This window comes from Microtus pennsylvanicus, chromosome 13 (genome assembly GCF_037038515.1).
Source record: "Microtus pennsylvanicus isolate mMicPen1 chromosome 13, mMicPen1.hap1, whole genome shotgun sequence".
Taxonomy (NCBI): domain Eukaryota; kingdom Metazoa; phylum Chordata; class Mammalia; order Rodentia; family Cricetidae; genus Microtus; species Microtus pennsylvanicus.
In genome coordinates this window covers 60,541,076-60,611,698 of record NC_134591.1, presented here as the reverse complement: position 1 = coordinate 60,611,698, position 70,623 = coordinate 60,541,076, and the positions used below count along the sequence as shown (strand labels likewise).

Genomic DNA, 70,623 nt, shown 5'->3' with positions numbered 1-70,623 from the left:
GAGCCCCTAAACCCTCTCCCACCTGCACTGTCCCTTGCTTCCAGCCCAGCCCTGGCCATGCATCCTGTAATACCGGTCCAGTCTGGTAAGTTCCCTGGGTCCTTGTCCACCCAGGCTGTTCCCAGTCCCTAGGTCTATCTTCTATTGCACAGCCTGTGAGCTGGCCCAGCCTTGTGTGTGCCCAAGACCCTGTCCCAGTGTTTCTCACACTCACAAGCATAGAAGGGTGTTCCAGCTTACACACCAGCCCAAGCAGACCCAGTCGTTATCCCATTTGCATGTTTTCTTAGTAACCACTGCATTGGAAACATCCATATTCCTCCCATCAGTTAACACTCAGTGTCTGAAGGATTGGCCTGCCCACTCCCACACCTGGTCTAAATCGACCGCGTTTGAGCAACAACAAAACTAAAGCCATCTACTCAAAGAGGTAGCCTAGAATCTCACATCGGACACATACCAACAATGGAAGTCTACAGACTGAAGTCACATCACAGAAACACAACAGAAAGGTCAAGACAGTATGTTCCACACCCCAAACCCCGCCAGTTGTATAGGGATGTGATCCAATGAGAAGTACCTAGATGGACCCCAAGACTCAGAGTTTGAAAGAACAGCTATACGCACGATCACATAATTATTTAAGAAGATGGCGCAGTGAGTTGAAAGTGGACAAGAAGAAGCGGAGTCAAGTCCAAGAAAGCAAAACTATACAGCTGAGGGAAACAACATGCACAGTTTGGGCTCCTAAAACTGAATTCAGTAAAGAGGTTAGAAATACCACAGAAAACCCAAACTAAAGTGATGACGGAATCAAAAAACTCTGTAACCCAATTAGCCAAGTGAGTGGATCAAGTAGCAGACACAATATCAGGACTTGAAGATAAAGTAGGGGAATTGCATCACACAAGCAAAGGCTATAAGCAATTTTAAAACCCACCAGAGGAATATGCAGGAGCATTAGGACTTTGCGAAGAGACCAAATGTGTGGGCTACAAGCATAGATGAAGGAGAAGACTCCTGAGTTAATGGCATAGACAGATCTTCAATAGGACCATAGAAAAATGTCCCCAAATTAATGAGAGACACATCCACACAGATGCAATGCCAAAAAACAGAAAAGAAACTCACCAGGAGCACAAGTCCACCCCACGTTTGGGCTGCCCTGGTATCCTTTTCTATATTACACATGTAGTGAGCTGGGAACGCTGACCCTGCACAGCAGGTGCTTTCTGAATCCAGCCACTGGGATGACTCTGCCGCTCCATCTCTATCCTCCATCATCTCTGTCCTCCATCATCTCTGTCCCCCATCATCTCTGTCTTCCATCATCTCTGTCCTCCATCATCTCTGTCCTCCATCATCTCTGTCCTCCATCATCTCTGTCCTCCATCATCTCTGTCCTCCATCATCTCTGTCCTCCATCATCTCTGTCCTCCATCTCTGTCCTCCATCATCTCTGTCCTCCATCATCTCTATCCTCCATCATCTCTGTCCTCCATCTCTGTCCTCCATCATCTCTGTCCTCCATCTCTATCCTCCATCATCTCTGTCCTCCATCATCTCTGTCCTCCATCATCTCTATCCTCCATCATCTCTGTCCTCCATCATCTCTGTCCTCCATCTCTGTCCTCCATCTCTGTCCTCCATCATCTCTGTCCTCCATCTCTGTCCTCCATCATCTCTGTCCTCCATCTCTATCCTCCATCATCTCTGTCCTCCATCATCTCTGTCCTCCATCATCTCTGTCCTCCATCATCTCTGTCCTCCATCTCTATCCCCCATCTCTGTCCTCCATCATCTCTGTCCTCCATCATCTCTGTCCTCCATCATCTCTGTCCTCCATCTCTGTCCTCCATCTCTGTCCTCCATCATCTTTGTCCTCATCATCTCTGTCCTCCATCTCTATCCTCCATCATCTCTGTCCTCCATCATCTCTGTCCTCCATCATCTCTGTCCTCCATCATCTCTGTCCTCCATCTCTGTCCTCCATCTCTGTCCTCCATCATCTCTGTCCTCCATCATCTCTGTCCTCCATCATCTCTGTCCTCCATCATCTCTGTCCTCCATCATCTCTGTCCTCCATCATCTCTGTCCTCCATCTCTATCCTCCATCATCTCTGTCCTCCATCATCTCTGTCCTCCATCATCTCTATCCTCCATCATCTCTGTCCTCCATCATCTCTATCCTCCATCATCTCTGTCCTCCATCATCTCTGTCCTCCATCATCTCTGTCCTCCATCTCTATCCTCCATCATCTCTGTCCTCCATCATCTCTGTCCTCCATCATCTCTGTCCTCCATCATCTCTGTCCTCCATCATCTCTGTCCTCCATCATCTCTGTCCTCCATCATCTCTGTCCTCCATCTCTGTCCTCCATCTCTCCTGGGATGACTGCAGCAGACCCCTTGCTACTGACTTTGTCCCCATCTTTGCCTCACACAGTAGCTTCAGTGACCCTTTCACGAGGAAGGTCAAGCCTGTCCTCTCTACTGGAACAGTCAGCTGTTCATCTCATCCTGCTGTGTCCTGAGAGTGCCTGGGTAACCGCTGGTTCTACACGTTCACCCTGCCTCACGCCAGCCATCGTCCTCGCCAGTTCCTCCATGAAGAGGCTCCTGCTGCTGCAGTGTCCAACTCTGCTGATCTGTGCTGAGCAGGGGTCCCCTTCCCAGATCCTGGAAGCCCCTTCTCTCGCTTTCTCCTGCACCAACCTAAAGGCTTCTAAAGGGGAAGCTGATTTGAGCTGCTCCTCTGCCAAGCTCTGTAGTCCCCTCAACTCTTTCCTTCTCCCTTGTCAGACCAAAGTGTCTCATCATCATTTGTCTTCCCCTGGCTGTACAGAAGTTCCGTGAGCCCAGAAACACGCCTATCACGTGCAGCTAGAAGAGCTGCAACAGTCCTCTATGGCATGAATGAACGGGTCCCAGGTGTCTACTTCTTCGTCACATCCTGCTACCTCTAAACTCCCAGTAACCAAACCAAAGATGGCTCAGGGGGTAGAGGTGCTGGCCACCAAGACTGGTGACCTGAGTTCCACCCCAAAAGATCACATGGTGAGAGGAGAGAGCCAGCCCCCCAGAGACGTCACCTCATCACCACGTGCACCGTGACATGCCACTGCCAGAAGAAAGGAGTCTAAGTTCCCTTCATCCACACTCGCCCCAGGTCACACCTTCCTCTGCCTCTCCTGACTACTGCAGCTGCTGGTTAATCCACCCCTCCCCAGCCCCCATCTCTGCAGACTCTTGCGCAGCCACGTAAAACATTCATTTTGATTACTTTCCCCTGTATAAAAGTAATATGTCTTTCTAATGGAAAATAAAGAAGACACAGATAGATAAAGACAGAAGGGGAAACTACCCATATCCCTACAGTTAGAATCTAGAAATAAGCATCGTTTTCATAGATGGCCCCTATCTCTCCCCACCCCCGAGTGGCAACAGAATCCAAGGTCATGAACACACCAGACAAGCTCCCTGTCACCGAGCCACACACCCAGCTGTGTTTTCTACACGTAGCTGTGCCTTTATTGACTTGCCAGCTGAAGCCGTACTTTGCAAAAAAAAAAAAAAAAAAAAAAAAAAGACTCCATGGCAGCAGCTGGTGATTCCGTTTGCTATCAACTCTAAACATGTTATTTAACTTTAATCTTTTAGGGGGATGCCAAGAACGAACCCCAGGGGTTATGCATGTTAAACGATCCCACTGAGCTGGATCCCCAGCCCTACTGAACACTGAGTGTAGTGGTTGTGAGGGGCCGGAGGAGTGTGCGTGCCCATGTGCAGAAACTAGACGACCACTTGGGTACGGTTCCTCAGGTACCGTCTGCCTTATTGTCTGCCTTATTGTTGAGACAAAGCTTCTCACGCTGGAAACTTGCCAAGGAAGCTAAGCTTGCCAGTAAGCCCCAGGAATTCACCTGTCTGCGACTCCCCAGAACTGGGACGGTTGGCGTTTTTTAGGTGGATTCTGAGATTCAAATGCAGGCCCTATCTTTGCAAGGCAAGCACTTTACTGACCAAGCTGCCTTTGCAGCCTAACCCTGTTCAACATTTTGTTGCCTCGATTTCATCAGCTGTAAACTAGGAATGGTGTTACCATCCTCCTTGTTAGCAGGGTTCAATCTGGAAGGCCAACCTGGTAGCTGCTCAGTTAGTGTTAGCTGTTATTGCTGAACATGTATATCGGGCATCCATCCAGTGCATGACCACCCTCAAAACAGGGGCAGTAATAACACAGAAGACGCTCCCGTAGGTTTACGACGGAGGCAAAGCTCGCCCGGTTCTCTCTGCTCACATGCGTCATCCCCGTACATCATAGGATATACAGCACAAAGGTGAAGGCTGTGTTCACCGAACGCTGCTCAGTCCGCCTTGGCTCAGTGCGGAGGGTTTTGTGCTCACACAATCCTCCCACCGGGTCTGTTTTCATAACCTGATCTGTACGGAGCTTGATGAATCAATTAGGGAACACCATTTGCACCCTGCCGCTTGTGATTGGTTAAATATCACGCAGGCTGGAAGCAGCAGTTGCCGGAAGGCTGTGGGCTGGGTTTTGCTTTGGCTTTGTTTATCTTAACAATGGTTGCTTCTCAAGGTGTGGTACCCACACATTAGTGGTGGGAGAAATAGGAAGGGCAGTGATTTGGAGAAAAATCTAGATGCAGCAGAAATGGGGGGGCGGGTATTGATGGTGTTTAACTGTCATAGCTTTACCAGTAATGCCATGATAAATACCTTTGTTATTAAGATATAAATAGGAATAGCTTTGCAGTAGCCAGACTGCAAATGTCTGATGTGGCTACATTTTCATAATTGTTCTCAGGTTTAATTTCAGATGGGTAAGAAATGTCATACTAATAACCTTTACCAACATTTATTAGCCCCACTGTGTGTTGGACTCCGTGCTAACAGCTCTAAACACGGGGGAGGGGCAATTTCACCTTTTCAGTAACCTTCTCTTATTGGCTCTGTGTTTTAGACAGGGAAATGAAGTCATTGCTCAAAGCAGCCTGCAGTGAGGCTGGGGGATGGCTCGGCTGGTAAAGGGTTTGCTGTGCAAACATGAGGACCTGAGTTTGACCCCCGACACTGATGTAAAAAGCCGGATGTGCTGATGAACTCCGTAGTCCCAGTGTTTGGGAGGCAGAGGCAGGCGGATCCCCGGGGTTCACCAACCGGCCAGTCTAGTGTAATCAGCGAGCTCCATACGATGTACCATGCCATAGCCTGGTGACCTGAGGCTGATCTCCAGAATCCACATAAATGAGGACGGACAGAACCAAACCCATTAAGTTGTCCTCTGGGGACTTGGCTCAGCAGGAAGGTAGAGACCTTCAGCTGTCTCTTGAGTAATCACACTTGACATGGTCTTCTTGGTTTGCCCATGCATGCACACTGGTTGTGGGCTGAATATCGAATGTCACCCAGCGGCTCACTTGGTCCCCTACTGGTGGGTGGCACTGCTTGGGAAGGTTGTAAAACCTTTAGGGGACGGAGTTTCACTGGTGGAAGTGGATCACTGGGAGCAGGCCATGGCCCTTTATAGCCCAGCTCACTTCCCGTTCCTTTCTAAGAATTGCTGTGGTCATGGTGTCTCTTCACAGCGACAGAACACTGACTAAGGCACTTATATGCATGAGATAAAATAATTTTTATAAAAACAATATATATATATATGCTTTGATTTTTTAATTGGCACAGCATAATTGTGGGGTGCACATACCATGTGCAAACGATCAGTTTATTGTCAACAGCATGGCTCTCACCTCAGACACTTATTTCTTTGTATTGAGAGCATTCAAGATCTCTTCTGCCAGCTATTTTAAAATACTGGATTAGTTACTGTGGACCACAGTTATCCCTCTATGCTATAGAGTATTAGCGGTTGTCCTTTTTATCCGTTTGCACCCCTGTACCCACTGCTGAGGTCATGGAACTTGGCCCCATTGGACAGATGAGGTCAGTGAGATCCTGAGAGACCCAGACTTTGGTCAAGGTCACATGGGGAGTCAGTGGACAAGTGAGGACCAGCGTCTGGGTCACAGCGCTTGCTTGCCTGGACCCTCCTCTAAACCCTCTTGGGTTCTGGTAACTGTATTCTAGTCTGCTTCTGTGAGATCAATTTTTACTTTCCAGACATCAATGACAACATGTAGCATTTGTCCTTCTGTGCCTAATTTATTTCACTTAGCATAATGTCCTTCAGGTCCGTCCATGGTACTGCAGAAGATAGAATTTCACTCTTTTCATGGCTGAGTGATATTTCCCGGCACATATCCTGTTTCCTTTACCCACTGTCTTAGTCGGAGTTACTATTGCTGTGATGGAATGCCATGACTAAAAGCAGGTTGGGGGAGGAAAGGGTTTATTTGGCTTACATTTCCGCGTCATCGCTCATGGCTGGAGGAAGTCAGGACAGGAACTCAAACAGGGCTGGAACTTGCAGACAGGAGCTGATACAGAGGCCACGGAAGAGCGCTACTTACTGGCTTGCTCCACACGGCGAGCTGGGCTCTCTCCCACCAGTCACTAATTAAGACAATGCCTTGAGGCTTGCCTACAGCTCAGTCTTATGAAGGCATTTTCTCAATTGAGGGTTTCTCTTTGCTGATGATTCTAGCTTAGGTCAAGTTGACATAAAACTAATCAGTACATCCAGATCCATGGATACCTTGGCTGATTCCCCATTGAAATGGCTGTTGCGAATAGTGTTGTAATGACCTCGTTAGTGCAGGAATCTCTTAATTCCTTTGACTATATTTGCATTTTAGGCTGGCTGAACCACTCATTAATTATTTTTCCAGCTCTCTGAGACCCCTCCATGCTGTCTGCGATCTGTACCAACAGCACAGGAAGGATAGTTCCTTAGCAGAGGCCTGGGAGTTTGGTCCTGTCCCTGGAAGGCTAAGCACTTAGAGAACAGCTACTATCCAACACAGAGGCATGAGTCTGGCTGGAGCCAATAGTGGCAATTATATTCCTTCTGTCAGATGCTGTTTTGATGAAAAGCATGTGATCTAGCCATGGCCAATGGGAAACAAGAAGAAGTTTGATGGGGAGACTTCAGTCAAGGCTGTCTTCCTGCCAATCATACAGAGGATTGCCTTCTTCCCTGAATACTGGTCACATCTGCAGACAAAGGCAGACACACTGGACCACCCACCCATCATAAGGAAATGCTATCAATGCAGAAGGAAGGTCACCAAATTTCTCCCTGCTATTTCATGCCTTCCTTCTGGCCTAACCCATATTTACTGGGACTTTAGCTCCTCGAAGCTCACAGTCCCCTGATGAGTGAAAGGGAGCCCCCAGATCTTGCTGTGTTTGTCTACTTCTCAGCTATATTCTGAGTCCTGGTGTCTCCTTTCAAGGGTGGCGTGAGGTGGATGCGGGAGAGTGACATCTGTGAAGTTCCTGCTACAGGCAATGGGGAGCCTCCGTGTGTGACCCCGGACCAGCCATTCAACTGCCTGCACCTCAGCTTTCGGCCCCTATATACAAAGAAATGATGAATGATTTCCCCATGCACAGTTGTAATGATGACATCAGCGCTGATACACATCCCAAGCTCAGGACCATGGCTGACACAGGCCAACTCAGTTAGCTCTACACATTGTCGCCTTTATCTCTACACTCCGAGCTGTTGACTTCCATTAGCCGTCGACTGTTTGGACTCAGGTTGCTGGAAGACAGTTTCCTAGGGCCCTGGAGTGACCCGAAGGCCAGCTCGGTTAGGGCTTTTCCACCTGACAGGCCTGGGCTCAGCATCTATCTGTATGACCTCGAGCAACTTTCTTCACATCCCTACACTTCCATTTCCTCATCTGTGAAACCAAGAAACAACACCTCCCATGAAAGATTCACCTGGCACCGAGCCCAGAATATAGCAGCAGAATTTTTTTGCCAAGGGCCACATCAGAAGAAAGAATGTTAGGGAATTGGCTTTGGTCCACCTAAAATCTCAAAGAATAAAGAAGTCTTTGTGACTTAAAGACCCCAGTCTCCTGCCTGTACTGTCCAGATCCCAGACCATCCAGGGCCCTTTGAACTCCCTGAGCTTCGGCAGGAAGTGGACCCTTCCACAGCACAGAGCTAGCCTTCCTCGCACGCTCCCTGCTGAGAGAGCAGAAGGAATAGAGAAGCAGAGGGTGAGTTATGGTCCCCCCAAAACAAGCACGATGGCCCGGATGCTGGTCCTCACTTGTATATGTTGACTCCCTGTATGACCTAGACCACGGCCTGGGTCTATCAGGATTCCACACTCCACACCTGTCCAGTGAGGCCAGACTCCATGACCTCGGCAGTCTCTTCTGGAGAGGCATTCTGGGATGCAGGAAGCAGAACCCCTGGCTGCTGGGGAGATCAAAGAATGGCCTCCCAGAGGAGGCCTTGCAGCTGCCTGCCCTCTGAGTAGCTCTTGGCTTCCTGCTCTGAACAGGGCCTGCTGTGCAGCCCTGGGAACAGCAGAGGCCTCGCTGACGTCAGATGTTGGCTTTCCTCAATCTTCTTGCCCCAGTCCTGGGTCACAGTTTGAGATTCTTGATTGCCTTTCCCCTCCGTGCTATTGAGTTCTAGGCACACCTACCTGAAGCTTAGGACCCTGAGGAATTTTCTTCTTTACCCTTTGAAAACTGCTCATTCATCCTCCGTGGCTAATGACGCTTGTCTAGACTCTGACTGCCCGTTGAGACCAAAGAGTGTCTACCACGCCTGGCTTCTCATCTCTGTGAGCGTTCTATAGATTGCTTACAAGACACGGGCTGGGCAGTCAAACAATACAGATATTTACATTGTGGGGAGGTTGAGGACACTGTAGCTTCTCAGTCCATGCAGCCAGACGTCTCAGAGGCCCTGATCTGGAGGTGAAAGTCTGGAAGATCCCTAGAGAAGCCCTGGTCTGCCTCAGAAAACCAGAGAAGCTGGGTTCTGCCATTAGCAAGGCATGCCAATAGAGGAGCCGCACACGTCAACAAGGAGTGAAGGTGAGCAGCTGAGCAGCATCCCCCGCCCCCAGACGTCATTACGCTTGGGCCCCAGCCAGAAGGGAAGGCCCGCTCTGAGAGAGGGTCCCACTCCTCTCAGTTAATCCGGCCCGGAAATGCCCTCACAGACCCGGCCAGAGGTATGCTTCTTAGTTGATTCCAGATTCAGTCAAGTGGACAATCATCCCTCCGTCCCAGATCTCAGCTGGTTGTTCTCTCCTGGCTCTGGACAACACTTCTACATCTCTGTTCCTGCTGGGCTAGAGACAGGGGCTGCCACTTTGCTAGACATCCGAGGAAGGCATTATCGGAGGGAACAGAGACCCAGGAAGGTACGGTGTCCTTTGGAAGGTCTCTACCAAGACTCAGACTGAGCCTAGTTCGGGACCTGCTTCCTGTACCTTGTTAAAAAGATAATTCAACAGTGCCTGCTAAAGGAAGGACAGGGAGACAAACTTCATTCGGGACCATCACAGTGGATAAGAAAGTTTAGACTCAGTCTCAAACACAGTGGGAACCAGAGGGAATTTATAGGCAAGGAGCAGGGTGGTGTCAGTGGGTAGAAAATGACTAAGGGGAAACATCAAGGGAAGCCAGGGCTTAAACTGATCTAACAGGCTTCTTGCTGGAGACAGGCCAGGACGGTCAGACATCAGCTGAAAGAGAGGGGAAGATGGGGGCTGGTAGGATATCAAGGATGATCAGATATCCAGGGTGGGACTTCTTGCTAGCCCGCCTTAGCCGGGTGCTTGTGAAACTGGATCTACAAAGAAACGTGCAGACAGGTCCAGGAGGGGCAGCAGGAGCCTGGCTGAAGTTTGGGTGAGCTGAGGATCTTCATCAGCCCTGTCCAGACTCTCCTCACTCCCTCAATTATTCAGGATGCTTAGGTATGCACAGCACAGAGATCTGACTTAAGATGCTTAAAGCAGGGGAAGCCGCTGATGTATGAGAGGAACGGTGTGCCAGATATTACCGCGAGGGTCAGCAGGCTGGGCTGCAAGCCCCGACTGTGCCTCTTTCTGCCTTAGCACAGAGCAAGTGACGTCACCTCTTGCGGTTCTACTTCCCTATCAATAGGGCAAGCAAGGGAACCCCATTCCTTGCGTTGAAGGGAACCACATTCCTTGCATCGTTGGAGTCAGTGAATGAGGCAGAGACCTCAGCCCCGAGGAAGAAAATCAGCACCCGACATGAGCCAAGAAAGAGACACACCAATGTACAATACAAGTCCATAGACTAGTTTTTTTTTCCCACATGTGAAACGGGGTGATGGTTTTAGTTCTAATTCAGCCTGTTCTAGAATAATCTATTATTTTAAAAAATGTTGAGAGCTTGAGACACAATTTAGTGGTAGAATACTTGTTTAACAAGTTCAAGGCTCTAGAAGAGGAGGAGTGAAACAGAGAGAGAGAGAGAGAGAGAGAGAGAGAGAGAGAGATTTTTTTCTACAGTACAGCATGGTGTCACATGTCTATAATCCTAGCCCTCAGGGAGCTGAGGCAGGGGGATCATGAGTTTGAGACTAGCCTGGGCTACACAGTAAGTTCTTAATAAAATGAAAAGTGCTGACTTTAACAATCACTTGGTGACTTCTTTCCTTGCTATGAGTTGGGTTTGAGTTTCAGATTTACTAATATCGGCCTGGAGAAGCAGTGCTTGTTGGGCGAGCACAAGGACCTGAGTTTGGATCCCACACTCACGTTACAAGCCCATGCATGCACAGAACTCCAGGGCTAGAACAGGAGGGGTTGCCTAAAACCGTTGGAAAATATGGATATTTACATTACAATTCATAACAGTGGCGAAATTACAGCTTTTGAAGTAGCAATGAAAATAATTTTATTGTTGGGGTCACCACAACATGAGGAAATGTTAGGAATTATGAAATAGAGTGTTTCCTACAAGAATAGAGTTGAATACAAAACTAAGTTAGTGATAGGATACATGTGCCCTTTCCCGCAGCTCAGTGAGCTTCACTCAACTGCAACAGAATACCCGAGACTGGACAATTTATTACACTTTTCTGTTTTTTATTAGATTATGGCTCTTTCCCCTCCTCCTGTTCCTCCCAGGTCTCCCCATCTCCCTTTCCATCCAGGTCCAGATCCTTTCTTTCTCTCATTAGACCATAAATAGGCATCTAAATAATAATAATAAAATAACATAAAACAAAACCAAGCAAAACTGGAATATGACAGAGCAAGAGAAAGAGCCGAAGGAAAAGCACAAGGAACACGTGTGGGCACAGAGACACACACATTCACACACATGGGAATCCCACGAAACCTAACCAGAAGACATAATACACACATAGGACCAGTATGGTAGGAAAAAATACCCCAACAACATTATGAGACAAAGACCCTCCAAAGATGCCACTGAGTTTGCTTTGTGTTGGCATCTACTTCTGGCCATGTGGCCTGCCCTTAAGAGTGGCTTATGTCCCCAGTGAGACTCCCTTTGAGAAAACTGATTTTTCGTTTGCAAGTGGCCACCAACTGGAGATAGCTGCTGGGGCTGGGGACGAGGGCTTGTATCTGCTTCTCCTTTCAGCCCTAGGATCCCGTGTGGTGCAGACCTGTGCAGGTCCTGTGCATGCTGCTGCAGTCTCTGTAAGTGCATGTGTGTGCCAACTCTCTCGTGTCTAGAAAGCCTCAATCCTAGGTTAATTAATTAGGGTCTGCCATCCCCTCTTACGCTTTTTCCAACTTCTCTTGTCCCAGGTTCCCTGGGCCTGAGGGGAGGGATTTGATGGAGACGCCCCCTTTAGGGCTGAAAGTTGGAAGGTCTCTCTGTCTCTGTGTATTGTCTGGCTGTGGAGAGCCACCAATAACCTTGGCAGTAGCTTGTGTTGTTTGGAGGATTCCCATGGGACCCAATTTGCCCAAACCTGGATTAGATCTAACCTATTCCCAGTACAGGAAGCATCATTGGTCCAGCTGGGGCTTTGTCTCCCCCTTTATATTTGGTCATTTCATTTAGATTGCCTTCATATATGTATATATTTTAGGAAGCTTCTACTGTATTAGGTTCTCACATGATCCCTCAAACAGCCCTTAGTTTTAGCTGTCCCTCTCTGTGTTGTTGCCACCAACCTTTCTTGCCTCCCCTGTCCTGTTTGATCCTCCCATCCCTGCACCCCCATCTACGCATAACCATTTATTCTATTTTCCCCTGCTAGGGAGATATCTATTCCTTATCTCTACCTGAACTCTGTGGTTATATGGATTGTAGCTTGCTTATCAATGAATTAACAGGTAACATGCACATATTGGTTAATATATGCCATATTTGTCTTTCTGGGTCTGAGTTATCTCACTCAGGATGATTTTTTTCTAGCTCCATCCATTTACCTACAAATTTCATTTTTAATAGTTCAGTAATGTTTCATTGTGTAAATATACCACATTTTCTTCATCCTTCGTCTGCTGGCAAGCACCTAGGTTACTTCCAATTTCCAACTATTAGGAGTAGAGCGGCAAGAACACAGTTGAGCAGGTGCTTCTGTGGTAGGATGAAGTGTCCTTTTGCTGCATTCCCAAGAGTGGTATTGCTGGCTTCCACAGTGGCTGTAAGAGTTTGCATTCCCACTGTCAATAGGTGAGCGTTCCCCTTACTCCACATCCTCAGCGGCATGAGCTCTCATTTGTTTTTGTTTTGGATCTTGGCCATTCTGATTGGTGAAATCTCAAAGTAGTTTTGATTTTCGTTTTCTTGATGATTAAGCAAGTCGAACATTTCTTTAGGTGCTTCTCAGACATTTTAGTTTCCTCCACTGAGAATTCTTTGTTAAGATCTGTACCCCATTTTTAAATTGAGTTATTTGTTTTCTCAATGTCTAGTTTTTTTTTAATAGACATTTTGGAAATTAGCCCTCTATTGAATGTGTGGTTGGTAAAAATCTTTTTCCGTTCTGTAGACTGCCTGTTTGTTCTAATGATGGTGTTCTTTGTTCTACAGAAGATTTTCAATTTCATGAGGTCCCATTTTATATTATTAGTTGTTCTGAATGCCTGAGTTCAGTTCAGAAAGTATTTTCCTGTGCCAGTGAGTTCCAGGCTATCCCTTCCTCCTTTATCAGATTCAGCACATCTGTACATTGGGAGTTTTGATTCATTTGGAGTTGAGTTTTGTGCAAGGTAATAAGAATGGATCAATTTACATTCTTCTACATGCAACCATCTAATTTTGACCTTCACTGTTTGTTGAAGGTGTTGTCCTTTATCCAGTGTGTATTTCTGGCTTCTTTACTAAAAAATAAATCAGGTGTCCATAGGTGTGTGGACTTATTTCTGGGTCTTCAGTTGACCAATATGTCGGGTTTTTTTTGGCAATACCATGCTGGTTTTCACTTCTATAACTCTGTAGTACAATTTGAGGTTGCTGTTGGTGATGCCTCCAGAAGTTCTCTTATCCTTCAGGAAGGCTTTAACTACCTTTGGGTTTTTGAGTTTCCATATTAAGCTGAAAATTGTCCTTTCAAGTTCTGTGAGTTGTGTGGGAACTTTGACGGGCATTGCTTTGGATCTATAGATTGCATTCAGTATGGAAACCATTTTTACTATATTAATTCTACTGATTCATGAGCATGGGAGATCTTTTTATTTTCTGATATCTTCTTTAATTTCTTTCTTCAATGTCCTTAAGTTTTTTTTAATACAAGTGTTTTACTTGCTTGGTTAGAGTTACTTCAAGATATTTTATATTATTTGAGGCTATTATGAAAGGTGTTGTTTCCCTTATTTCTTTCTCAGCCCATTTGACATTTCAATATGAAAGGCTACTGATTTCTGTGTGTTAATTTTGTATCTTGCTACTTTGCTGAAGGTGTTGATCAGTTACAGGAGTTTCTTGGTGAAATTTTGGGGGTTGCTTTTATATACTATTATACTGTCTACAAATAAAGACAATTTGCCTTCTCCCCTTTCTATTTGTATCTCCTTGATCTCCTTAGTTGTCTTATTGCTCTAGCTAAAACTTCAAGTGCTGTATTGGATAGGTATGGAGAGAGTGCACAACCTTGTCTTATTCCTGGTTTTAGTGGAATTTTTTTTTATTTGAGTTGATATCGAGTATGGGTTTTCTGTAAATTGCCTTTATTATGTTGAGGTATGTCCCATGTATCTCTAATCTCTCCCGGACCTTCATTATGAAGGGGTGTCAGATTTTTGTCAAAAGCCTTTCTTAAAAATTAATTATTATATATACAGTATTCTGCCTGCATGCCAGAAGAGGGCACCAGATCTGGCTGCTGGGAACTGAACTCAGGTCCTCCGGAAGAGCAGCCAGTGCTCTTAACCTCTGAGCCATCTCTCTAGCCCTTTCCTGTATCTAATGAGATGACCATGTGATTTTTTAAAAAAATTTTAGTTTGTTTATATGGTGGATTACATTTATTGATTTATGAATGTTGAACCATCTCTGCATCTCTGGGGTGAAGCTTGATCATGATGAATGTGTTCTAGTTTGAAAGTATTTTGTTGAGAATTTTTGCATCTCTGTCAATAAGGACAGTCTATCTGTAATTCTCTTTCTTTGTTGGGTCTTTATGTGGTTTAGGTATCAGAGTAATTGTGGCCTCTAAAAAAGAATTGGGAAGTGTTCCTTCTGTTTCTGTTTTGTGGAATAATTTGGGGAACATTGGCACTAACTCTTTTCTTAAAGTTAGGTAGAATTCTGTGCTAAAACTATCTGTCCCTGGGCTTCTTTTGGTTGGGAGACTTTTTGTTACTGCTTCTTTTTTACTAGAAGCTATTGGCCTGTTTAAATTGCTTTTATGATCTTGATTTAACTTTCTTAAATGATATATATTGGAGATATTATCCATCCTTTTAGATTTTCTAATTTGGTAGAGTACAGGTTTTTTGTTGTTGCTGTTTTTGTTTGTTTGTTGTTGGTTTTCCCCAGAGTGTTTTTGTGTAGTCTTGCTCTGTAGACCAGGCTGACCTCAAACTCACAGAAATTCTCCTTCCTCTGCCTCCTGAGTGCTGGGATTAAAGCCGTAGTACATCACCACCTCTGGAGTGAAGGTTTTTAAAGTATGCCCTTATCATTTTCTGGATTTTCTTGGTATCTGCGGTTATTTCCCCCTTTTGGCTTCTGATTTATTAATTTGGATCTTCTCTCTGTGTCTTTTAGTTAATTTGGCCAGGGGTTTGTCATTCTTATTGAATTTCTCAAAGAATCAATCCATTGTTTTATTGATTTTTTTTTGTATTTCATGTGTTTGTTTGTTTGCTTTTGTTTTATTGATTTCATCTGTGAGTTTGATTATTTCTTGTTATGGTGTTCTTTCTTTCCTTTTCTTTCTTTTTTTTAAAGAGAAAGTATCATTTTACTTCTGCATTATATTAAAAAATCTATAATCTCTGAAATTTCACTGACTCACCTCCAAACATAGTATTTTTATAGTTGTTTGGGAATTTTACACAATGCACCCTGATTATACTTGCTTCCCATTCCTCCCAGGTCCAGCCTCCCACCCTTGTCACACACACAAAGAGAAAGAGAGAAAGAGAGAGAGATACACACACACCAGGTCCAATTTGTGTTGCCATATAGTCACTGGCACAAGATCAAACTCCCAGTGGCCAGCCCCTTGAAGAAAACTGAGCCCTTCTTCCACCTCTGCCCTCTCCAGAAGCCATCAACTGTGACGAGCTTCCCCTTAGCATCTTTATCACAATTTTAAAGGACTCTCTTCAATAGCTTCCTGTCTGGACTGTTTCTTTTTTGAGTGGGGAGGGGAGGTTGTCACAGAAGCCTTCAATATCTCCCGTTTTGTTATGAGTCTGCAGTCATCAATACCGACATGGTAAAGAAGCTTCCTTGCCCATACCAGCCGGCCACAGTGTGGATCATGGACTTCCACGTGGTTTCCGGTGGACGCACAGACCACAGGCATCAACATGAACCCCAGCAGCAGCACAGATCATGGACACCAACCTGACCCCAGGCAGCAGCGCTGACCAAAGAGCTCTTCTGAGGAGGCACAATCCAGAAAAAGAGCTGTTCTTCATCTCGGATCTCTTGTTGTTGCTCCGAGCCAGGGTGACCGGGTGACCAGGCAGCATGTTCGGGGACAGTGTCTGTAGGCAGATATTTTGTCAGGATCATCTACTCCTCATTAATGACACGGGGACTTATTATTAATTATGAAATCTCAGCTGATAGCTTAGGCTTGTTTCTAACTAGCTCTTATAACTTAATCTACAGTCTTCCACATGGCTTGGTTACCTTCGCTCTGTGCTGCCCTGCGGCCTGTCTTCATCAGGCTGGGGGCTCCGCCTTTCTTTTCTCCAAAGCTCTCTCTGTCCAGAAGTCCTTGCTCTACCTCCTGCCCAGCTATTGGCTATTTAGCTTTTTATTAAACCAATTACAGATCCTTTTTTTGAATCCAGTCTGTCATTTTGTGTCTTTCTATTGGGGGATTGAGACCACTGACGTTGAGAGTAACCAGTGAGCAGCGTTTGTTAAATCCTCTTATTTTTGCTGTGGGTCCCACTCCCATTCTCTCAGTTTGCTGGTCTGATATTATTTATTCCTTGTCTTTTGTAAGTGTGGTTAACCTCTTCAGGTGGAAGTTTTCTTCCTAACACCTTCTGTGATGCTGAATTTGTTGAAAGTCACTGCTCCTGTTTGGTTTTTATTATGGAATGTTTTTCTTTTTACTTCTATTGTATTTAAAAGTTTTTGCTGAATATAGTAGTCTGGACTGGCATCTGTGGTCTCTTAGGGTTTGCAGAACATCTGTCCAGGTTCTTCTCACTTTTGGAGTCCCCGTTGAGAGGTCAGGTGTAATTCTAATGGGTCTTCCTATACTTGTTATTTGGTCTTTTTCTCTTGCAGTTTTTAATATCTTTCATTGTTCTGTAATTTAGTGCTAGGTTATTATGTGACATGGGGAATTCCTTTTCTGGTCCAGTCTGTTTGGTGTTCTGTATGTTCTTCACCTGGATAAGAATCTCCTTCTTTAGGTTGAGGGTTTCCCTCCCCCACCCTCCGTGACTTCAACGTAAGAAATTTTCTGTGTCTCTCACCTGGGTTTCTTCTCCTTCCTCTATTCCTGTTATTTGTAGATTTGCTCTTTTTATAGTGCCCTTGATTTCCTAGATGTTTTGTGCCTGGATTCTTCAGATTTAACATTTTCTTTGGCCAAGATAGCTATTTCTTTTATTTTGTCTTCAGTTACTGAGAGTCTCTTCCATCTTTTGTATTTGGTCGGTAAGGTTTGCCTCTGAGGTTCCTGTTCAAGCTCCTAAACCTTTCCTTTTCACTTGTCCCTCCGTCTGGGTTTTCTTTTTTTTTTTAAAGCTTTTTTATATTTATTTATTACATATACAATATTCTGTCTGTGTGTATGCCTGCAGGCCAGAAGAGGGCACCAGACCCCATTACAGATGGTTGTGAGCCACCATGTGGTTGCTGGGAATTGAACTCAGGACCTTTGGAAGAGCAGGCAATGCTCTTAACCTCTGAGCCATCTCTCCAGCCCCCAGTCTGGGTTTTTGTTATTGATTCTGTTTCCATTTGCAAGTCTTGAACTATTTCATTTGCTACCCTCCACTGTTTGTTTGTGTTTTCATATATTTCTTTAAGAGATTTCTTCATTTTCTCTTTCAGGACCTCTAACATATTCATAAAGACCATTTTGAGGTATTTGTCTTGTATTTCAGCCAAATTGCACTTCTCAGGGCCTGCTCTGGCGAGTTTTCTGGGCTCTGGTGGAGACATGTTGTCCTGGGTGTTTTTAGTTGTGTTTTTACACTGGTGTCTTGGCATCTGGGTTTGGGATGATTCTGGCTGCTGCTCTCTTGTCTTGTCTTTGTTAGGTGGGTATTCCATTTCTTGGTTTTTGTGGCACTCTCTGGTTCTTAGGAGAATGTGGTGGCCATGAGTTGCTTGATAGGTGTCTTAGTTAGGGTTTTATTGCTGCAAAGAGATACCATGACCTCAGAAATTTTTATAAAGGAAAGCATTTAACTGGGCTGGTTTACAGTTCGTCCATTATCATCATGGCAGGAAACGTGGCGGCAAGCATGTGGACATGGTGCTGGAGAGGTAGCTGAGAGTTCTACAGCTGGATCCTGCCAGATGTGGTCGCTGGGGGTTCTAGTTAGAATGCATTTCCTGGGATTGGGAGATGACGCTTAGGGTTGGAGATGTGCTAGAGGTAGGGAGTGCTGAGGGGATCCACGGGAAGGACAGAGGGTGTGCCACCAGGATCTGCTTCCCTGACTTCGCTGAGGGGATCCACGGGAAGGACAGAAGGGTGTGCCACCAGGATCTGCTTCCCTGACTTCTCTGCTGCCCTGGCCGGTGGGTTCCAAGAGAATGGCTGCAGAAGTTGGCAGCTGAGACAAAGGGATGGGGTGGTGAGGGGGGCTGCAGGAGGAGAAATGCATGGTCTACGGAGAGGATGGGGAGGCTGCAGCAAGGAAGCTGCAGCAGGAGAAATGCATGGTCTGCGGGAGACAGGGGAGGGGTGCAGAAGAGGATGGGGAGGCTGCAGCCGGTGGCCTGCTAAGAACTGGGACTGAGACTGGGGGACTGAATTTGGAGAAGAGGAGGAGGGAGAGTTAAGGTCTGAAGAAGCCTACCTGCTCCCCTGGCTTTATAAAGTCCCATACTGAGTAATTTATAAAGAACATAAAGTTAACGTCTCTCAGCTCTAGAGCATGGGAAGTCTGATATTTGTAGTTGGGTTTTTCTTTCGGTCACCAGCTCACAAATTATGACATGCAGGCTTATTATTAATTATGAAAGCGTGGCCGTTAGCTTAGGCTTGTCCCACTAGCTCTTATTACTTAAATTAACCCATATTTTATTAATCAGCACTCTACCACATGGCTTTTACCTCCCATTCTGTGTGTGCATTTGTTCTGCGTCTCCATAGCATCTCCTGTGTGCCTTGATTATCTCCTCTTTCTCTCTCTGCTGGGAAGCCCCACCTACCCCTCTGCCTAGCTATTGGCCATCCAACTCTTTATTGCGCCAATCACAGCAGCACCTCTTCACACAGTGTACAGATATTCTGCAGTGTTTTCCCCTTATAAAAATGAAAGGTTTTTAACTCTAACATAGCAAAAACTATTTACAATATGAACAATTATCAAGTTAGGATTACATTCACAATGTCCAGTCCAATTGTATTTGGCAAATTGGGAGAAATTACTCTATTACCTATTTTATCTTGGTGAATCCAGTGTTTCATACCTAACCATTTTTTGTGTCATAACTCGTATTACCATCCTAAAAAATCCTTTTAGACCTTAAAGAATATTTTCATAAGTAAGCAACTTCAGCATAAAAGCTGCCTCTCAACCTTTATAAACTTTACATCTCTTATGTGAGTCTTTTGGCATCCATGAGAGCATTCTTGAAGCATGATAATATGGTGACCAGCAAGAGTACTGGGCGGGGAACCGAACTGCCTCATTTATAAAAGTCTCCCCATGACCCTGCAAGGCCCTGGCCTCATCACATCCCCAAGGTCTCACCACTTCACACTGCTTACAGTGGCAATTAAACTCCAACCTGAATTTTACAGGGGACATTTGAATTATACACCCCGACCTCTGACAGAGCCATTTATTATCTACAGTTTTTAAATTATGATTCTTATTCTGAACAAAGAAAGAAAATCCTTTAACTAAACATACAAATTATAACTGAATTCACCTTGCAGTCTCAAGGTCTGAAAAGCCAGCTTGAGGCACGTACCCATAGCTTGACCTATCATGTTAGCTGAAGCAAAGCACAATGATTGGCCAGCCTTGGCTCAGGAAAACCGGATCACATAGCTAGAGCAAAAGGAGATGCTATGGACCTTCATCCCCTAACTCACATACTGAAGTCATAAACCCAGGTAATTACAGATAAATGAGGTCACAAGGATGGGGTCCTAGTTCATAGGACTGATGTAAGTTGGGGTGCCTCTGACTCTCTGGCCTGCTCTTGGGACCCTTTACTTCTGTCTTAGGGTTTCTATTGCTGTGAAGAGACACCATGACCACAGCAACTCTTATAAAGAGAAACATTTAATTGGGTGACTGCATTTTCAGAGGTTCAGTTTATTATCTTCATGGTGCGTAATGATGGTGTACAGGCAGACATGGTGCTGGAGAGGTAGCCAACTGTCCTACATCTTTACTTGCAGGCAACAGGAAGTGGTCTGAGACACTGGGCATGGCTTGAGCATATGAGACCTCAAAGCCGGCTTCCACAGTGACACACTTCCTTCAACAAGGCCACACCTCCTAATAGTGCCATTCCATTTGGGTGCCATTTTCTTTCAAACTACTACCTCCTCCTACTGGGTTGCCTCATCCAGCCTTATATGGTGGTTTGTGCCTGTTCTTACTGCTTCTTGTTATGCCGTGTTTGGTTGTTATCCCTGGGATGTCTGCTCTTTTCTGAAGGGGAAAGGAGGAGCTGTGGATCTGGGGGAGAAAGCAGGTGGCAGAGAGGAACTGTGGTATGAGGGATGACTGAATAAAAAGATAAAATGAAAAAAGAAGAGAATGTGTATTACCCACCCCTCACCCTCCTCTCTTGTGCACAGAGAGAAAAGGAAAATGAGGAGACAATGAGATGACTCCCTTCCCAGGCTGCAGAGAGGCCTCTGTGCCCTTGATATTGGTTTCCAGCCTCCAGACCTGTGGAATGGAACACCTGCTGTCTAAGCTGCTTGGTCTATAGTTTTTTGTTATGACAGCCTGAACAGATGGATAGAAAAGTGGTTTTCCGAAGTGCAGGGGTCACTTGAGGGCAGGGATGGGGTGGAGGTGGCATAGGCACGGTGGCAACACTCCCCATTTGTGACGGCAGCACTATCACCAAATGCTACCAAAAGGAGATGCATGCGGGAATATGGGTAGGGTGAGGCAGCACCACACTCTCACGGGGTTTTGCTTTCTCCTGCCTGGGTGCTCTATACATGGGCTCCCACAGTGACTCCACATACTTCCTCCGGGGTCCCTTAGGTCATTTGCTCACAGCATCTGTGCATATGCATGTTGTGTGTTCAGACACATACTGGGTCACATGGGAAAGTAAGGGAAGTGCTCAAAAGATTGTTGGGAGTGTGTCAAAGGGCAGAGGTGTTAATTCGAGGGGGTTCTACTGGCCAAATTAAGGACCACTTGAAATCAAAATTAATAATGATAGGGCTAGGGAGATGGCCCAGTCAGTAGTCACAAGCACAAGGACCTGAATCTGACACTCAGAATTCCCCATAAACCTGACACACAGAAAAACTGGCTGTGGTGGCGCATGCTTGTAATCCTAGCACTGGGAGGCAGAGACTAGCAAACCCTCTGGGTCTGATGGTCAGTCACCCTAGTGAGAGACCCTTCTCCAAAAAAAAAAAAGGAAGGAAGGAAGGAAAAGAGAGAGAAAGAAAGAAAGGAAATAGAAAAAGAAATAAAATAAAGAATAATATAAAAATAAAAGAAAGAAAAAGAAAAAAGGAGGCCTGAGAGATGGCTCATCAGGTAAAGATACCTGCTGCCACCCCTGACATCCTGCATCCCATCTTCAGAACCCGCACGATGGAAAGAGAGAATGATTCCTGCACACAATCCTCTAACCTCCACGTGTCTACAGTGACATGCACAACCCCCAACAAAAACAAGTCCATTTAATTTTAAACAGCATCTCAGGAAGGACACTGTGGCTGTCCTCTGACCGCCTGCCACACACGCACATGGATACACATACCTGAACAGACACATTCACGCACACACAAATGCTTAATGATAGTCGTGAATTAGAAGCTACTGTAAAAAATTAATCAAGGATCTATAGGGCCACACTGATAGAAAAAAGTAAATGAATGGAGGGGAAGAATCCTCTGTGGGGCATTTACGAGGCTGCTGGACAGAGTGACAAGGGTGACATTAGCCTGGACTCCATATGGAGACCCTGTCGCAAAACCAATTAATTAGCAGTCAAGGTCTCAAAGCCAATCAAGGAGCAAGAAATGTTTTTCTCTCCGGGCGGTGGTGGCGCACGCCTTTAATCCCAGCACTTGGGAGGCAGAGGCAGGAAGATCTCTGGGAGTTTGAGGCCAGCCTGGTCTACAAGAGCTAGTTCCAGGACAGGCAACAAAGCTACAGAGAAACCCTGTCTCGAAAAACCAAAAAAAAAAAAAAAAAGAAATGTTTTTCTCTTTCAAGGAAATTCCAGCTACTACATATAAAAAGACCAAGCCAGAATGTCTCCAAAGGACAGTAGAACTCACACAGCCTAGCATGGAACAAGATATCAGAGTGGCCTCAGGATCACCCTGCATTACTAGCTATAGAGGGCAACAAGGTAGCTTCAGAGACTCTGCCCTCACCAAGGGACCAAAGGATTTATGACCTATATTAGCTCAAACTCACACTATGTGCTCCCAGATAGGTGCATAGCATCATGGCTGTACCAAAGGAGGCTGAGCTCCAGAGTCCTCTGACGTCCGTGCAGCCATACTGGTTCCACGGTGCTTTCTAAGATTTTAGAAAATGGTTTTATTTTGTTGAGTGTGTGTGTGTGTGTGTGTGTGTGTGTGTGTGTGTGTGACAGAGAGAGAGAGAGAATATGTGTGCTTGTGTGTTTGAGAGTATGTGTGTGTGTGTGCTTGTACACGTGCTTGTGTGTGTATGCATGCGTGGTGTTTGTGAATGCTTGCACAGGTTGCCCGAGGACGCCACGTGTCCTGCTCTACCTCTCTCCACTGTATTCCATTGGAACAGGGTCTCTCACTGAACTTGCTAGGTTTTTAGCAATCCCAAGGTCTCCATCCTCCACAGCCCAAGGCTTACAGCCATGGGTGGCCAGGCTCAGCTTTTTATGGGGGTGCTGAGGATTCAAACTTAGGTCCCAACCTGTATGCAGCAGAAACTTTTACCTGCCGAGCCATCTCCTCACGCCTCAGATTGAAAATATGATAAAATGGACTAAAATTCATCTGCTTCCTATTGCTGGCATGTGCCGAGAATTTGGTGATGCGGCAGGCATCCTTGCAAACACTGAAGCAATTGCCCTAAACAAGCGTGCACCCAGATGTGTGGGAGCACTCGCAGCCCATACGCTTTAGCAAGCGTTTTGGTTGTTGTTGTTTTCTTTTTGCAGTGTGGGCTGTAGGGATTGAACACAACGCCTAGCACATGCTAAGAAGCGCTATACTACTGAGCTATCCCCCAAGCACCACTGATACAATTTAATTACTTGTTTAGTAAATGCTGTGCTCAAAACGCAGGTGGGAGTTTAGCTTGCTATCTTTGGGCATCCCTGTAGTCCCAGCAGCTGAGGCTGATGCAAGAGTAATACAAAGTTGAGGCCAGTGTATGCTTCTTTTCATATTGAGGCTCTAGTGATGTGGGGTTCCCCTCTGTATGCTATGAATATGTTTTATTACCATTGGTTAATAAAGAAGTTGCTTTGGGCCTATAGCAGGGCAGAATATAGCCAGGCTGGAAGAGATACAGAGAGAAAGGTTGAGGGATCAGGGAGATACCATGTAGCCACGGAAGGAGATAGACAGGCCCCGGAACCTTCCCAGCAAACCACAAGCCTCATTGTAAAATATAAGATAATGGAAATGGGTTAATTTAAGATATAAGAGCTAGCTAGCAATACGCTTAAGTGATTGGCCAAGCAGTGTTGTAATTAATACAGTTTCTGTGTGGTTATTTAGGGTCTGGGCGGCCAGGAAACTAACGAGCAGCCTCTGCCAACACTCTAGCTTAAAAAAAAAAAGTCAGGTGGTGGTGATGCAGGCCTTTAATCCCAGCACTTGGGAGGCAGAGGCAGGCGTATCTCTTGAGTTCGAAGCCAACCTGGTCTAAAGAGTGAGTTCCTGGGTAGCCAGGATTATACAGAGAAACCCTGTCTCAAAAAAACCAACAAAACCAAAATCAAGCAAACAAAAAAGCTTGAGGTTATGACAAGTCCCAGATTTATAGTCGACTGTGGTGACATATGCAGATTCTGAAAAGGGGTCTGTATGCTTTTCATCTTCTTTCTAATAAACTTCAGTTGTCTTCTTCCCGCGTAAACCAACTTGGGTGCAGTCTGTTCCCAACCCCTGTTGTATTATGTATTCCTGTGTGTAAAGAGGACACCTGAAAATAGGCGAGGCTATCAGAATGACGACCAGAAACGGAAAGATTCTAGTATCTGTGTGACCTGGAGCTTTTTCTCCCTCAGGTGACACTTGGGGAAAGCTCACTCATTCTTTTCAGTCCCGCTTCACCGATGGGAAACGCTGCAGAATACCATTGGAAGAGTGAAAAGCCTTCCACAGACAAAATAAACGACAGCTCTGCACGGAACTGAGCCTGCAGCAGAGACCGGGTGTGGAAAGTTAACCTCTCCTTTGAAGTGCCGCGTCATCTGAACGGAGAGCGCTTGGCGTTTGCGGAGTTTGCGCTCTGCTAAACCAAATGGCTTTTTTCCACCCACCGAGCCGTCTCTTTTTTTCAAGTGGGAAGTTTCAGGGGAGGTCAATCAGACACAAAAATATTCTGGGTACGCTGCAATCAGCTGTGTTCACAGTTCAATAAAATAGCAAGCTTTGACGGAATTGCTCCTCGTAGGTTGGTTTCAGCGGTCCGCTGGCTCTGCACTCGATGGCAACGTGAAGGAAGCGAGCATTTGCACAGTAAGAACAATCAACCAGCAAAGAAGAGCGCTGCAGCAAAAGAAAAGTGCTAGTCTTAGGCGATCAGAAGAAACACAGGGGAAGTCCTGATGGGCACTGCCATCTTCATCAAGAACTGGTTCTTCTTAGAGACCAGGGAGCAGTCCATACCAGCGTGCAGCCATTTTTAATGTTCTTGCAAAAGAGAAACAAAACAGATTTTTAAAATTCTTATTTACGTGTGTCTGTGCACGCACACTGAGTTTTGAGGTCAGAGGACAACTTACAGGAGCAGGTTCTCTCCTGCAGCCAGGTAGATCCTTGAGATTGAACTCAAGGTTTCAGGCTTGGTGGCAAGTGCCTTTGCCCACTGAGCCATCTAGCTAGGGTTTGTGTGTGTGTCTGTGGGGGGAGTTATTGTTTTTTTTTCCTTTTTGAACCAAACATAGAAATTACTGACGAATCTGTGGTATACATTCAATTAACTGATTAATTTGTGTGTGTACGCATGTGGTATGTGTGCATCTGTGTATGCGTGTCTGCGTGTGTGTGGGTGCACACTGTGTTTGTGCGCGTTTGTAGAGGGCAGAGGTTGACATCAGGTTTCTGTGTTTGTGTTTGATGTCCTGAGACAGTGTCTCCCACAGAACCCAGGACTCACTGATCCCGCTGGTCTAGCTAGTCAGCTTGCCCCAGAACCCCCTCCCCCTCCAACTCCTGAGTACTGGGACCTCAGGTGTGCCACCATACCCACCTGGCTTTTTGTGTGGGTGCTGAGGATCCAAGCTGGGGCTCTCACGTTTGCAGTGGCGAGCGCTTTATCCACCGCGCTTCCTATTGATTTATTTTTGAGTCAAAGTTTCACTGTGTAGCCCAGGCTGCCCTCCAAAACATGCTCCTCCCGCCTCAGTCACCTGAGGACGGGGCAGTGACTATATTTTTAGTGGAACCTGCTTAGTGGGGGAATGTTTGAATGCATATCAGTTCTGAAAAAACAGCCATGGGCAGCATTGTAATTTTCCCCACTCAATAGGAAAGGGGCGGGAGGTATTGCTCGTCGTAAAGCACATGTGAAGCCCTGGGCTGCTCCACTCTATAACCCAGGTGGTCCTTGAACCAGCTGCAGTCCTCCTGCCTCGGCCTTCCAGGTATTGGAATTAGAGGCGGGAGCCACCATGCCTGTCTTGAAAGGAGATTTTTTTCAAGTGTTTTTGAGACTTACCACAATGTTTAAGGTTTTTTTTTTTTTGTCTATACATCAAACAATTAGGTTCATGTGAAACGAATCATGAAAATTAAAATTAAATACAAATACTTAGGTCAATGATGAATATAGATCTATAAATGTGACCACGCTTTTACTAAGTGTGAATATTAATTTTGATGAAAGCGAGAGGCATTCACAGAGGCAAAGGGACAGAACCAGAGAGTGTGGGATTATTCTGTGTCTCTCAGATCAGCAGGCCTACATTCCCTTGCTTAAACTATACCAACAAGATTAAAAATCATGAATCTGAACTGGGGAAATGGCTTAGTGGGTAAGCCACCTGCTGTGTAAGTGTGAGGACCTGAGTTTGAATCCCCAGAGCCCAGGTAAAGTTGTATGGAGTGGCATGTGACTATAGACTCAGTATACTCTATGGGAGATGGGAAGGGGAGACAGGAACATCCCCAGGGGCTCATGGGCTGGTTCTCCTGGCATACGCATGAGTGAATAGCAAGAAACACTGTTTCTCACAAGATCCCCAAGGCTGTCCTCTGACCCCCATGCTGAGGCTCCACGCTGTGGCTCAGCTGTGCCCACACTCACACCACAGTCACTCAGAGAACATACACCCATCATAAAATTGTAAAAAAAATAATCACAAATTTGTTAATTTTTGGGTGTGTGTTAAAATATTTTATTTTATATTGTTAGTGAAACCTCTGTGTTTCTTTTGTCTCCATTATCATCCATGTAACTTCATGAATATTTCTGAAAATATTGGAGTTGTATAGAAGAGAGAATATATTAATACATCCTCCGACCTGGTATTGAAGGCCCTAGAGCAATCACCAAGGATGCAGCTTTCGCTCGATACCCATAAAAAGTGTACAGTCCACTCCGCTTCTGAACGCAAGGACACATCAGACAAAACAAACTGAAGGACGTTTATGAAGTAACTGGCCCGGAGAACCTTCAAAATGTCAAGTTCAAGAAAGACAGAAAAATGTCACGCTCAAGGAAGGTGGGAGAAGCCATTACTGCTTCAGATGAAAGGGAGGGAGGGAGAGGGCTCGGGAGCAAAGGCAGACACACCGTCCTGGATTATATACTCAACAGAAAAACAAATCGCTGTCAGGGGCTTTGTTGGTGAGACTGACCGCGTCTGTGGGCTGTGCTTTAAAACTGCAGGCCTGCAGCCTGGCTCTGCCCCCCATTTTCTGTGACTGGACTTTGTTCTGGGAACTTTGTTCTGAGGGGACACAGTCTGAAGCAGTTAGTGGAAAGTAGGCCTGATGCTTTCCTATGCATAATTTTATATGAAAAATATGTGTTTAGAGAAAACTGGAGTGAATGAGGCCAAACCTGGAGAAAAAAACACTCGGGGCTTTTTATGCTAGCTTGCAACTTTTCTATAAAATCGAAATGGCCTGAATGTGAACGTTTAACTATTCCACAAATGAAAGAAAACAAAGCAATCCGAACCCTAAACAGACCATCCTCGGTGGTGTGTGACGCTGAGCCGCTGAGGGTTGTTATGGTTACAAGTGGGGGGACAGGCTGGCTACAGAGAGTTCTGTGGTTATTCCCCAAAGATGTGTTCACATCCTGCCTCCCAGGACTGGAAAAAAAAAAGCAAACTTATTTGGTAAAAGGATCTTTGCAGACGGAATGAAGGTGATCTTCTAAAACACGCTTTTTTTATTGTTAGCGTGAGTCTATATGAGCACTTGATATATGGGTGCATGCATGTACACGACAGACCACGTGAAGTCAAAGGTCAGCTCTCAGGTGTTGATTCTCCTCTTCTAGCCAGAGCCTTGAACCCAGCTCACCAGGCTACCAGTAAATGCTTCTACTCATCGAGCGGCCTTTTTGGCAGGGTTCGGGACTCTTAAGATGAATTCATTTGGGTTGGTACGCAGCATGGCCGTAGAGTATTTGCCTAGCATATGCAAAGCCCTGGGTTCAATCTCTAGTACCATGAGAAAGAAAAACAAAACAAAACAAAAATGGTTCAGAATTTCCCATTTGGATCCTAACTCACTGACTAGAGTCCCTAAGAGTGAAAAGATGAAGTAGGGTCAGGAGAAGACAAAGACAAAGTGCAGTGTGGAGCACACGCAAGGGTTAAGGGCTGCCTTCTGGAGCCAGAGGCTGGACATGGGCTTACAGGCACCTGTATTTGGACTCCTGGCCTGCAGAAGCCAGAGAATAAGTCTCCATTGTTTCCAGCGGCAATGGTAACTTACCGTTACAGCCCTCAGACGCTTAACACAGCCACCCAAAGGGAAATTTGACTGTAGCCAAAACAAAGGAGGAGGGGAGGCCTGTGGTGTGGCTGCACCCTGGGGCAGCTGTGGCCAGGCTGGAGAGCCTGCCTCTCCATTTGTTGTTTTGGATGGGCTGTGGTGTTGGGCGACTTCAAAGGAAAAGCCAGGAAGATGGTGATGGTGACTGGGCTGGCTGGTGTCATGGGACCCACTAGTCCCCATTAGAGTCGTTCTGAAAGATGGAGGATGCCACTGGGCCTTGTCCCCAAGAACGGGCCCTGTGGGCTAGCCATATAAAAAAAAAAACTTGGAAAAAGGGTTTCTCTCCACAGCGGGTGCCCAGCTAGGAGACATGGCCTCCCTTGGAAGTCTCAACTCCCCTTACTGCTCCCGACTAAGCCTCTAGTATTTCTGCATTCCTGGAAGTTTCTGTTGTCACTTGGGTTTAATGACATTCTACCTTCCCCATTGGTCAGGCCACAGGCAGATCATTTATTTCAGCAGCGAAGCTACTTGTCTTTGGGCTTCTAATACTTTGGGCCCTGACTCTTCTCTTCCCACAGCCCCAAAGTGACCATAGGGCACTCCAAATGCTGCCCTGCTGGCCGCAGGTGACTAATGCAAAGGTCATCCCCTGACTCAGGTCAGGCCAATGACAGTAAGATGCCCGTAGATGGCTGTGTCTCCAAGTTGCACTTTTCAGGTAGCGAGAAAGAGAGAGAAGTTTATCTGAGTCACTGCGGTCCTGAGAAGATCAGTTCGCAGTCTGATGGACCCATTGCTTTTGGATCACATCATGGCAGGAACACATGGCAGGACAACACTTCTTACTTCGTGGGCAGGATGCGAGAAGAGAGATGGTGGGACTAAGGTCTCACTCTCCCCCTCAAGAGCGCACCCCATGGGTGTGGGGGGCCATTCCGCCTCCGAAATGTAACACTGAGACCCTTGCTTTCTTCATAGCTGTGCTGTTCACCTTCCTCCTCCTTTTCGGGTTTCACTTATTTCTCAGCCTAAGAGATTTCCGTCTTTTGCAACATGGAAGATGCAGAAAGATTGTGTGTGGGCAGAATAGAGCCTAGAACTTGTGGCTAGTGAAGGAGACAGTTGAAGCCACAATATTGGCCTCAGCTCATTCTGCAGGTCGGGGAGCTGAGGCCTAGAGTGAGGAGTGACCCACCCAGGCCACAGATCTCTGCACAGGGGACCTCCAACACAGGTCCTCACCTGCCTGCCACTCCAAATCTCTTGTTAAGAACTTTCTCTAGCCGGGCGATGGTGGCACACGCCTTTAATCCCAGCACTTGGGAGGCAGAGGCAGGCGGATCTCTGTGAGTTTGAGACCAGCCTGGTCTACAGAGCTAGTTCCAGGACAGGCTCCAAAGCCACAGAGAAACCCTGTCTCGAAAAACAAAAGAAACAAAACAAAACAAAAAAAAAGAACTTTCTCTAACTTGAGGGTTTGTGTGTAACTTAGGGTGGCAGGCTTTAATTTTTCTCTGCCTCAGTTTCCCTATCCTGTCCCTGTGGGCTTTCCATTCCTGGTAGGAGGGAGCCAGATGTTACCATGCAGGCTGTTTTTTAGTTCTCGGGGGACAAAGGCCATTATTATTTAATTACTGTGAGTGGCAATTAGATGGGAAAGTAATTGCCTGCCCTTTCATTATGGCACTTGTGCCCTTCTCCCCTCACAGCCCCAGGCCAGCAATAAAGGGAGGGGGGAGCTCTGCTAGGAGGGTCCCTCCAGAGGACTCGGCCCAGCCCTGGAGAAAGCTATGAAGGCTGCTGCCGGGGGTCTCCCCTTCCGAAGGTGGTTTGTGGGTGACTCAACCTCTCTCAGACTCCCTATGTCCAGGAGTTCCTCCAATCCCTTAGGAATAGGGGTTCTGAACATGTCCAGGGCATAGGCTTAGGTACCCCCTTCTCTGGGCAAGATCCTTCTCCCAAAAGCCCAATAGATGCCTTACTCATAGCCGATGATTGGCCTATGGTGGCGTGTTCTAATCCCAACACACTGCCCTGTTGAGCGATTACTGCACCCATTTACAGACTAGAAAACTAGTGTCTCGGGCCGGGAGGGAGAGTTCTCTGGGTAGAGTATCTGCCCAGAGGCCAACTTAGCGTGTCTCGACATGCTCGGGAATTTGGCAGTGTCGGACATCGTGGCATGTCCTTCTCTGTCTGGATGGACTCTGGCCTGTTGCTGGCTCCGCTCTGTTGATCTGCCTTCTCCCCTGCCACTCTTCTTAATCCCCAATCCCAGTCCTGCCGATCTCGGAGACAGGAGGATGGCTAAAATGAGGGCTTTACCGCTAGACAAGTCAGAACTGAGCTGAAGTACAGAGCTGGAGTTATGGACTCCTGGTGGCTTCCGGGCTCTCACTGCAGGCTCAGGTGGCAAACCAGTGAAAGCCCGCCTCCTGTTCAAGCCCAGACTCCTCGGCCTTCCAGAGTTTCTCGCCTGTGCCTTGGTGGAAATCCAGTCGTGGGCTCAAGATGCCTTCAGTTTCCAGGGATTCACCAAGTCCTGGTCACTTCTGCACCAGCTCATCGCCACTTGCCTTTAATCTCAGCTCAGCCTTCCCACACCACTCCCCAGTGCCAAGCCAGGCCAGCGAATGCCCCTGAACACAGTGTGTGGTTCATTTTACTATTTGAGGAGACAGATGCTGCATGTAGCCCAGAAAGGCAAAGGGCAACAAGCCAAATAAAAATAATAACAATGCTCTTTCTTAGAGGCCATTGTGAGGCACAGCCTCCTGGCCACCTCTTCCTCGGGTCTCCCCTGTGCCCAGTCACCCCAACCATCAAGTCAGTGTTGGTTCACAGACTCCAGCGCATCCCTTCTGAGCCCCTTTCCCCTTCACCGTTTTGATCCCGATCACAGTCTTATGAAATGGATGAGCACAGAAGTGGTCCGTGGGGAGGTCCAAGTGTTGGTGTTCTGAAGACAGAATTATGGCTGCAACAGTTGTGCAAGAAGAGAAGAAGCCTGTGAAGCTATGAGAGCAACCTGAAAATAAGGCCGCCTAAGCTTAGGATGCAGCTATGGACTGAGGTACGGTGGGTGAGCAAGGGTTCTCTAGGTCAAGAAATTGTGGGTGTGGTCAGGTGGAGCATCCGTTCTGAGAGGAGGAGGGGCTGCTCGCACAAAGCGTTGTGGTAAAAGAAAATAATAGGCTTTTCTTGGATTGGGGCAGCTGGAGACAGAAGCCAAGGCAGGAGCCAATTGTGGATGAAGACAAAGTATGAGATTTTGGGAGGCCCATTATGTAAAACAGTATAGATTTCTTCTTGTTCAGCTCACACACAGCTGTGATTTATCCCAAGTTCTGAAGGTATGTCAGATTAATAATGGGGTAGAGGGGGTGGGAGATGGCTCAGTGAAGTGCCTGCCACAGGCAATGGCCAGTCTGAATTGCCAACTCAACAAGCTAGAATCACGGGAAAGAGGTTCTCAGTGCTGGAGTGGTCGCCATTGAGTTGGCCCATGGGCATGCCTGTGGGGGGTGTCTTGACTGCCTTAAAGGATGGAGGAAGGGTGCACCCTAAATGTGATTGGCACTTTCAGTTACCCGGTTTCTGTCCAAGCTGCTTCCTTTGCTGGCCTTAGAACCTACTTCTTCAGGCTTCCAAAGTGGACTGAAGACCGTCAGCCTTCCAGGAATCTCCTAGGCCTTGGGTGCCGGGTTGAGATTGTTGAAGCAGCCAGTCTTGTTGGCTGAGCAACTACTAAGCTGTCTACCTCTCCCGTGTGGGACAGCTATCATTGGGCCATTCAACCATATCATGGAAGCCACTGTAATAAATTCCTTCTCAATATTTACTCTGTGTGTTCCTTCCCTCTAGAGAATTCCAACTAATGCACCATGATGTGTAAGGACCTGAATTTGAATCCTCAGAATCCACATATAAAGCCTCGCATCTGATGTCTGTAATCCCAGTGTTCCTACAAGACAGGAGGATTCCCGTAAGCTTGCAGCCTGGCTAGCCTGTCATATGCAGGTGGAAGCTGGGAACCTATATTTGAAATTAACCTCTGACCTCCTGTGTGTCCTGTGGTTCCCATACCCACTTTCACACATACCCCACATAAGATTAAAATAGTGAGCTAAATACTCACCCCCCCTTGAGAATGTGGGCTCCCACAAAAACCTCCTGCTCCCCCCACACCTGTCAAGAACTAAATCTGAGTCTCCTGACTTCCGCCAGTGCCATCATGGTCCAAGTCATATTCTTCCTTCAGGAAAAAGGCTTTGAAAGTCTGCCCACTTGGCACCCATACCTCCCCACTTCGTCCTGTTCCAGTCTGCTTGCTTCCCAGGGACCGCGTGAGCCTTTTGAGAGAACTCGGACCAGAGATCATGCTTTCTGATTTCTGCTAGGGTGCACAAACATCTGTCCGCTCCAGGTAGGGCACCACTAGCTGACTAAGGAAACAACTCCACCCAAATAACTCTAGCTTGTCATACCAATGAGTTTATCAGGCTTCCTGACAGGGGTGTGGGTGAGGGGCCCACAGGTGAGCCCCAAACAGCCACATCATGGAAAAGCCCTTCTCCATCATGGGCGATGCTCTTATTTAAAGAAAAAAAAATGCTTTATTGGAGTGCCCGCTCAGGCAGGAGTACATATATCTTGGAGGGGCCAGGAGGAAGTGGGTCTCCTTTATCTCAGATGGGGCTCTGGCGACTTTCCTTCACTCCTACCGGAGAAGGTTAAGGGGCATGATCCTACGAGGGTCACATGTGTGTGACTACAGCTTCTGTGATTTCGAGTCCGCAACACCATGCCTTGGGTTCATGATAGACAACGTCTTTCACTGAATTGTTATGTTGCCACAAAACCTTATTTCTACAAAACTGAAACCCTAAACCCTCACCTCCCTGGGCCCACGTGAAGCATCTGTCCCTCGGTATCATGTCACAGTAGCCCCATCAGTGACAGGTCCGCTGTCTCTTCCCCGTGACAAGCTCTTCTTTGCTCTGGGCCTCCACGTGCCATTTCCTCTCCTAGAGTCACTATTCTCTTCCTGTTTTCAGCTGAAATCTCTTTTCCTCTGGAAAGTTCTCCATGATCTCTTACCCTGTCCCCAGGCACTTGGGGTCTCTCCTCTGTAGTGCGCATGGGCCTACATATAATCAGTAAGGGAATTCTTTGCTAAGCCCTGTGTCTGGGAACAGACTTTTGGAGAGTTCACTCACATCACAAACAGCTACCTCTCTTTCTCACAGGGAACTCTATCTCCCAGCCTCCATTGTGGTTAGGCAGGGCATGTGACTAGTCTGGACCAATGAATGCTGAGCAGTGGTATGAGCCACTTCCAGGCAAGAGCAGTAGAAAACCCATGCACACAGTCATTGAGACAGTCTTAAGTGCCAGTGGGTGCTGCTCAAGGATGTCAGTGACGGGCCAGTCTAAGGTCCGAGGTGCCTAGGGCAGAGGGTCCATGCGAATATGTGGTACAAGCCAGCAGCAAACTGCTGCTGTGTTCTACACTTGAGGTGTGGAGTTCTTTGTTACTGCCGCACATCCTGGCTAGTACTGTGTTCTGTCTGACTGTGGACCAGGGTTTGTCCTCTGCTGCCTCTGCAGATCCTCGGTTCTGGAATGAGACACCTGAGTAGGCCCTTTGTGAAGCTGTGCGGAATTATTGACAACGTAAGACATATTTCCTTCTTCAAACAATTTATCCTGGCCTGGTATGAGGGTGCATGCTTTGAATCCTAGCACCCAGGAGACAGAAGCAGGCAGGTTTCTGTGAGTTTGAAGCCAGCCTGATCTACACAAAGAGTTCCAGGTTAGCCAGGGTTACACAGTGAGATCCTGTCTTTTGTTTTTTTTTTTTCTTCTTAAACTCAGATTCAAGGAACAAACACATCTACAAAGCAGGTAGAATGTTTTAGGCACTACACTGTCCCAGTTAGAGAAATGGGGGCCAGCCTCAGTCGCAGAAGCCGTCCTAAGGGGGAGTAAGGAGACTTGCAGAACAGGAGAGGATGTGCACAGGTGTGCTGCCCCCCTCGTCATTCATCCACTTGTTAAGGGAGGGTGGAGGGAACCACGTATGCAAAGGGACGCAGCAAGGGCGGGATGGCAGCTCATGTCGGCTGAAATCGCTTTTTAGGTGGTCAGAGAGAAGGCTGGCAGGGCAGAGAGGAGCCAGGCAGCATTACCTGCCAGATATCCTCCACAGATCTCTTCGAAGGCCCCAGCTCAGCTGGCAATGCCTTTAGTGTCTTGTATCCTGATCTTTGGCCCCAATGCTATGTGCCTTTTCTGGGGTTATTCTGCGGGTCAGTGATGATGACACCGTCACTTCTGAAGAGCCCTTGAACACCCAGTGCAGCGGAGAGCTGAACCTTTCAACAGTGCCATAATTAGTACACTCGGGATTTATTTTTCTTGTTAGGCTTAATATTCATTTCTCACTCATTCATTCGAGACAGGGTCTCACTGTGTAGCTCCGATTGGCCTGGAACTGCTATGTGGACCAGGCTGACTTCAAACTCACAGAGATCCTCCTATCTCTGACTCCGATAGTGGGATTGAAGTCACACAACACCACACCCAGTTAGACTTTGCTTTTTGAAGATATTTTTATATTTACCAGAACGTTGAGTATGTAGTAGAGGATCCCCCCGACATTCTCTCACATTCTCCCCGTTAGTACCACACTATGACTATGTGATACACCTTCCCACTGTTATTGGTAGATACTCCTAGTCCCATAGTTAACTAGATTCTACAGTCTATATGGAGATCCTCACTTTTGTTTTAGTGCCTATTTTTCTGCTCTGGCCTCACCTAGGGCACACATTACATTTAGGTGGCATGTCTCTTCAGGTTCTGCCAGGCTGTGACTTTCAGACTGTCCTTGGTTTTTAAAGAAGATTTATTTATTTATGCACATGAGTTCTCTACCTGTATGCCTGCATTGCAGAAGAGGGCACTGGCTCCCATTGTAGATGGTTGTGGTCATGTGGGTGCTGGGAATCGAACTCAGGACCTCTGAAAGAGCAACCTTAACCTGTTAGCCTCTTAACCTCTGAGCCATCTTTCCAGCCTCTGCTCTTGTTTTTCTTTGTTTTTAGGTTTTTGTTTGTTTGTTTTAATGATCTTGACAGGTCTGAGAAGTAAACTAGGTGTTTTGGTTCACCACTAGCGGAGAGTGTCTGATGTTTTTTTTTTTCTTTCTCATAGGTAGGCATACCACAGAGGTAATGTATTCTTTTTAAGAAGATCTCTGTGTGTGTGTGTGTGTGTGTGTGTGTGTGTGTGTGTGTGTGTGTGTGTGTGTGTGAACGCCTGTGCAGACACCCGTGCAGGAGTGCCAGGGAGGCCTGGAGTTACAGGCAGGGGTGAGCTGCTGAACATGGGTGCTGGCATCTGAACTTTAGTCCTCCGAGAAAGCAGCAAGCCCTCTTAACCAGGAAGTCATCTCTCCCGCCCCTAGAGTGTTGCTTTGAAAAAAGAATGTTTACTATTTTTAATTATGCTTACAGGCAGGGGTGGTGGTGGTTATGTGCGCATGAGTGCAGGATCTGGAGGAGTCCAGAAGAGGGTGCCAGATCCCCTGGAGCTGAAGTTACAGGCAGTTTTGAGCTACTCGTTGTTGGTGGTAGAAATCAAGCTGAGTCCTGGCGAGGGCAGAGTGCACTCTCAACTGCTGAGTCACCTCTCCAGCCACAGAAGGTGTTGCTTTTATCACAGGTCAAGTGTCCTCACTACCAGCGTGATTCATGACTGCTGATGCGGCCTCCATCTCTCGGCTGCGGTGGCAATTGGCAGATTTTTCCACTCTGACGTCACGTTTTCCCTTCTCTTTCTCATACTATGCTCCTTGAAAGAAAGTCACTGTGAGCCCCACACCTGTGTACCCCCCATTGCCCCCTGAGCACCCATTCTCCTGCATGGGTGATTCGTCTCATCTTTCTGGTTACTTGCTAGTCTGTAGCACAGACCAGTAATCCTCAACCACAGGCCAGTAATTTTTTTTTAACCCTGTTCTGGAAGCCAGAGACCTTCCTCTCTCCTCCACCAGGCTCACCCCAGAGCCGCCATCTCTCCAGAAGGGGGGCCTTCTCTGTGTTTTTAATATCATATTATTACAGCTAATTCATGTCACATGCTTCTTGTGTCTCTGCCCTGTGCCAGGAACTGTGTGTTTGCAAAGGAACCTGACTGATGTGGGTCCCACCCTCCAGCCGCCTCCGAGTGGTGACATCCCGTGCTAGACTGGACTCTCCAGGAGGACAGGGACTTTGTCCAGTCTTTAGAACTGTGCTCCCGGCCGACTAGCAATGTTTAAATGTTTACTTCCTAGAAGACAGGATGGTTTGTGTCCATCCTTCCCTGGGGTGCTTCCTGAGGGCAGAGGCAGCCTTGATCTTCTAGGCCTGCAGGTGGTTGGCAGAGACTATTCAGAAATCTAAGCCGGTTTGGAGTCAGGAATGTCCGCCTCTTCAGGTAGAAGTGAAGTTTAGAAGTTGACACAGCCCGCGAGGCCGAATCAAGAGGACTTGGTGACTGATTGGCTGGGGAGGGTGAGGCGGGAGGAGGAGTCACGCAGATGGCTTTGAGGTCTGGAGCTGGGGGACAGCCGGTGCCACCTCTGATAGACTTTGAGAACTGCTGTCAGCCCCAGGCCGCCCCACCATTGAGGCTCAGGCCTAGGGCTAGGAAGCGGTGTCCTAGGTTGTGCAAACTTCTGCACACCCCCCCAGCTCCATGTCCTTGTTCTTCAAAAATAAATAACATTAATCTTAGTCTGGATTTTGAGCACGGCCGTTTGTCACCAGGTGTGGGGGCTACCTTGGGGGGCCAAACCAGCCTGCGGTTTCCCAGGGAGGGACACCCTCCACCTCCGGGAACAACCTGGCTCGCCAGTCCCGGGTCCCCAGGCCACCGCCACCCGGGAGCGGAGTCTGGGCGGGACAATGGCCGCGGCCGTCCGGGCCCCGGGAGCCCCCGTGCTGGGGAAGGGGCTGTCCTAGGGCCGGGCGCCGGTGCCCTCCCCGCGCGGCTCGGGCGGGCGGAGGGGGGCGCGGAGTTCCTTTGTGGCTCAGCCTCCGGCGCGGCGCGGCGCGGGCAGGGGGCGCCGCGCAACTTTGCTTGGCGGCGGCGGCGACGGCGAGAGCGAGACGAGGCCCCGGGGCCGAGCGGGGGCCCCCAGCGCGCGGCCCGTCCCCGCCCCGCCGGCCCCCTCCCCTCGCCGTCGCCAGCGCCGGGCGCTGCCCACTCGCCAGAGCCCCGGGGCCGGGCGGGCTGCGCAGCCGAGAGGCGGGGGGCCGGACGCGGCTCGCTCGCGGGGCCCAGCGCACCGGGGCCGCGCGGCTGCACACCCGGCCTCCGCCGCCGCCGCGGCGCCTGCAGAACCCAGAAGTGAACAGCAGGCGACCCGGAAGGTTTGCGCGCCGCTCCGCACCGAGCTCTAGCCGCGCGCCGCTGCCGGAGCCGGGAGCCCCCAGCCCGGCCCTGCTCGGGCCGCCGGGCTCGGGGCTGCGGCCACATCCCGGAGCTCCGCCAGCACTGCCAGGTCCGTGCGGGCCCGGGGCGCGCGGGGGAGCGGGCCCGCCCGCGGGAAAGTTGCGCCGAGTTGCGGGGCGGGGGCCGGGCCGGTGCGAGCGCTGTCAGCGCGGGGCGACCGCGCTGCGAGGGCCCGGGGGTCGCCGGTGCCTCGGGCCGGGCCCGGGGCGGCCGCGGTGGCGGCTGCGCGCGCGGGGTAGGCAGCGTCTCCCGCGGCGTGTCTGGGGCTAGTCTCCGAGTGTGTGCGTGTGTGTTTTCCTAAGCCGGGCTATTCAAACCTGCTGCAATTCTCCGGTAAACAATGATTCATGGGGCTTAATGCAAATAAACGGATTGCAAACGGCGCGGTTCGCGCACTTTGCAGCCGGCCCGGTGGAGCGGCCAGTGCCGGATTTCTCCGTTTTTTTGCAGATCTGCAGAATATGGCGTCCCTGTCCTGTTTTAAAAATAAGCCAGGCTGCCATTTTTGTTTTTCTTTTGTCTGAAGATTTTAATAAAACTGTCTGAGAATGTGGGAGAGGCGGCTGGAAGCAGAGGGGGCACCCGAAGGGTTGGCTTTTTTCCTTTTCTTTGGAGAGAGCCGGGAGCCTTTCGGGGAGGTGAGACACAATACAATTACACTTTAAAGGGAAAAATAAGGGGGAGAGAAGCTGCCGGGTGATTTTGGGGGAGGGGGCTGGGAATTTAAAGTTAACTCTGAAAGTTTTCTTTTCTTTTTTTTTTTCTTGCTTTTTTTTTTAAAGATTTTTTTCCTTCCCCCGGGGGCTGTGAGATGCCATGAAAGGCTATGGAGGCCTATTTCTGTTTCTCCAGCTAGCCGCCTTTGCAGGGTTTTTGGGGAAAGTTAACTGCCGATTTCCCCAGAGCTGCGTGGGTGGGGGTGGGGAGTGTGTGTGTGTGTGTGTGTGTGTGTGTGTGTAGGGTTGAGGTGAGAGTTTTGGGGAGGAGTCGTCTGGACTAGGCTCTCTATCAAAGTGGCATTGTAAGGAACTATACTACAACCCTAGATTTGGGGGAGGTGGCTGGAACTAGGGCTTAGACTGGGCCCAGGGTTTGGAGCTAAGATCCTTGTCATGACGACATGACCCTTCTCTCTCACCACTCTGCCCTCCAGCAGTGTGGATCCTTTAGGAGTTATGTGTGTTTGGGGTGGAGGGAGGCTTCATGGGTGGCCAGAGCCCCTCGGTGGACAGGAAGTTTTGGTAGCCCCCTCTTGGGGCAAGTCTGGTTGGTGCAGTTGAAGAACCCTCTCCAGGTATGGGTGGCCTTCTTGGCCTCCATAGATGACTTCTGAGGATGAATATCCGTGGTGGTGGGTTTTTGGCCAGGTACAGGCCTGCAGCTCCTACGGGTCCCAATACACACAGGAGTAGCTGGTTGCCTGGCCTCTGTAACTTGGGCCTGTCCTCTGCTGTATCCTTAGCCCCCTTCTGTCACCCTGCCTGCCACTTTGAAGTCTGCTGTTTGGACATCAGTAGTGTTTCTGAAGTGTCCGACTGGACAGATCAGAACCCGCTGGCTCTGCCGGCAGCAGAGTGATCTGGGACCAGGCCTATATAATCTGAGCCGGGTCTTTTCCCCTTTTGGGAGAATCTGTCCTAGGAGGATATTGTGCTATGCCCAGAGCCTTTGTGCTTATCTAACTGCCTCCCCCATTTCCTGGAGGGAAAACACTCAAGTCTCCCTTTAGATCTGTGTCTTGGCTCCACTAGGCTGTGTGAACTCTCTCCCTAAGGACCGAGTCAGGGGTACAAGGTCTGGGAATGTCAGGCAGCCGAGTGAGGCTTGCCTGGGTCACAGGGTTCCGAACCAATGAGGTTTTAGATGGAGAAACTGAGGCCGAGAGTCACAGTACGCTGCTCAGTAAGAAGAGCGCTGCGGCTGGGATTCACTGCTGGGTTTCCGCTACTCTTCTCTGTTTTGGAGCTCTGACACCGGGATGTTTTGTTTCAGGCAGAACTGAACAGGAATAGGACAGTGTGACCCCCTTCATTTTCCCCAGACCCTATCATCATAATCTTTCAGGAAATTGAACTTGACAGTTTGTACGATGGCACATGTGGTTGTTGCTGTGTTAGGCTTGAGATCAGATGCTCAGGCCGGGACAGTTGATCCCCATTCTAAAATCTAAGAAACTGAGGCATGGAGAGGCCAGGCAGTGCCAGAGGAGGACTTTAACTCAGGCCTGCAGACTCCCTGTGTGGGCCTTTCCTAAGTGGGTGGTGCTGTGGGCAGGACCTTTCCCAGTTTCTAGTTTTTAGTCCGAAATTCTTCTGCTGACCCCAGTGGCTGTGTAAAAATCCGGAGGCTCACCCCCACCCCGAAGAATGTCAGGGATGGAAAGGCCCTTGGAGGTCATCTGGACTCAGAGAGAGGAAGCCTCTGCTGGGACTGGAGCCTTGGTCTCCCGTTTCCTTTCTTCTGTGAACTGCTCAGAGGGATGGTGAAACCACTGGGCCCCGTGGAGTGGTGCAAGCTGATGCAGGGGCTGCAGAATAATGGCCACACCAGATGCAGACATAGGGTTGGTCTCAGGGTTGATCCTGGGGAATGGAGGCCAGCGGTCGGAGGTGGGAAGCTGGTGCATGAGTGCGCTGTGGCCTGGGTCTGCAGCTAGCCGAGCTCCGACCCGTCCCTGGGCAAACATGTCCTTGCATCCCTCTCCAGTTGGTGCCCATTAGCCTTTCCGTTCGTGTATTCGTTCATTTGATGTTAGGCCATTTGTTCATCCTTCTGCTGTTCGCTCCTTGGCTTATTGGGTAGTCATTCCAGTAGTCTCCCTGTCAGTTTGTCTGTCCATCCATCCATCATCCATCCATCCATCCTCCATCCATCCATCCTCCTCCCCCAGCCCAGGTTGGACAGATATGAGATGCCCTGTAATACTCTAAAGCCAGCAAGGGAGAAAAGCCAAGGCTTCAGGTGAGTCCCCAGGGATTGTGTCCCCCAAGAATAAGAGTTTCAGCCACCCTTTTCGCAATGGGTCAGGGTGCTAAGAAGTCCCGTTTGGGTCTCAGGACACTGAGCATGCTCTTTTCATCTGTGAGCTTCAGTCTGAGCCCCTGTAAACTGGGATGTTCCGCTTGGTCTCGCTAATAGGAGTAGAGATAATAACACTGTCTTAGAAGTCTCCCGGTCCTGGCCAGGCATGTGCTGGGGGTCTCTGCATGTGTGCATTGACCCATCAGGGTTGTCATTTAACTTTTCTAGGCCCTGCCTTGCCTTGTAAACCATAGTGGGGGTTTTCAGAACACCAAGTGTCCTGGGACCCTGACTGGTCGGCTCATTCTGTCTCTTTATCCCCCTGATGGGAGTTATACTGTTTCCTGAACATTTAGAAGAAAAATAAACAAGGAACCAAAACTCCTCCATGGGCCTACAGGGGCTTTCATGGCCCCAGCTTTGCCCGCTCTTCAACCTCTGCTTTCCCGCTCTTGCCTTGTGCTGTCCTGCTCACCCCCTTATCTTAGCACCTCTGGCCATGCCGGCTGCTTCGTGCACCTTCCCTGGCCTGGCATCCTTGCCTAGTGGTGGCACCACTGAACATCACCTCCTCGAGGGGGCCTTTACTGTCCGTTTGCTGTGACTAGCTTCCGCCCTGTCACACGAACCCCTTCTTATTTTCTTTTTTCGTGGCTCCGGGCATCTGAAACCTTCTCATCCGTGTGTTTGTTTGTGTTTCTCGCTGTCTGCCGAGGAACGTGTTTAAGTTCTACGCAGGCTTAAGCTCAACTCAAGAAGCTTCCAGTGAGGTGTGGCTGGGGCCTCAGTCGAGGTGAGGAACAGCTGCGGGGCCAGGTGTGGTGGCAGCCCCCGGTGTCCCGGCAGTGCCTAGGAGATGAAGTTACACTGAGGTCTGTCATCTTCCCCTGGGAGTCTCGGGGGTTGTTGTTAGGAAATAATGAGATGATTTAATTGTGGAATCTCAGAATCTTAGCCTCTCCCAAACCCAAAACTGTAACATCTGAGCAGCTTTCTCACTCAGAACCTTCGACGCTCTGACTGGGACCCCATCTTGGATCAACACAGAGTGCTTGCTTTGTGTCTGCATGCTCTCCAAGGCTCTGTGCATATGAAAATATACAGTCGTCATTGTTATTAACCTCTTTTGCCGCCTAGGAAGTGTAGGCATGGAGAAGTCAGGGAACTTATCCCTGGAGAGGTGGGGGGTGGGGTGGAAGTGGGGACACCCCTGGGTCCGGAAATCAGCACGCTGTGTGGCTGTGTGGCTGCTTCTGATCCCGCAGCTTTGTGGAGAAGCCCAGCCTTACCGGACTCCTGCCCACATCCTGACTGGAGAGCCTCTGCCCTCCCTAGGACCCTCCTCCACTGAGCTCTTTCCTTGTCACCCATGGTCAGACATCTTTCACTTCTAGGACACTTCTTCTTTACAAACTTAGAGTTCCAGAACCTTCCATGTTCCATGACCCTGGGAAGCCACATTAGAGTACCAGTTTCCCGGAGCTTTGACCCTGTGGTTTCATGGGCTTCAGTGGCTTCTTTCTCTCCATTGGGCCAGTCTTGTGGCCTTGGTGCATGGGCTAAACATACGGATGGATGGATGGATGGATGGATGGATGGATGGATGGATGGATGATGGATGGATGGATGGATGGATGGGTGGATGGGTCCACTGAGACTTCTGAAAATGACCAGAGCCCCTCTTGTCTCTGTAGCATCATGCTGATACTTGTTTGGGGGTCTCTTGACAGGCTTGATGCCCTCGGGGACAGGGGACCCACTTTCCACTCCTGTAGTGGGCATCTGATGAATGTTTTGTAGCCTGACCTCTTCTTACCCATCGGGGAAACTGTAGGGTTGGGGTGAAGAGTGGGCTGTGTCTGAGATGTGTCTCCTGAGGCTTTACCTGGTGGGCTCTCTGTTCATCAGGTTCTTTTGCCTTGGGGTTTAAGGGAAAGAGGAAGCCCTGGTTGGAGTAGCTGCATCCCGTCCAGTACCATCCTCTTCTCTGCCTGGCACTGAGGAAGCCAGCTGTTGTGGGAGTTGTTGTGGCTGTGGTTGCCAGAGAACTTTATGGACCCCAAGACTCTGGCTTGGTCTGGATAGGTGACTGAACAGTGTCATTAGTCGAGCAGGCATGAGGGACAGGCTGAGGGACTTGACTCTGAGGCCTGAGGAGCCCTCAAACTGTTGGTTCCTGCCTCACCCATATGGCCAACAAGGATGCTCCATTTTGAGCTTTGAGGAAAAGCCTTAGTCTCCTGAGACTGCAGTAGTTCTCAACCTGTGGGTTGTGACCCCTTTGGGGGGACTGAACAATGCTTTCTCAGAGGTTGCATATCAGATAGCCTTCATAGCGGATATTTACATTATGATTCATAACAGTAGCAAAACTTCAGTTATGAAGTAGCAGTGAAAATAACTTTATAGTCGGGGGTCACCAAGACATGAGGGACTGTATTAAAGGGTCGTGGCATTAGGAAGGTCGAGAACCGTTGCTTTAGAGGACAGTCTAGTCAGCCAGGTACTGGGGTTCTGATGAGGGACACCTGGTTGCAGTAGGGAGACTCCCCATCACCCTCTTACATAAACATATATATCTGTGCTACCACCATTTCTGAGCCCTCACGTACCTCCTTGTATTCCCGTGGCTAAATGCTCACTCCTTGCCTGAAGAAGTGGAACCACTCATAAACATGAGAAGACGGTAGCCCTGAGAACCTGGGGGGAAGGGTGAGCAGCCAGGTGGGGCTGTGGATAGCCTGGTCCAGTCTGTAGGAAATCTCCCCTGGACTCTCCCCCGCCCACGTGGCCACTCAGTCCTTCTGCTTGGGGTCCATACTGTTTGCTGGCCCTGAGCCTTGCCTAACCTGACCACAGACTGCCTGCATGGAAGGGGGAAGGAAGTTCTTCACAGAGGAGCTATGATCACACATTGGGGTTCCCAGTTGGGGACTTGTCTGTCTTGAAAGACGGATGGATCCATGTCAGCAGAGCAGCCCTGGTGTGGGGAGAAGTCAGAATTGCTGCAGGAAGTTCCTGCCTCCCAGACACTGGAACACTAGTGTAAGGCTCCCTGAACCTCAGGGCCTACCACAGGCAGGTTAGCATGGGTTGTAACTGCATGTCACAGAGCCAGACACCATCCTGAAACCTTGAGCGTGTTAACCTGTGCCTTCGTAGCAGCCCTGTGGTAGTACTGTCAGACACCCTACTCTCGCCTGTCAGGTGACAAATGGCAGTTTTCTCTCTGGGCTTTGCCTCTCTCCCAAGGCCCAAACCTGGGCCCTCAGGCTGTCAAACCCCTCCTTTCCGCCCTCTCGTGAAGGCCTAGATCCACCCCTTCCCAACTGTGATTGGCAGAAAGGCCTGCCAGAAGTTTCTGCTCCTCCAGCCCTCACTCATGAGCTTAAGTGGCTTAGTACCTACAGAGTCTTGTTCCTGACCCCAAACCAGAGAGTACCCCGAGAACCAGGAGGGCAGGGGCTGGTCAGAGAGTACTCTGAGAACCAGGAGGGCAGGGGCTGGTTAGGTAGAGTAAAGACCCCTCAGCTGTCCTGGCAGGATACGCTCCCACACGTTAGCATGCTGCCCAGGTGTGTTTCAGGTATCTTTCCGGGAGTGAGCCACATTCCGAATAGCATCTTTCTTGTGAGGTTAGGAGGAGTTTGAGTGGGAATTGCCCTGGGAAGCATCTAAAGGGACCCAGGTGGAAGAAGTGTGAGCTACTGGCATCCTTATCCACCTGGGAGCTGGCAGTAGAGAAAGGCCCATGCTCTGTGTCTTTAAGATGATGGTGTCTCCGCCTGGAGAAGCTTCATGGTCCTGGACATCTCTCGGTGTCTGGAGGTGGGAGTGGAGTTGTTGAGGATAAAGGGATGGAAGATCAGAGAGGGCACTGAGTGCAGACATCAATCCCCTTTGCCAGGGCCAGCTCTCTCTGCCATCACAATGGTGGGCTGCAAAAACCCACCCTAATTGGATCCAGGATCCTCAGCCTTGCTCCTAGCTAGAAGTTCGAAGAAGCCAGTTTCTGAGGCTAGTCTGGCTGGAGTCTTAGGGGTAGGGTTGGTCGCAGCGAGGGCTTTGGGCTTCATGGGGGAATGTGGAGGGCAGAGGGAACTGTGGGAGGGACACTTTGAGCATAGGTGGGTGGGTGGGTCTCAAAGAGCCAGGTGGAAGATGACCTCCGCTCAGCCTCTGTCTTGCAAAGCCTCTTGCTTGACCTGGAAACCATGCCCTTGATGGCTCAGGGCGCTCCCTCCTTTCATGAACTACTCTGGCCATTAGCCTGTGCCTTCCCTACATCCAGCATGCTGCCACGGGCCCTCCTGCCTTCTGGCCTGTGCAGTTCTCTGCTCTTCTGGGGAGCTAGCCATGTTTCCCTCTGTACTGGGAATGTTCCTGCACCCCCTTCTCTTCTGGCATGGAGAGACCCTGCCTTATTGAGTCTCTCAGGGCCTTATGGAGCCCTGCCCAACTCTAATTGGTGGGTTCATGGCTCTGCCTTTATCCTAACCTTGAGGGTAACTCTTGGCTGCTGGGGAGGCCAGTGTATTTAGAGGTATTGAGAGAGGACAGGTAGAAGATACAGGGGGCGTAGGAGTGTGGAACTGGATCCTGATTCCTGTTATGTAGGAAAAAGGTCAGGAAAAATGGCCTTGAACCTAAGACAAATGTCAGTTGAGCCATGAGGGGGGGCAGGGAATGTTAGCATGAACCTTCAAATAAGCTGTCCTTAGCCAGTTCATAGCTTACATGGGGAACTGGATAGACAAATGACCAGACCATCCACCCATGGCAAACCTGAGCTGAGGTTTGATGCCAGGGTTCTAGTTCCAGGTGCCACCTTCAGATGGCACCAGCTGGCATAGAAAGCAGCTCTTTTGGGGCGAGAGCTGCAGGAGCTATAGGGGCGAAAGATGAATGCAATGGTTGGGTGATAGGAATGCCTGTGGCCAGCAGGGCCTTGCAGAGGCCTTGGCTGACCAGCTGTGGGGTAGGACTTCCAGTGGAAGAATGAGTGACAGACAGCCTGGAAACCCTGGATGTGATGGGACTTGAGTCCCCTTCTAACTGCCCTTGCACCTAGGGCACGATGGTCCTGGAGATTGCCTTTTGACCCTTGGCTTCTCTTCTGGGGAAATCTGAGAGTGTGGCTCTTTGAATAGGAGGCAGGGGTGCCTTACTTTGCCAAACAAAGCTTAGAAAAGCTTTAATTTCATTTTTAAAAAATGTATCCCTCAAGACAGTCAGATAGCTATGCTGTAGAAAAGTCATAAAAGACAGATATAAAGTATATCAACCCGCAGCCCCGTCTCTACCCTGTTTCAAACCCCAAACATCCCCACTGTTAGTATTTGGCTCCTCCTTTCTCCCAGCATCTAGTCTTGGGTGCGAGTCTATCTTTCGTTGTCCTCCTGGCCATGTATCATAAATATCTCCTGACTGCCCACGGAATGTTATCAACCATGCTTTTTAGTGGGTGTGGTAGCCTGGCCTCCAGATCCCTTATAGTCTGTATCAGAACCCCACATTCCCTGCTTGGCTTTGGGCAGCTCCTTAGTTCCTCTGTGCCCCTGGTTCCCCTTAGGCCCATGCACATGCTGAACAAGTCACAGCAGTGTCACTGGACTGTCACCGAGGAGATCATTTCAGAGCTGTCTCCCTGTTGCTTGTTCGAGGATGGATCTTTGGGTTGTTTCCTAGGGATGAGATGACCAAGCCTGGGCACACTAGGCCAGGAGGACGGACGGTTTTTTGAGCTCTTGACACATTAGGGGTAGATTCTTCTCACAAATGCTCCTGGTGTGCACGCCCACTGACCGTGCCCAGCCTCATCACATCCTTACCAATATCGGGCGTTAGCATTTCCATCGTCTTTTTGCTCCTTTGGCGGGAGGAGCTTGTTGACTTTTCTTGGCTGGCGAGGCAGAACCGTTGACTGTGTTCACCAGCTGTTTACATCTTTAGGGTCAGCGCACCTGCAGCCCCTCCTCATGTCAGTCAGAATGAGATCAGGTAGATGTCGGCCACAGGACCGCGGGTGATACAGGGGCCGCTCAGAGGGGAGGACACTTTCTTCTGTCCAGGTTGTAACGTTTTCAGTTCCCTTCACTGGTCATGCATATACACTGTCTGTCCGTCCATCCATTCATCTTTCTTTCCTTCCCTCCCTCCCTCCCTCCCTCCCTCCCTCCCTCCCTCCCTCCCTCCCTCCTTCCTTCCTTCCTTCCTTCCTTCCTTCCTTCCTTCCTTCCTCCCTTCCTCCTTTCGGGCTCCAGATGGCTGCTGGCTTAAAAGGCCTCCGATCCTTTCTCTTGGAGCACCATGTCTACAGATGGCTAAGAAAACACAGGTGTGGGAAATGCCCTGATGATGGACATGGAGGACACACAGGGGACAGAGCCCACAGGGGGGAGCAGACCCCATATGTTTCCAGGAAGAAGAGCCTGTGCACTGGGACCCATAGGAAGAGTTGGGATCATTCCTCCCCTTCAAGGATGCCAGGAGTGGCCCTGGCATCCTTGACAGGGAGGAAGCAAGAGGGGAAGTGGACCTGTGGGGCTGTCATTCTGGCTGCTCAGTGTACAGCGGGACAAGCAGTAAGGCCAGAGGGTAGTAGGCGCTGGTCCCATATGACCCAAGTCAGTCTCACTGTGTCTGCAGTAAGGAACCATGGAAGTTTCTGGGCAGGGCAGGACGCAGTGACTGCAGTAGAGCTTAGGGTAGGCTGAGGGTGGAGATGGAGAACCTGCTGGAGGTGGGGGTGGGGCTCCTGCTGAAGCCAGAGCTGAAGGCCTGGAACAGAGTTCTAGGACCTGTGGAATCTTAATCAGGGTCAAAGTGCAGATTGTGTTGCCTCTTTCCGGAAGCCCTCCTGACATTCCACTGTAGCTGGGTTTAGGATCGGGTGAAAGGCCCCCATGTGTGGTGGCTCTGGCGTGCCCCCATCAGCTGAGCTGACTTTCCCATGAGCCTCCTCACTTTTCCTCCCCTTAGGCTCCCAAGAACTTTCTTTCTTTAAATAATAAATTTATTGTTTTCATTTTAAAAGAAACTGAATGCCATGACTGAGAATTTGGAAATCAGAGAAACAAAGACAAACCCCAAGCAGCGGAGGCTAGCACCTCCCCCTGGGCACCCGGCTCTTGTGGGCGTGGTTCCCTGAAGCCTCCTTATAATCACAGAGTCTCGGCTGTTAGGGTCCTGCTCCTCCCACTTCCCCATCCCTACCCATCCATCCGCATCCCCGTTTGCTTTGTTGGAAACCTGCTCCCATGTGGCCATGGGGACGGGCAGATCTCAGTTTTAATGTCTGTGGCTTTGGGGGGCGGGGCCTAAGTTGTTGAACCGACAACACCCACTTCCTCCACCCTGGCAGCAGTGCCCCCCCTCCATCCCGCTCTCTACCACCCACCTTGGGCTGTGTGTCCTCTGTGTCTCCCGGTCTGAGTCTGTACTGTACCCATGGGGCAGAGCCTGGCACCCAGTGTGCCCTTCCCTCAGTTATTCTTTCCTTCTGGAGTTTGCTAGACTAGCCTCAGAGGCTTTCTGGAAAAAAGGTGTCGGAAGGGATCGGCTTTGAGATCTGTACTTGGCTCCATAGCCTCAGCCAGGTTGCTTAGCCTCTCCGGACCTCAGTTTCTTCATCTGTACCATGGGTCTGTTGTTGCAGTGAGTAGTGGCTGTAAATTTCCTGCTCAGTTCCCAGCCAGGTGAGATACTGGGTAGCATCCTGCCTGGGAAGAGCTCAAGGATTCTCCAGTCACCCCAGAGTGCATGTGACCCTGTAGGGGGCTGGGTCTGGGCTGGGCGGGCATCCTTCCTCCCTCACTCACTTGCTGTGTGGCTGGGCAGGTTGACTGCCGTCTTTGAGCTGTATTTTCTGGTACCTGCTCACTTCACAAAGTCGTTGGGAAGACTCAATAACTCGAATCATCATCTGCTCAGCACATTGGTGTTTCAATCAACGGTAGCTGTCATTTTATTATTGTTGTTATTGTTATTCCCATATACAAGGTGCTGTTGGGAACACAGAGGAAGTGACTGACTGGGGTTCAGGGAAAGCTCCGTAGAAGAGGGAACACTTGAGCTGGGTCTTGAAGGATGAGTAGAAGTTCACCAAGTGGGAAAGGACCCTCTAGGTAAGGAACCTGTGATTCTAGGCTGTGGGTCTGTGAATAAGGGGCTTGTTCTTTGGGGACCACGGCATTGTGTTCATAAATGACCTGCGTGCCCCTCACTGCTGTCCTCTGGGGGTGTTGTGGGGGAGGTATGCTTGCCCTTTTAGTGTTGGTGGCTTTGGCTTCCTGTGTCCGTGGATCCATGCTGTGGCCACAAGTCTGTGTCTGTTCCCTGTGCGGGTTTGGTGCTGTCTGCATGTTGTGTTGACCGTGTTTGTCTCTGTCGGTGTCCAGAGATCTGGGCCACATTGTGGGGACAACCTATATAGTACCCTGGCTACCAGCTCCCCCAAGTAGCCAGGCCCCTTTGGTCATCCCCCTCTGGGCCAGGTGCAGCCCTAGCCTCACACCCCTAATTGGGAATTCCCCTGCCACCAACTCCTGGCCTCTCTAGAACCTGCTATATCTGGTTGTCTCTTACAAATTGCCCATTCTACTCACTCACCTGCTGCTGCTAACGTCCAGACGCTGGGCCTAGGAGCTAGGGGTCAACTCTGAGCAAGGCCCTGGCTGACAGTCCAGGCTCATCTCTGTTTGCCAGTCTTTAGGGGAGGCCACACACCCCTCACACCAGGGCACTGCTGCCCACGGGCATTAGCTGGCACTGCCACTTCTGCCCGAATGCCTGCCCCGTCTGTTGGCTGGCTCCCACTCACCCTAGGAAACTCAAGGCAGGCCTCATCTCCCCGAGTCCTCCTTGGCTCACTCCTGCAGCCTAGGCCAGCCTCTAGGCAGCTTATCCCTTACCTGGAAGCTGGGCGCGTGACTTGTCCAAGGACAACACGTCCAGAGAAGTGGGATCAGGTTAACCAGAGCCTGCTGTCCCCTGCAGGGAGGGAGGTGCTCCCAGCCAGGACTGCTGGGGTGGCAAAGGTGGATTGGAGAGTGTGCAGACTCCCAACCCATCTCAGCTGCGGTTGGTCTGAGGCAGGAGGGTCACTGTGTGCCTGTGACCTGCTCAGAGGTGGGTGACTGGAGGAGAGGCTTGCCACTGGAGAAAGTCAAGGCCAGCACTGGCTAACTGAGTCAGAGCCGCTTCTGAGAGACAGCCTGAGGGAAGGGCAGGGCCCCTGGGAGCTGGACCTAAACTCTAGGTGGAGGCTCAGGCTTCTAGGTACTCAAGTAGATGGGCTGAGCTGCTTCCCCCACTGTGGGCAGGGGGGGGGGGAGTTGTGAAAGAGATCAAGAAGGCAAGAAACCCCAGACACACAGAGACCCCCTAATGGGCCCAGGTGGCTCTGAAGGGAGTGGTCTGGTGATGTGTAGAAGGCCTCATAGGTGGAGCTCTTGCCTGTGAGTCTCCATCCACTGTTTGGGAAGACGAGGTAGGTCGGCCTGGCCCTGGGTCCCCGTGCTAGTCCCTGGTTGGCCCAATGTCTGTGAAGCAGCTCCAGGAGACATGCCATTTACCCAGAGTTAACTTCCTTTACCTTTTAGAACAAGAAAAACAAATGGCAGTTGTGGGTGGATTGCAAGGGCCAGGGTCAAGGTGGGCGGCTACTGGCTCCCAGTCTAGGTTTTTGCCCAGTGCTGAAGGCCCTAGAAGACTACCAGTGCCTCTCCTCTGCCTGCCCAGACAGCAGGCTTGGTCCCTGCCTCTACCTCAGTATGCTTCCCCTTGACCTTGGCACCCCCTTGGTCACATGGCCCCCTTGGCCCAGCATGCTCCTTGTCGCCTTCCCACCGCTGGCGTCCCATTTCCTATCTCACTTTGGCATTCAAGGCCCAGGAACTGGTCTGTGTCCCGTAACACTGCAGCACTAGGAAGGTTCATCCTTTTCCACGTTGCTGCACCCCCATCCTTCTCCATCTGTTCTGAATGCTTACCTGTTTTTACCACTCTCCTTCCTCGGGGCAGGGCTTACCCACAAGCAACGGTGAGAGCTCTGTAGACACTCAGGCTCTGTCCTGCCTCCTGCCTCCTGCCTCTGGCATACAGTGGGTGGATATATATATATATATATATATATATATATATATATATATATATATATATACATACATACATACATAGCTGGAGAAGGCAGAGAGGAGAGGGCGAGAGGGCTGTGCGGAGCAGACCTGGTGCTCTGGGCAAAGCTTCCTTTTGATGTGCCAGGCTCTGCAGCTAAGGCAAGGGCTATCCCTGGCTACTCAGTGGCTTGATAAATGGTACTCTCTACTTTATTCCAGGAATGGGACCCTGGGCATGCCTTCAGCTCCCTAACTGGGGTGGGATCTGGGAAGGTTAAACTCGGCCTTGAATCAGAGAGGAGGAAAATGAAGAGGAGAAGCCTAGTACAGTGGACAGAGTCCTGGGACACGGCAGCCGGTGTCACCCCATCTTACTGAGGAGGAAAACAGCTCACAGGGTTGCATCCAGGCCTGCCCCTACCTGTCCCTGCAGTCTGAGCAGGTCTCCCTTCTAATGGCTGAGGAGAGGGTCCATGGATTGGGGACAGAAGGTCTTCCCAGCTTGCCCTCCTCCTGGGTTTCTAAAGAGCTCTCCAAGGGGTCGCATTGTAAACGGAGCCACTAGTAAGCAGGTGGGCTTGCTTTTCAGAGAGTTTGGAATCTTAGTCTCCGTTCATTCCTTCATGCAATTCACACGTGTACCTGTTCCCAAGATACCTTTGGTTAGCTCCCCAGTCTCCCCACCTCCCCTCCCTACCTTGTGTCCACTCATGAAGTCACGGTTGTGCCACCCTAAGGCAGGACACCACCACAAGCCTACAGCTAGAAGTTGTCTCCTCTCCCTGAACAGTTCAGGGAGTCAGGTGAGGCTAATGGAGTCTCGGTGGTATGCTTCCTTGCTGCGTGATCTTGAGCCAGTCACTCTACCTCTCTTCTAAAAGTGGGCGTGGTGAGAGTCCCTGCTCTCAGTGCCAGTGTGCCTGGCGCAAGGTGGGCACTAACTGGCAGCCTCCTCTCTGGAGTCTTGCTTTGAGGTTTTTCTAGGGGAGTGATCCCAAAGGCATGGGGGCAGTCAGGGAGCTAGGCAGGCAGACCGTGGCTTTTTGTCTGTAAGAGGCTGCCATGGAGTTTGGTGGGCAGAGGGAAGGGCCTCCTAAGCTGTGGGGACCAAAGACTGACAGGATGGGAATTGTCCCAGTTACCGCCACCCCCAGCCTCTGCTCCTGCCTAGAGGACTGAGACCACGCTCTCCCCAGGTAGGGAGTGAGGGGTGAGGCCTTCAGCAGGGCTTGCTTCCTTCCGGAGACTTCTGTTCTGCTGAGGACTAGCATTTACAAAGCAAATGGCCAGGGGAAACAGTTTGGGTGGTCTGGCTTCCCAGTTTAAGGATCACTGGGCAACCTCCACCTTCTCCCCAGGCTCTGATTCCTTTCACCAGTCCCAAGAGCTTAGGCTGCCCTTTGTGCCTGTTTCTCAAGTAGAGGTCACAACGGTGATCCAGATAAACGTTCTTTCGGAAAGCACTTAGAGTAGACTGTGTGCCCTGGGGTAGGGGGTGAGGGGCTTTCACCTCAAAATCTACCACGATTCTAGCAGGGACTTCTCAAGTTCACTGGAAGGAGCAGAAGAGGTTTTAGGCATTTCTTTTTGGTCTAAAGCTGCAGTACCAGGTAGGGAAGAGATTTTGGAAGGATCACTCAGTCAACATGCCGAGAAAGCAATGAGTACCCCGTGCAGCCAATTCCTGGAAGTCAATTCTTAACTCAGTTTAGAGTCACAGAAAACCCATTCCCCCACACTTCCCACCCCAGAGGGCAGAGCCAGTTAGTCTCAAGGGTCTGTCCTTGGTATTGACCTGCCCTGATTGAAAAGGCTCTCAGGTCCACAGATTGCCATGGAACTTGCCAGCGGTGGAGGCCACCAGTACCCTTGTCACACTGTGTTGACCCCTGGACTCCCCAGCCTCCTCCACTTAAGCACAGCATTCTGTCACCCCCAACTTTGCAGGTCACACATACCTGTCCACCTGTCCGTGCCTGAATTTTCCAGGGTATAATTCTTGAGTCAAAGGGAATGCTTATTCTGGTCTGTGTAAATTCTCCTACCACCTGCCCTTTAGAGAGGCTGTATCTTTGCCCCATCTTGTGTATTCTGATAAAGATGTCTTCCCTCAGGGAGGAGGCAGAAGGGCAAGGATCCCGAATGGGTAGTTGCTTCTGCTTTGCGGCTGTTTACAGAGGTGTTCCCAGGGATCTCCAGTGGTCTCTGGAGGGGAGAGTTCTGTGTAGGGTCCACGGGTTTGGCTCTAAAACCTAGGGGATGGAAACTGGCCTGGAAGCATGGGGGGCTCGCAGGTACTGGGAGCACTCTGGTCTGAATGTGACCTTTGCCCCTTCAGATCCTCCCAGGGAGGCACTGAATTCCTGACTTGTCAACCTGGGGATGTGGGTCTCTGGGTCTGATGGGAGGCCCACTTGACTGAGGAATTTGGGTCTCAAGGGATAAGGAGATCTCATAGTTGATAGTGACAGACGCTCTCTCTTCCTGCAGGATGGCCGAACCTCGATTTAACAACCCCTACTTCTGGCCCCCTCCTCCCACCATGCCCAGCCAGGTAAGACTTCCGCTCCCGCTGCCCTCCAAGGTGGAGCTGCTATGCTTTGCCTGGAGTTCAGACTGTAGCTTGTGCCCAGAAGGCCCTGGAGTGTGGCCCACCCATCCCAATCTGGCTCCTCTCCTTTCTGCAGCTGGACAACCTGGTCCTGATTAACAAGATCAAAGAGCAGCTGATGGCGGAGAAGATCCGGCCACCTCACTTGCCACCCACCTCAGCCTCGTCCCAACAGCCACTGCTAGTGCCCCCCGCGCCCGCCGAGACCAGCCAGGCCGTCATGTCACTGCCCAAGTTGCAGCAGGTGCCAGGGTTGCACCCGCAGTCTGTGCCGCAGCCCGATGTGGCACTGCACGCTAGGCCGGCCACCAGTACTGTCACAGGTAAGCTGAGTGGGTGGAGTCTGTGAAGTGGGCGGGGCTGTCAAGATCTGTAGAGAAATGTTGGGGCAGGATCTGGTCCATTTGGGACTTGGTGAGGGTAGGACCTGACCAGATGAGAACAGGGTGGGTGGGATCCGGGGTTGTAGGGGAAGCTTGGCTGAGGGGCTAATGGGTGCTAGCCATAGCCCCCAGGCTTCCTCTGACCTTGAACTGTGAGAATTCCTTCCAACAGCTGAAAGCTCGCGTGGAAAGTGAGATCCACAGATATAGGAGACCAGAGGCCTTCCATGGAGAAGTCACTGCCTGTGTGTGCTTAGTAACAGTCCTTCCTCCCAGCAGCCTGGTGATGGGGTTTGCCAGGGCTGGGTTGAAGAGCAGACAGTGTTTGGTCCTAAATCAGCATCTTCATGCAGTCCCGCTGGCTGTCTCCATTCAGCAGAGGGGAGAAGCCAGGCAGAAGGCACTGTGTTCCACACTCAGCGATTTGGACTTTACCCTGGGGGCACTGGGGAGCCACGGCTTTCGGAAAGCTGGTCTGGTCAGGAGGTGGAGACAGGGTTCTGGGACCAGCACGGGTGCAGGGAGAGCTTCTGGAGGAGATAGCGAGGTGGACCACGCAGTGGCTGTGGGGATGCGGAGAAGTGGATAGATCTTAGGGTGAGAAAGATGGAGAGACGTCCGTGCTGGACAGGATGTAGAGAGTGAGGAGAAGATGCACGAGAGACTGCTGGGATGGGACTAGCTCTGTGTTACGTGCTATGTAGGTTGAGACTGGGGTGCAGGGGAAACACCCAGGGAGGGTCCCTCTTCAGAGCCCTGGGACAGACTTACTCAGGAGTCCACCGAGACTGGGCCTGCGCCCTCAGTGGCTCACCCCTGCTACCAGCCAAGTGCCTTTCTCCTGCTTCTCTTTGAGATGTCTGACAGTTGTGGGCCCTGTGAGCCTCCCTAGGCCCCAGCTGCACTCTGCACATCTCCCGTTATTATGATTTTATTAAATTTATTTTTTTGTTGTAAAAGTAATATTAAAAAAGCAATATAAGCATATTAAGGGAAATTTGGAAAAAGGAGGAACTAAGAAAAAAAATTGCTCATCTTCCCTAGTGCCTAACCTAACCCAGAATCATAGACACTCTTTCAGTGATTTTTTTTCCTTTTCCATATTTTTTGTTTGTTTTTTTAATATGCGTGTGTTTGCTGTTTGTGGCAGGGCTGTGTCAGTAATTTAACTTTTTTTTCCCTATTTGCCATTCTATTCTAGACATATTTATTGCACATTTACTGTAAAGGTAATAACATGGTCATTATGAAAATGTAGACATTTCAGAGAACCCGGAAGGAGAGGAGAACTAGCCCTAGTTCTGCTTTTGTCAGACAGTAGTCTGTTTTCTCTGTAATTTATTTTATTTATTTTATTTTATTCTCTAATCACAGATGTTTTAAAAATGGGTGACGTCACCAAGTAAAAGATTCAAATAATTTCAAAGCAGACAGAGTATGAAAATCCCCGATGACCAAAAATTCCCCTCTCTTGTTAAGGAGAACTGGGTTAGCTGGCGGGAGCATCTGGGGTCTGCCTCCACGCTGGCCTTCACGGTGTCGTGTCTGCACATGTAGGTAGCATGTGCTTTCTGGGGTAGATGGGCTCGTGTGAGCTTGAGCAGTCCGGCACGTCTCCATGCTCCTGGCAGTGCAGCTCTCCTGTTTCGGTGGCCGTAGAGGCCCCATGTCCATGTCCACAGCCCCTGTTGAGGACAAGCACTTTTTATCATTGTGTGGAATCTCGGTTTTGTGTGGAAAGCCCCTGCATGGAGATCTTTGTGCTCATGCGTGATTGTTTCTTTATGGTGTTTTCTAGAAGCAGAATCAATCGCCTGGTTAAGGGTTATGAGCATTTAAATTTTAATATCTATTGCCCAGCTGCCCTCAGTGGAGGCTGCGTAAGTGCACATCCCTGTTGCCAGTGTGGCACAAACGAAACTCACACCAGCCATGATTTTTTTTTTAATGCTCAGATTTTGACTTGTTTAAAAATATAGAGAGATGGATATGAAAAAAACTGAGATGAGAAATACTGGCATCATATTTTATCTACTAAAGTTGTATTATAGATGCTGGTAGCCCCTTCCTTCCTTCCTTCTCACTGTGTAGTCCAGGCTGGCCTGGAACTGGCCGTGCCTGTCTCAGCCTCCCAAGTGCATGTATTACAGGCAGCTGTTACACCGTCATTACCTTCATTTTCCAAAGAATAACTTCTCTCCTGGGCACAGTAGTACGTGTGGGGAAACAGGCAAGCGGTTAGGGACTTCAAGGCCAGGCCAGCCTGGGCTACGTGACACCCTGTCTCAAGAAGCAACAATAAGTAAATAAATAAAAACGGTCATTGGAGAATTTGCAGGGGATTCGGGGGAGGGTTCTTTTTAAAGCCTCATTGCTGTAGAACCAGAAAACAGTTAAACCATCACTTTTAAAACCTGCCCTGCCCCCACACCACATGGGTGCACACCGCTGGGCTGTTTGTTTTCCCTGGGCCTGCACACACAGCCTTTAGAAACAAAGATAGTGGGAAGTTCCGACAAGGAGGCTAACCACTGTTTACCCAGCCCTTCCCCGATTTGCATAATTCAGTTGTCTCTGAAATTCTGCTATTATAAATAACATGGAGGTGAACGTCTGTGTGCCTGGGACTTTTTCTGTGGGTGGAATTATCTCTAAAGTGCTTCTTGGTTTCTGTACTGCTGGGGGTCCGACCTAAGGGCTTGTGTGGTACCAGACCAGCGCTCTACCGGTGCTAGGCCTTCAGTCCCCAAAACTGGCTCCTTAATCAAATTTAACTCAGTCTCAGCTTATCTAAGGCATCTCACACATAGGCAAGCTCTCATTTAGCTACCCCTGAGTAAATGGAGATAGCTCAGAAAGGCAAGAGCTGGGTGGCCTGTGTTGAACTGTGCGTGTCTTCCCAGGTCTGGGGCTTTCCTCTCGAACCCCCGCTGTGAGTACATCTGAGTCAACCCCAGGCACCGGCACCGGCACCAGTACCCCGTCCACACCTACCACCACCAGCCAGAGCCGCCTCATCGCCTCATCCCCCACCCTCATCTCAGGGATCACCAGCCCCCCCCTCCTGGACTCCATCAAGACAATCCAGGGCCACGGCCTCCTTGGCCCCCCCAAGTCTGAACGCGGCCGCAAAAAGATCAAGGCAGAGAACCCAGGGGGTCCCCCTGTCCTTGTTGTCCCCTACCCCATCCTGGCCTCCGGTGAGACCGCAAAGGAGGGCAAGACATACAGGTGAGGGTCTCTTCATACGTGGTCTGGGTGGGGTTGCTTTGGAGATGTATGCCGAGATCTAGAAAGTGGAACCCCAGGAGATAAGGGTGGGGAGCTGAGATTCAAAGAGCAGGGTAGTGTCCCCTCAACATACCTGACCATCAGGGAGGGGGAGGAATAGCATTTAGCCCCCTCAGAGGTGGTCCAGGGCTGGTCGGAGTGCTAAGAGTCCTGGTCCTTCTTGCCCCAAGAGAAGTGTCTGGACCACGTTAAAGCACCCAGTGACCTTTTCACAACATGCTATTGCCAGGACCGGGCCTCCAGAAGTTCTGGGGTAGTTGAGTGGAGGTGGGGAGCTAGGCACCTGTACTTGTCAAGAGGTTCTAGAAGATTCTAACACACAGCCGGGTCAGAATGTCTTAGCCTGTGAGAACCACCTCGCTAGGTCCACAAGCGTGGCTGCAGGCAGGGCTTTTCCTGGCTTCCCTGTGCTTGTGTGTGGCCCTGGTCCCCAGACAGCTGCAGATGTTCCCAGATGCCAGAGCTCCCTCCAGACTAGAAGGTGCCCATACTGGAACTGGCCTTTGTCTCTCCCACGCGGGCCTGTGTCCTCTGGTCTCCGCAGGTAGAACTGCTCCATGCACGCGGTCTCTTTGCTAGGGAGGGTCTCCCTGGAGATGGACTGGAGTGGGTGGGGATCTTCCCAGGCGTGAAGCTGCCTCTTGCCCGCAGGTGTAAGGTGTGCCCGCTCACCTTTTTCACCAAGTCTGAGATGCAGATCCACTCCAAATCGCACACAGAGGCCAAGCCCCACAAGTGCCCGCACTGCTCCAAGTCCTTCGCCAACGCCTCCTACCTGGCCCAGCACCTGCGCATCCACCTGGGCGTCAAGCCCTACCACTGCTCCTACTGTGACAAGTCTTTCCGTCAGCTCTCCCACCTCCAGCAGCACACCAGGTAGGTGCTCCCTCCAGTCCGCTGAGGCCCCTCGCTCCCCCCCTCCCCGCCCCCCTGAGCTCAGCACCTGCCGCCTGGTGCTGAAACTGCTGCCGGGAGGGCCAGGGACTTTCAGGTGTCTGTTGCTCCCAGGGTCAAGTCCAGATTTCTCTGAGGAGCCTTTTAGCCCGTGCCGATGAAACCCTTCCACTCCACCGAGCTCTGCTGTCACTACCGCACAGCCCTTCTCAAATCCAGGTCTTTGTGCTTAACAGTGTCCTTTACTTGAGACATCTGACCGCCTCCTCTGCACCCTTGGGTTCTACTTCCTCCATCATAACTGGTTCAGGCATGGCTTCTGGGAGCCATTAGGTCCTGAGCATCCAAGGGCCGTTTGTCTCCACTGGATCAGGAGTGGACTATCTCGTGCTTTGCCTGTGTGTTTTTCTGCTTCCCTCAATATTTTGGGAGCTGTGGAAAGCAAGGGCTCTGTGTCCTGCATTTCTGTATCCCCCGTGGGTGGTAGCACATCTGAGTGTCTAGACATTTGTTAAGTGTTTGTGGACTAGATAGACCTAGTTTGAACAGAGACTATGATTCATCCATTGAACAGACGCTTACGGAGCCCATGTGCTGTGCCACACAGGATTCTAGGAACAAACCAGAGAAACCCCTGCCTGGTGGTGTCTGTAGTCTAAGAAGACTTAATGCAGTAAGTGTGTGCAAGGGAGGGCAGACACTAGATACAGGGAGCAGAGGAGTTGAAAGAAACAACGGTTTGGAAGATTGTAGTTGGTGTGTTCCGACCAGAAGCTCGCTCATTTACTAGTCTGAAGGTGAGCTTGGGTGTTAACTACTGTCAGCTGGACCAGCGTCAGCGGAAGGACTGTTTGATTGTGGCGTCTGTAGCTACCGACAGCTGAGGGTTTCCTTTCCTGTAAGGAACTAAAGCTGGATAGGAAACTCTGCATTTTATTCTTAGTGCTACTTTAAAAATGTCCTGTGGTGTTAGGATCAAACCTGCGGCCTCATGTGCTGGGCGAGAGTTCTACCTCTGAGCCGTATCCTCAGCCCTAGTAAATTTTGTTGTGGTGCTTTGTTTTTGCTTTGTTTTCTGTAGCAGGGATTAAACCCAGAGCCTTGTGTGTGCCTAGCAAGTTAGCTGCCACGGAGCTACATCCCAGCCCTTTTAAAATGCCCCTTTTCCTTTGAAATAAGAACTTGTTCTATACACAGGCCAACATTGAACTTCCCAGCTCTGCCTCCCTAGTAGCTAGGATTATAGTGTGTGCCACCAGGCCTGGTATTTGTGTTCCCTTTGCATCCTTTATCCGATGGTGCAAACGTTTTGCCTTCTCTGTTTCTCTGGTGTGGGGAGTAATAATATGTAGGTTTACTAGCAAGAATGAAGAATAGCATGGCCCTAGGCAGGCTGTCAGCTTGATGTCCATTTTCTGTGCCTCCTCAGGCACAGGCCTGAGTGTGTGAGTGAGTGTGTTTCACTAATCTTCTGATTTTGTCATGCCTTGATTTTTTTTAAAACTTTGGCTGGTCTGATGTGCATACGTATATGAGACCTGGTATCGATGAATAAGCAAAGACCTGCTGTAGCATGGCTTGTAGAATTACAACATATGATACAAAATGCTGTCAGGAGACTCTACCAAGCCCCTGGGCCAGAATCTTAATCGCTGTGTGTATGTGAAGTTTTCCTTATATTATCAGGCATCAGTGTACAAAGAACTAACTGATTTCGCTTCTGCTAGACTGTGTGATGGCAGGGGGTGCATACCCCCACTTTTGGAGACGAAGTCTCAGTGTGTCAAGGCTCCTGGATTATTCTCTGGTTTTGTGTTGTTTGCACAAGTAGCAGAAGCGGGAGCATTGGGAGTTCAAGGCTAGCCTCAGTTGCGTAATAAGTTCAAGGCCAGCCTGAGCTACACAAGATCCTGTCTCAAAGGCAGAACAAAACCAATCACAAATATAAAAAGAAGAAGAAGAAAAGGCTTTGATGCCGCAAGCTGTGGAACAGGTCCAGTCTTTGCCACAGCGGCCTCATTCTCACGAGGTGCTGTCCTGTCAGGCCCGTCACGCCTGATTAAATGAGAGTTGTCTTGAAATGTGACATTTCTGGCATGGTCATGGTTACAAATTTGATTTAGACAATTATATCCTGTTAGGAAGGAGAACGGATTCCTTTCGAGCCTACTTACAGAACTAACGATGGTGAAAAGGAGGGGCTCTTGCTCAAGCAGAGAGGGGTCCCGCGGAAGCACAGCCATTCGGTGTGGGTTTGGAGATGAGGCCAGTCATATGTGTTGTTTCTGAAAGAGGTGTAATTTTACATTTTCCTTGGTAATTGGTATAGAGGGATGTGAAATTTCTGTAGCCCTCTCTCCCGTGGATCTGAAGGGTTAGATGAAGCAGGTCATCTATTTGGAGACTGATTTATTCTATTTTGTTAAATATAGCTTCCTAAATAAGGGTGGGAGACAGACCAAGTGGAAGGTGGTTCTCATGAGCCCTTCAGAAATGAGATATTGACCCCAATGAAATGAGCTTCATTCCGCTTGGTGACAAGTCCTTGTCCTCTTACCCCGTGACTGCCAGCCCACTGGGCTATACTGTCCTTATCTAGACCACGACTCAGGCAGCGTCTGGTCTCAGGCTGGATCACATTCGAAGTCCAGGCTCCGAAGCCAGGGGACGGAGGTCTGTTCCAGGCTCTCTCAGGCTCCCTTCTCCTGGTGTTCTTCAGGAGGTGTCCGACCTGCTGTTCAGAGCAGAAGCCTTCAGGCAGATGTGAGGGGCTGAGGCCTGTTGACAGGACTGCATGGTTCTGCCCACTCCACTGTGAGAAGCAGAGGATCAGGAGGGAGAATAGAATCTGCTACTAAGGTCTCTTGCTTGACACTTGTTAGACTAAGGACATGATGCACACACAGGCTTGGCTCACCTCCAGAGCCTTTAGTTTACCCCATACAGCTAACTGGGAAAGAGAGCTTACATCTAGAAAGACTGTGTGTGTGTGTATGTGTGTGTGTGTGTGTGTGTGTGTGTGTGTGTGTGTGTGTCTGAAGTTCAGGGGATCCAACCCATGACCACGGCCGTACCAGGCAAACATCTACCACCAAGCCACATGCCAGCCCACAGCTTGTGCATCCACAGGTGGATGATGAAAGGATGGTAGTGTATGTATCTGGTTTATACACATGTATGGATATATATGCACACCCATGAGCTGGTTTATACACATGTATGGATATGTGCACCCATGAGCTGGTTTATACACATGTATGGATATATATGCACACCCATGAGCTGGTTTATACACACGTATGGATATGCACACGCATGAGCTGGTTTATACACATGTATGGATATATATGCACACCCATGAGCTGGTTTATACACACGTATGGATAGGCACACCCATGAGCTGGTTTATACACATGTATGGATAGGTGAGCTGGTTTATACACACGTATGGATATGCACACTCATGAGCTGGTTTATACACACGTATGGATATATATGCACACCCATGAGCTGGTTTATACACACATATGGATATGCACACCCATGAGCTGGTTTATACACACGTATGGATATATATGCACACCCATGAGCTGGTTTATACACACGTATGGATATATATACACACCCATGAGCTGGTTTATACACACGTATGGATATATATGCACACCCATGAGCTGGTTTATACACACGTATGGATATGCACACCCATGAATGAACACAGGTCTGGAGAGGATATCTGGTCCTGTCCTCTGGTTGTCAGCGTTTGTCTCTGGCTGAACTTGGAGTCAGGCTGGCATCCCGGCAAGCCCAGCATCCTCACGTCTCTGCGCCAGGATCACGAGTGTGTGTGTCTAGCTATGTCCAGCTTTCTTGTGGATGCTGGGGATTCGTGTGGAAGAAACTAGGACAGTTATTCTGAACTAAGGGCCTAGACCCGACAAAGGCCAGCTAGCTCGAAGCTGGCAGAAATGTATGGTGGAAGCATTAGTTAAAAATAGATACAGTTGGGACTCAGTGGTTAAGAACACTTACAGCTCTTCTGGAAGACTTGAGTGTGATCCCCACCACCCACATCAGGTGGCCCACAACTTCCTGTAACTCCAGCTCCAGAGGGATCGAATTTCTTTGGCCTCTGTGGGCACCTGCACTGATGAACATATCCACACACAGATACAGACACACACACAGACACAGATGCATACGCACACACACACACACACCAAAATAAATCATCTTAAAAAGTTAATAAAAGGAAAATAGATGCATTAGCAAGAAGTCATAGTGATTAAGAATTCTATTTATTCTTATTTTTCAAAAATAGACTTTATTTAAGCATATTTAAGAATGAATATGGGAGGGCTCACATATTCCTTGTAACCCCAGCTCTTGGGAGGCTGGGGCAGGAGGATTACTGAAAATTTGAGGTCAGCCTAGAGCTGCAGAGTAATATCCTGTCAAAAATAAATAAACACACAAAACGAGGGATGGTTAGGGAGGAAGAATGTGAGCAAGGAAACAAAGGAAAAAAAATTAACTGGTCCTTGAAGGGGATGGATTTGCCAAAATAGTCCCAGACCCTGGGGATTGATTCTGTTTCTGAGGACAGTGGCGGCGGCTGCTTCTTCTTCTTCTTCTTCTTCTTCTTCTTCTTCTTCTTCTTCTTCTTCTTCTTCTTCTTCTTCTTCTTCTTCTTCTTCTTCCTTCTCCTCCTCCTCCTCTTTCTCCTTTTTCTTTTCTATCTTTCTGTTTCTCTTTCTTTACCTCATTTGTGTGATTCAAGTTTGAAATGGGCAGGAAACAAAACAACATGAGGAGTCTGTCAACATATCAACAATAATTACAAATCACAGGTCACTGGCACATATAAGTAAGCCACCATGTCTTAACCCACTGGCAAAGAGATGGGTTTCTAAATCTCCTAAGCTCTAGGACCCCAGACAACCATCAAATCGAGGAATCAACCGTATTTCATTTTTCAGAGACCATGTCCTGTCGTCCTGCCCTTTGACAATCAACCACCCAGGTCCTGTAAACAATCCAGTCTGTCTTCCCAATGTTACTGTCATGAAGAGGGTGAATCCAAAGCAGAAGCTGTGCTGGGCACACAAAAGATGCTGAGTCAGCAAGGGGCTATGCCAGTCCACCCTTGGAGCCGAAGAAGCTGTCACCAAGACCACTGTTGGGACGGTCTTATTTAGTGGCTCCCAGAGGAACGTGTGTATGAAAGGGAGGCACCTGTGAAGAGCAGGTGACTCCCAGACTGTCCCGCAAGCCCAGATTCGGGACGATCGTCTCACCAGATGATACATACCACACACATGTATGACACACACCACATACATGTATCAGCATCGCAATCAGGACAGTCTTTACTATGGTCTGTTGACGGTGGACACCGAGTGCGAGCCTTATGTGACAAACAGATACGCACAAGGTACCATGAGTCTGCAGGTACGAGGGTGTGAAAGCTGGGTTGGAGCTGCTTCAGGAGGAATTCGGTACAGAAGGGGGCTCCGAGTCGATCTGTTTGTAGCGGCTAATGCCAGACAGTGACACTACCTGTGTGTGTTTGCTTATGCCAGGTGCAAACTGTCTCTGGGGTTGCTTTTCTTTCCCTGGCTGTGTGATGTGATGTACATTTATAATGATAACTGCAGCTGGGAGCAGTGTCATTTGGCTTTCTTGAGTCTGATGACAATAATTACAATATTATGAACAGCTATTCAGCATCAAAGGGCTCCTGTGTGCCTGACCCACTCCTGTTTTAACACAAGGGGGGCCAGAAGAGTTCGTGTGGGTGTACGTGTTTCATTGGAGGAGAGAATGAGAAAAGCCGTGGAGAGGGATTCCCGCTCCGCAAATACTGACTTCTATTATGTCTACCTTTGTTTTAGTTACAAAATACAAAGTGGGTAAAGCCGCCCAGTAGTACCTGAGGATGAAGTCAAGCCAGCTGGGTGTGGGGCCTCACGTCTGTAATCCCAGCACATAGAAGGCTGAGGCAGGAGGAATACCTTGAGTTTCAGGCCAGCCTGGGCCAGAGTGAGACCCTCCTTAAAAAACAAAACAAAAAGGAGGTTGGTGAGATGGCTCGGCCAGTCAGGGTGTTTTCCACCAAGCTTCTCCCGTGGTGGAGAATCGGTCCTCTAACACCGCAACAGTATCGCGTGAACAACCTTAAATGGGATCTTCATTCTCACTGTCCCTATTTCAGAGATGAGGAAGCTGGGGAGACGAGAGGTGGCAGAAGTGGGTTCAAGTATGGTACACAGTGCGGCAGCCTGGGGTCCAGATGGAAGGGAGAGGGTGTTCTGGGTCTGGGTTGCAGGGGATATGTAGAGGGGGCAATATGTAAGACATCTGATTTTAAAATCCCCACATGGAACTGGGGTCATCAGGGTGGGGAGCAGGCAGGGCACCAGTTTCAGCCGGCTTTCCTTGTGCTTGAAGAGGGGCGGCCTGGGTTCAGGCTGGGCATCCCACCTCACAGATGTGGGAGCCAAGACGGGAAGCTCTGTGCATGGGGAGAGGCTAGGGACAGGATTCTGGGGACCCTGGTGATTGGTGTGGCCTGAAATTCAGGGCTAGATACTGAGAGCTTTGTGGATGGTGGGAAAAGGCAGCCTGGTCCTTTTTTTGTTCAATGGCAAGTGGTCTCCTTGAGTCCCTTTCGGGGGCAGCCCTGTGCTGGCTTCCTCATACAAAGACAAGTTAGTAGTGAGAGGCAGGCCTTGGCCCGGAGGGCCCCATTATGGCCCCACTTTGGCAAAGCCTGTGTGTGTGGACCTGCCTATGAAAGAGACACGGTGAGGCGGGATATCCGGGACGAGCATTGAGAGGCCCCTCGAGTCAGCCAGAGGACAGAGGCCTTCCTTTCTGGCAGAGGGAACAGCATGGACAAAGGCTCGGAGGCTTGCGGCTGTGTGTGCTGGGGAGGGAGCGAGATACAGAAGACAGAAACAGAGGGGAGGTCTCAAAAATACCAAGGGAGAATGTCAAGGAAAGCTGGGGCAAAGTCTGTGGGTTCTATCCCAGACAAACAGGGAGGTAGAGGCTGGTGGTTGCTGAGCAAGGATACCACAAGGACAGGCCCAGGGATGATAACATAGCCGAGGTCAGGAGGCTGAGAACCCGGAAGGAAGCTGGACAGTTGGCGTAGTTGGGTAGATGGAGGCCAGAGGGTAGTTTGCTGGCCAAGAGGTTTGGTGTGTCTCTCCGGAAGAACTGAAGTCCCTAGAGGACTGTATGTTAGTCAGTCAACAAACACCTTGGGCAGGAGGCGGGTTATATGAACCTTATTTCTGATGTCTGTGGCTAACTTTAGAGACGAGGAGCCCTCTCTGTTTGCACACTCCAGCTGTTTAATGAGGCCTCCCTGAGCAGAGCTTGTGCCAGGCACCGGGTGGTGGCAGTGGCTAAGACCAAGGAGGTTGTGCTTTCGTGGAGAGAGCCAAGAAAGCAGAGACCCGGCAATGACAAGTAGGGTGCCAGGGATTTGAGGGCATGAGAAACTAAGCAGACTAGCTGTTGCTGGGGGCCTATGCTGGACCACCAGGGAAGGTGAGTGAGAGTTGGGGACATGGTGGAAGGCAGCGGAGGTCTGGCAGTGGCCACACGGGGGCTTGGGGACTGGACCGGCTCTGGAGATGTGACTGAGCTACTGCCTCACTGCGCCTGCCCTTGCAGAATCCACACAGGCGACAGACCCTACAAGTGCCCACATCCTGGCTGCGAGAAGGCTTTCACTCAGCTCTCCAACCTCCAGGTGAGTGCCGACCTGCCTCCTGCCCCCCCAGGTGCACAACGGTGTCCCCTCTTCCAGGGGGCCCAAGAAGGGGGCTGGGTGGGAGAGAGTCCCCGCCTCATGACCCCCTGCTCTGCTCTTCGCAGTCTCATCAACGCCAGCACAACAAGGACAAGCCCTACAAATGTCCCAACTGCTACAGGGCCTACTCAGACTCCGCCTCCCTCCAGATCCACCTCTCCGCCCACGCCATCAAGCACGCTAAGGCTTACTGCTGCAGCATGTGTGGGCGGGCCTACACCTCGGTGAGTCCTGCTGCCTTGCCCCAAGTTCCAGAGCCTCAAGGCGGGGCTTGTGGGCCTGGGATTCTGCTGTTCTGAGTCTGGGAATGCGGAGTACCTTCCCACTTGGGGAAGTTGCAATCCCTGCCAAAGCCACCAGAGGGCACAGTACCATAGCCAGAGCCACCCATCCTTCGGGGAAAGGTGACCAGAGATGGTTCCCTGGGTGGGAAGAAGTCCTGCCTAGGAGGGCCTTGGGTAACCAGGTAACTCAGTTGTGTGCCCGTTTGCAGTTCTTTAACTATTCTGGCACCAGGCCCCCATAGCCAAGAGTGCTCACGGGTATCAGTCTCCTCCTCTATCAAGTGGCTACTTACTGGCTGACCTGAGGGCCAGATAAACTTCAGGGAGCCACTGACCACTGAGCCAGGCACGGAGGAAGCAGGGAATACCATTTAGATAGGGAAGTTAGGGATCACTGATGGAGACAGTATTAAATACATGATCACACAGAGAAGCTGTGGTTACTGCTTCAAAGCCAAAAATTTTTTTTGTCTTTAAGGGTAATGACTCCTTTAAAAAAAATCTTACCCATGATCTTTTCAGGGGCCCTGATGTCTAATACCCAGACAGCATGAATGTATTCATTTGACTCTTTTTTTTTTTATTTGGTTTTTCGAGACAAGGTTTCTCTGTGGACCAGGCTGGTCTCGAACTCACAGAGATCCGCCTGCCTCTGCCTCCCGAGTGCTGGGATTAAAGGCGTGCGCCACCATCGCCCAGCTTCATTTGACTCTTAAGTGACACATTTTTATTTACAGACTTTGTCTTTTTAAGAGTGAGACCCAAATGAGTTCCTATATTGCCCTGGTCAGTGTCTGCCCTGGTCAGTGTCTGCCCTGGTCAGTGTCTGCCCTGGTCAGTGTCTGCCCTGGTCAGTGTTTTAGGCCATAGCCTCCCTCACCCTGCTTCTTGCCGTGTGCTCACTAGAGACTGACTCCTGGCTTGGCTGTTGCCAGCTGCTTCTTCTGGCTGATGTAGCACCTTGCCATCAGAGGTTCTTTCTGCCTGAGTGCCCATCTTGAGGTGGGAGGCCTGGAGTGGCAGCCAGGGCCAGGGTATGTTACCTTGTTCCTGGTCAATGCCCAGGTCCCCTCGTCCATCTCTTCATGATGCCTCAGGCAAACTCAGTAGAGCCAATGGGGAACGGGGGTGACTCTGGTGTGGCTTCACCCCGAGAGGGGGTCAACTAGATTCCTGTTTCCAGTTGGAATAAAATGTTGAGGCTGGGGCAGGAGGGGCCTCCTTGTCCCTCACTGCGTGCCCAGGGCTCTAGGTAATGCCCCTGCTTATAGAGGAGGAAACTGAGGCTTGGGAGCAGGTTGGGGGAGGTAACTTGTCCTAATGCTAACAAATGGTAGGACTCCGCTCCATCCAGGTCCCTGCCTCATTGATACAGATGTGTCTGTATCTACAGATGTAGGATGTGACGTTAGGCAGAGTTAGGTTCATATCTCCCTACAGCTGTTGACAGAGTTGCAGGGGTTGGGATGGGCGGGGTTTAAGGGTGATCCAGCTGAGCCCCCACGGCTCAGTTGTTTGCAGCCCCAACTGGTCTGCCCTCCAGTGGCCGCTTTGGGAACTGCAGCCTTTGTTGTGACGCCTTCTGCATCTCCCATCTGCCCGCAGGAGACCTACCTGATGAAGCACATGTCCAAACACACAGTGGTGGAACACCTGGTGAGCCATCACTCACCCCAGAGGACGGAGTCCCCCGGCATCCCGGTGCGAATCTCTCTGATCTGAGCCCACCTGTGGCGCCGCCCCGCCCACTTGGCAGACATAGACCTAGGCAGCACCCAGCCTAACTCCCGCTGGGGCCTCCAGGAACCACCAAGCTCTCTCACGACCTTCCCACCCTGCCAGAAAGCTTGGTCCGCAGAAGCCCTGCCTGGTCCGGCTCCTGGGCAGCCAGGCCAACTGCAAGATTCTGGACTGTTCTGGTGGCATCCAAAGACGATCTCAGAGCACTTTGAACCTGTCTGTTGGGTTTTTCTTTTTGTTCCCCCTCCCTCACTTGCTTCACTGTTTCTTGTTTTTAAGTTTGTCTTGGAAATAACAAAAAGGATATTTATTGGCCAGAATGTTGGTGCTGCTAAGAACGAGAAACTAAAAGGACTGGACAGACGGATACAGAGAACCAGAGGGCAGCGTGGGACCTTCTCTGGCCATTGCCTCAGGTCTTGAGGGGAGGCTCAGGCCTGGGGTTCTGGACTTCAAAGGGGACCCTCCCCCAGGTGGGAGGAAGACAGGAGACAGCTGGAGTGAGCCCTTCAGCCCCATCACCCCGCTCAAATTGCCTGAGCCTTGCCCTAGCCTTTACTGGGCAAAGGGTATGGCAGCTGCCAGGGCTGCCTGGCTTCAGGGCATGGAAATGAGGGGTCTGGGGAGCCGCAGGACCAAAGGGTGCAGTGATGGCTGGGTGGCACGCCCAGGGAAATGAGTTGGGGGGGTGCCTGGTGAAACCTGGCTCTTCCCCTGCTGCCCTGAAGACCATCCCAGTCTACCTCGGTGCTGGCCAGGAAACCTATTGGCTACCTCTCCCACCACTCCAGACTGTGGGCAGGGGGATGGGGATGGAGTGGGCCCGGAGCTAAGACCTCCTTCAGAATTCCCTCCAGAAGGGGACAGTGCCCAGGGAGGAGTTGTCTTTCTCGCTACAGAAGGGGACTCCCCAACCCAGACCCCAGGCCCTGCAGCAGGGATAGGATCCTCCAAAGGAGGTCCCAGGAGCAGACCCTGCCCCCAGCCCCCCCTAGACATCCCAATCCGAAAGCCATGCGTGTCCGTGTATATAGGAACTATGTACAGAGCCCAGAGAAGCCCTTCCACATCCCCCCCAGAGAGGAAGAAAACTAGACAAAACTCATCTATATATTCTGTATCTGGAGTCCATTTGAATATTAACTGTGTTATTTTTATACACTTTTTAAGCCTTAACTCGACATTGATTTACCAGTTTAACGTTTCCTGGGGTTTCTTTTCCACTGGGGGGGTTCTCTGCCCTCCCACCCCGACCCCTTTGTTTGACCTGCGTCGTCTGATACTCAGTATTGTAGCTTTCCGTCCGCATGTACTACCCTGTAAATACGCTGTTCCATGCTGTTAACACCCTTGGCTTTTTTTCTATGGGACCTCCAGGCCACCATATTTAGAAATAGTTACCTTATTAAAAAAGAGAAAACGGTCTGTTGGCTTCTCAGTCTGCATCTTGGTGGCAGGGAGGTGAGGGCAGGTGGCCCTCGGAGCTTCAGGAGAGAAACTTATGTTCTATTAAAGAAGGGGGTAAAGCTAAACAAATCAAACATGGGGGAAGAACACTGAACGGGGCGAGAGTCAAAGGGACGCACCCTCTGCTCTTTGTATCTCTGATGTGAAGAATAAACTGTACCTACACCTGGGTGGTGGCGGCGTGCAGAGTGCTTGGTGCTGTGTTGGCGCTGTGTGGGAGAGGGGGCTGGGCCGCCTTTGCACCACTCCGCCCCAGGGTTGGGAAGGGAGGCCAATGGCCACTTGCTGTTGGCTTCCATGCTTTGTGCTGGAATGCTCCAGAATGCCCCGCGGAAGGGGCTGCAACCCAAGAGAAGCGTTTTGCCCAGTTGAGTGGCAGGGATGTTGAATGTCCCCAGTGGTTCTGTTCCCCCTCCCAGTTCTGGTCATTCATCACGGGAGCCCGATATAGGAAGCTGTTCTAGTGTTGGAATGGGGCTTATAAAAATACATCCACATGTTTTTTTCCTCCATGGAGTCAGGGTGCTGCTGTCTAGGAAGAACCAAAGGGAGATTCAAGAATGAATCCCCCCAGGCTTATCAAGGTTGGTCCTGCGAAGGTATCCTTGTGGATGTGACTCAGCTCTGGGTCACCCCAGGAAGGAAGATAAGTGTGCTAGACCCTTTGTCACACACACACACACACACACACACACACACACACACACACACCTGTTAGCTAAGAGGTGCAAAATGAACGGAGTACCAACAGCTCACAGCAGAGCCAGTGAGGCTCATGAGAGACCCTGACGCACAAACAAAACTGCAGAGGTTCCCCTTGGGCTTGCAGTTTGGACCTGCCTCAGCTTGCACCCACCCTGTTACCTCCTTGCCGAGATATTTCACCTGCTAAGATTCCAGAAGCTGTTCTTGTATTGTTGATTTCTGTCACCCCAAAACTTCTAAAGGCCCAAACCTCAAAGGAACAGACTTTCCCGAGAATCGAGTATTTTTTCCAAATATTTACATCTCCGTTGATGTTAGGTCCACCCCAGTGAGATCCCTACCCCTGGTTTTAACATTCCCAGAAAGCACAGACTCTAGAATTAATTAGAATGTTCCCTTCGAACATACCTGGGGCAGTTGCTAGGAGGACTCATTGCTTTTTGACTTACGGTTTTAGTCCATCGGAGGCTTGAGCGCTGAGGAGAGAGGGCTGTAGAGTGGGAGGTGCTCACTCCGTGGCAGCCAGGAAGCAGAGACAGAGGGAGGAGTAGGACAAGGCATGTCTTCCATTGTTTCTGGGCCTGGGTGGGGCCAAGCATCCACAAGAAAGGTGTGGATGTGGGGTGGGGCGGGATGGGCAAACCCTCTACCTGATGTAGCACGAGCAAGCTCCAGTTTAGCATCCAGCAGTGTGCCCGGAGAG

At 49.8% G+C, this 70,623-nt stretch overlaps 1 protein-coding gene across 4 annotated transcripts; it reads left to right on the top strand.

The window, feature by feature from the left end:
* Window positions 1-37,492: 37,492 nt before the first annotated feature.
* On the top strand, window positions 37,493-69,403 carry Znf362 (zinc finger protein 362). Of its 4 annotated transcripts, none has more exons than XM_075944918.1 (9): window positions 37,493-37,630; window positions 48,604-48,728; window positions 53,211-53,274; window positions 53,408-53,654; window positions 56,618-56,945; window positions 57,657-57,881; window positions 65,586-65,664; window positions 65,790-65,948; window positions 67,614-69,403. In XM_075944918.1, the coding sequence occupies exons 2-9, from the start codon at window positions 48,691-48,693 to the stop codon at window positions 67,728-67,730; spliced, it is 1,257 nt and encodes a 418-aa protein (XP_075801033.1). In that variant the 5' UTR covers window positions 37,493-37,630; window positions 48,604-48,690; the 3' UTR covers window positions 67,731-69,403. The 4 variants fall into 4 exon arrangements, with proteins under 4 accessions (XP_075801033.1, XP_075801036.1, XP_075801035.1 ...); XM_075944920.1 differs by lacking the exon at window positions 37,493-37,630 and adding an exon at window positions 37,798-37,816 and having other exon boundaries at window positions 67,614-69,173; XM_075944919.1 differs by lacking the exon at window positions 37,493-37,630 and adding an exon at window positions 37,833-38,219.
* The last annotated feature ends 1,220 nt before the right edge of the window (window positions 69,404-70,623 follow it).

Coding starts and splice junctions, on each gene's coding strand:
- Znf362 (XM_075944918.1), top strand. CDS start 48,691: ATGAGTAGAAGTTCACCAAGTGGGAAAGGACCCTCTAG. Junction 53,275..53,407: donor CTCCCACCATGCCCAGCCAG/GTAAGACTTCCG, acceptor TCCTTTCTGCAG/CTGGACAACCTGGTCCTGAT. Junction 57,882..65,585: donor CACCTCCAGCAGCACACCAG/GTAGGTGCTCCC, acceptor CTGCCCTTGCAG/AATCCACACAGGCGACAGAC.